We start from the raw sequence: 72,089 nt of genomic DNA, 5'->3' as shown, positions 1-72,089 counted from the left end.
AAGTTCTTCATCAACCTGCACCTGGATCAAATGCTTCTGTCTCGAGTATCTCCATTGACAGCACTCATCTTAAAGTAGTGGAGAACTTTAAATACCTGGTTAGTGTCATATCCAGTGATGGATCACTGGATAATGAGATCAACGCATGAATATCCAAAGCAAGCCAGGCACTTGGCTGTCTGTGTGTCAAAGTTTTAAACCACCACAACATCCAGATGTCAACAAAACTGCTTGTGTACAGAGCTGTTGTTCTCTCATCTCTTTTTGTATGGGTGCGAAACATAGACACTATATAGGTGTCACACCAAGCAGCTTGAAGCATTCCACATGTGCTGCCTCCGCAACATCATGAAGATCCGCTGGCAAGACAAAGTGCCCAATCTCGGGGTCCTCAAGAGATCCCAGATAACAAGCATCGAAATGATGATTATGAAGTCACAGCTACGTTGAACTGGTCACGTCAGTCGCATGGATGCCACAGAATCCCCTGCCAGCTTCTGAATGATGAACTATCCAAGGGCATCCGGCATATAGGTCGTCCACAGAAACATTACAAGGACACCATCAAAGCCAATCTGCAGTACAGCAATATCAAACCTAGGGATCTTGAGAACGCTGCCAGCAGCAGAACACAGTGGCGTGCAATACTTAGAAATACCTGCATCACCTTTGAGGAAGACCGCTGCCAGAATCTGCAAGAGGCACTCGAACGACGTCACAGAGCATCAGCAGCGCACAATCCACTGACCGTGAACTTCCCAAGCACCATCTGCAGCAAAATGTGCACCTCTAGAATTGGCTTATACAGCCATCAGAGGGCACGCCATGAGATCAACAGTAGATGATCTGCACAGATTTGTCATCATCGGATCGATGGACTTCCAAGATGTTTACTGAAAAAATCTATTTTCAGTAATAAAATGTGAGTTTTGATAAAATGTCAATAATGATTTACAAACAATTTTGATGAAAATATCAGTAAAAATGTTGCAGAAAACATTACAAAAACCAGACTGTTTTGAGGCCATCAACTTCTTTTCATGAAAAGTTCTGTTTCTGGAAAAAAGATAATTTTATCGGGGAAAATTCTGCACAAAAAATTACAAATAACTCTAGTGCTGAGTGTATAAAAATCAAGAAGAAAATTCAATATGGTTTTATATTTCCTAGAAGGATGGAACTGTTCAGCTGTTTCAGTTACACTTGTTTCTTTTGTCTTACATCACTTTTATTTGAGGAAAGAAGCCTTACTGAATGTAGCCATCAGTGATGCATTGTATAAAAAACATTGAACGGGAATAACCAAACTGCTCTAAAGAGAAACTAAAAGTTTTTGTTTTTTTTAAAAAGGGGAACCTAGATGTTTATTTTTTTCTCATTCACAGCATTTACTACATGTTTGACATTTAAGCTGCTATAAGTGAGAAGAGGAGAGTAAGGGGAAAGACGTTATTTCTACAGCTAATTGGCTGGCTGATTAACTTAATTCATTAAGTAGTATATCTGTGCTTATTTACCATGGTTTAAGATTTCAGCCATTTATAGCAGCCAGTGGGGAGGAAAATACTGATTTGCCTGCTTACTTTGCAATGGTTTGGAGTCTGTTCTTTAAATCACATCAATAGATATGTTTTAACTCAAGTACCATTTAAAAATATATATTATCCAAAATTATCTAGGAAAATCTAGCACTTAATAACGGAAGAACCTAAATTAAAACTTTCTATTAAGAGAAGTAATTGATTCTCACATTTCACAAGATGAGGCTGATGAGATTATAGTAGGGATGTTAAACAACTGACAGCTCTCTAGTCTAATAAGTAAAGAAAAAGTCACATTCAAACAGCTCTGTGTTTCCATATGATTTTCAAATGTGGTACATAGACCAAGGGAAATGGGTATATTTTCAAAGGGGACAAATTCTGATCTCTGCAACTGTATTTGCAATTCTTTTAATAGAGCTGGTTGGGTTGGGGGAAATAAGTCACTTTTTATCATAATTTTACACTCTCTCTCTCTCTCTCTCTCTCTCTCTCTCTCTCTCTCTCTCTCTCACACACACACACACACACACACACACACACACACACACACACACACACACACACACACACACACACGTACGTTACCCAGTTCCAGAATCCCAAAAGTTTGTCCAAGCTTCTGTGTGTGCAAACCACCTCTGTGTTGTATGATGAGGTTTTGTGCAAGAAGACTGGACACACAGACAAAAAATATTCTGACTCTAATTTGAGAGGCTGTATTTGAAAATTAAAGAAATAGAGTGAGTCAATAGCTAATGACAATGAGCTATTTATCGTACTTAGAGGGATTTCACAATCTTTCATGTATTTGCCCTCAGAATGCTCCTATGAAGTAGAGAAGTGTTGTTATCCCCATTTTCCTGATGAGAAACTGAGGTACAGACATTGTGACTTGCCCAAACTCATACAGGAGGTCTCTGGCAGAACAGGGAATAGAAGTTGGGTCTCTGATGTCCCTAACCACTGAATCATCCTTCCTCTCTAAGGAGATGGGCTGGAACAAATAAGATGGAGAAGATAAGGGAAGACAGCAACCTGTTTAGGTATAGGAGATGGTAAGGCAATAAATGAGAGAGGATGGTGAAAGGGAGAGTAGCCTGTCAGTTCTTGGTTTCAGGGGCCCTCTTTTTGTTGTGTGTATACTGTGCCTTACACGATCCATGATTGAGGCCCCTTGGCACTACCACAATACAAATAATAAACAGCAATAAGAAGAGAAAAATAGAGAAATCAATAAAATGGTTCATCAGTGGTCTCCCCCACACAGAGTGGTCAATGGTCCACTTTTAACTTCATTCTACTTCAGAAATCTTTTTCTTCAAACCTGTATAATAGCTAATTACCAATCCATTTCCCTCTCCTGTGATTTTAATTGTCATCCATCCATGCTCCTTTCCCCGCTCTCATGTTTAAATTTCTTGAGAAAATTATTCTTTAAGCTAAATTATCCTTTCTTCACCACTGATTTCCGTGGGTCTGGGATCAGGCCTTTCTGCTCTGGAAGATGTGGAGGTAACAGAAGAATAGAATAGTTTGTCATGGCATTTCCAAAACATTGACTGGTTCCAGTTCCAAATCTGGTTTCAGATTTTAGCAAAAGCTGTACAGGAATGGCAGTAAATTATAGATTTCCATGTCTAATTATTATTATAATAATTAACATAATTACTGCTGTACTTTGCAATAGATTCTGACTGTGATAGACTGTAATAGACTTGCTGTAAATGTTTACCCCAAATGCTCTTTATCACTTTAGAAATCTCATAGGTTCCAGTCTTGAGATGACTGCACATTCAGAATTCCCATAGATTACCATTGGCTCCAATCTGAATGCACAAGGAATGCAGGGTCAGGACCATAGCAGTTACAGTAAGGGCAAAATTGGCTGACTTTTTTTTTTTCTTCCCTGCAATGGATTTCTTATGGCTAAGGCTAAGATTTTGTCTCGTATAGTTTTAGTAAAAATCATGGACCAGTCATGGGCAATAAAGAAAAATTCTTGGAAGCCTGTGACCTATCTGTGACTTTTACTAAGAAGATGCACGACAAAATGGGGATATGCAGGGTCCCCACACCACCACAAGGGGCCTGGCACAGAGCTGTGGAGTCCCTCCATTGCACAGGGCTCAGAGCTCTGAGGTGCCCTCACTGTCCGCAGCAGCTCTGAGCTCTGGGGCACCACAGGCAGCGGGGGACTCTGCAGATCCCAGGTGCCATGGGTTCAGGTCACAGAGGGCTCCGAAAGTCACGGATTCCGTGACTTCTGTGACCCCCATGACAAAATCATAGCCTTACTTATGGCATAATACTGCTGATAAAAGTGTCTTATTCTGGACATCTTGCTCAGAGAACCTTACTGAAAATGTATAAGTGGACAAGTTACTTCTTTTCTAAGGCAAAGGTAACTACATCAGGGAACTTGCTAAAAGTTTTGGACAAGCAATGGAATTCTATAATTTGATTCACAGTGCATATGAAACTTATAATAAAAAGGCATTTCATTTACATCTCAGGTTGCCCTGAAATCACATTTTTAAGCATTCCATAGATGAGTCTTGGGGTTTGATGAAGTTCTAGCATCTGCTTATTGGGAAATAGAGACTTTCCTAGATAGGCTGGTATTAACATTTTGGAATTTGGTGCTGGAAAGAAAGAACAGTAAAATGCAATATCATTATTTAGGGGAGGGTAATGACCTTGTCAGTTACTATATAGCAGTGTTTTCCAAACATGGGACGCTGCTTGTGTAGGGAAAGCCCCTGGCAGGCTGGGCCGGTTTGTTTACCTGCCGTGTCCACAGTTCAGCTGGTTGCGGATCCCACTGGCTGCAGTTTGCTGCTGCAGGCCAATGGGGGCTGCTGGAAGCAGCGCGGCAGAGGGACATACTGGCCACCACTTCCAGCAGCTCCTATTGGCTTGGAGCAGCGAACCGTGGCCAGTGAGAGCCGCGATCGGCTGGATCTGCGGACATGGTAGGTAAACAAACTGGCCTGGCCTACGAGGGGCTTTCCCTAAACAAGTGGCGTCCCAAGTTTGGGAAACACTGCTATATAATAATTGACTCAAAAGCTGACTAGATACCATTAATAAAATGTCTAAGTGATAAATCACTTTCAGATCTTTTTTCTTCTGATCTTTCAGTAATTTCTATTGTCTTTGCCTCTTTTCCTTATAGTTGGTGTATAGTTTTCTATGCACATGTCTAACACTTAGTGTCTTAAAGATACTGGGTAGAATTCTGGCTCCATTAAAGTCGATGGTAAAACTCCCATTGACTTCAGTGGGGCCAGGATTTCACCTACTGTGAGTGGTGCTAGCCCACTGGGGGCCTAAGCAGGAATATTTTTGGGGAGCTCCCCCAAGCACAACACATACTAAAAAACTGAATAGGGGGCTCCTTGAGCTCCTTGGGGCCCTAAGCAATTGCTTAACCTGCTTATGTCTAGTGCCAGTACTGCATGTTCCTTTTATAAGAAACTCCTATGGACCCACTTCCTCTTGTTTTCCTCTCACTGAGCCCTGCCTGAGATGACTACATTGGCTGTGAAAGAGATGCCCAGTGCTGGCTTTCAACAATTGGTGGATCTTGTTCTCTTTTCTTTCTTGGTCTTTGTTAGCCCTTATTTTGTCCCCTTTAGCTTTGTTTATATTTTATATTTAACTTTAGTATTCAATATTTAATGTCCTGTATTTTGCATTTCAATGTCTCTTTCTGGGAGTGTTCAGGCTATGTAAGCTGCCTAACACCCTTTACTTATAGTAAAACTGAGCTTTGCCTTAACTCTGTTGTTATGGGACCCTCCTATCAGAGTGCCACCAGATGCGCTGGGGTCCCACTGAGCCCACTTGCCCTATCAGCCTGAGTTTCACTTGCACTGGGTTGCTGTGCCAGGCTCTCAAGCTCCTTTCCAGCATACACCCAGGCAAAGCTACAGCCAGCCGCAGACACAGACAGAAATCAGCTCTGTGTAGGAGGATTCAGCTAGGGCAATGGCCAGCACTCTGGTGCACACAACATCTGGAGTGTAAACCCCAAAATAATATTACCTTGCACTGTATAGAGAGATCTGTACAACACAAACTCATAAAAGTAACCCCGTCCCTCTATGTGGAGGGATATATGCACAGTCGCCACCCTCCCGCCCCCACCATCTGAATTGTACAAACTGGGTTTTGGAATAAACAAGAAATAAGTTTATTAACTACAAAAGGTAAATTTTAAGTGATTATATGGGATAGCAAACAGAACAAAGCAAATTACTGAACAAATAAAACATGCAATATGCAATCTGAGCATAATTCACTAAAGAAACAGGTTACAGAATGTAATTTCTCACCCTAACTGTTGTTTTTGTTTTTGGCAGGTTGCAGAGTTTCTGCAGCTTAGAGTTCAAGTTATTTCTCTTTACAGACTAGACCCCTGTCTCAACCTGGACTCAGCCTTTGCCTTTCTCCCATTTAGTTCCTTTGTCACTTCAAGTGCTTTCAGTAGTCTTCCTTCTTGGGCAGGGAGGCAATGGAGAAGAGTCCTGATTGACTCACTTCCCAGCCTTAAGTAGGATTTGCATAAGGTGGGAATCCTTTTGTTTCCAGTAGAAAAATACCAGCCATGTCCAAGGTGGCACTTTGTACCAGGTGACATCTTTAGGTGACCCTGCAGTGTCAAATCAACATCCCAGGAAGCTCCTCAGGAAGATGGGAGATTAGTATCTTCAAAGCTATTGTCCTTCTTAAATGGCCCATTCAGGCTGATTGCCTACTGTCTGATGGGTGTTCCCCCAGCTACACACACAGTTGTAATTGTTACGTAGTCAATATTCCTAACTTCAGATACAGAAATGATACATGCATGCAAATTGGATAAACATATTTAGTAGATCATAACTTTCTCAATAATACCTCACATGACCCCTCTTGCATAAAGCGTATCTTAGGTATACCATATTCATATCATAACAATATTTCTATGAAGAACATGGGGTGTAACGTCACATCTGTCTTTATATGTTTCTCTTAATTAAAAAATTCATATAAGCAAACCCTGTGTTCCAAACATAAATAAGGAGCCCATAATGTGATAGCTACCTATAATAAATTAAAGTTAAACTTGTTTAAATGGTCATCTTGTTGTGATTATTAAGAGAATACATAAATGTGAAAAAATAAGAATTGGATATGAGGAGTACAAAAGCACAGATATCTAGAATGAACTCAATAATGCTGTCTAGAGGCTAGAGCAAATCACTAAGATTCAAGACTTCGGAGTTCTTGTCCCAGCAATGACTAACTTCGTAATTATAGGTAATTCATAAAGAATCTGATTTTTAATTCTGCATGCTCCACTGCATATATCAAAATCCTTAAAATCCATAAAAATCCTGCAAATCCTGTGCAAATCAGGCTTCTGTACTGAGAACAAGAAGTTAAATACTTAACTGGCCATTTATATGTGCAAATACTCATTTTGCAGTCATAGTCACGGCAATTGCATGTGCAAAATTTTAAGACTTGAATTGACTCATCTCTGAAATGGTTATACTAATTCCTAGGGGACAAGGAGAGTTAGTAAAGCTTTTTGAGATCCTCATGTGAAAAATGCTAGCTAAATATTATATTTATTCAAATTTCCAGTTATTCATACAGTGGATTTGCTGTGTAAGGAGAAATTTAGGTTGAAGTAGAGACCTTTGAGATCCTGATTTTTCTCCTTGATTTCCCTTATTCACAAGAGCAGAACTTTCCTTAATGATATTTTCTCTTCTTTTAATTGTCTTCAGTTTTTCTTTTCCTTGCCCCTCCATTTCTTTTCTCCTCCTTCCTTCCATGCTATCACTCTGAAAATAGCTTTTGCAGTGAGAAGAGGGGAATTCCTTAAGCATATTTCAGGGAGCATAAAAGTTCGACTTGGGATTTTGCTGTGAAGGCTAGAGATGAAAAGTGCTAACTAACAAAATCTGCTCAAGGGTAGAGGATTTTCTCAGTTTCACTATGAATAATTCATAAGGTAACACTCTCCCCCATGACAGTCACAGGTGAATCCCAGATTGAATTTTTGTGTTCTCTGGAAACAGGACCTTAGTGATATCCTTTGTGTCAGACACATTAATCTCACAGCACCTGACATGAGATATGCTGAGCTTGCCAGGTAGTCATACACCTCCTACATGTATATGGTTTCAATGCATGGGGAATTAGTGAGGTACTATTCTATTCTATACAGGTTCTTATACCACGTTTCTCACTGTAGTCCTTAAGTGCCTTCCAGTAGTATATTAAGCAATGTGACTAACTTCTGTCATATGTTTGCCCTCTCATCCTTGCCCCCGAGAGGAGAAGTATGTACAATGGAATGTCTTGTTTTGGTAGGGCCTTTTTTTTGTTGGTGTTGGTGGGAGGAAGTTTGTTTTTGTTTTTTGTTTTTTGTATTGTGTATTATGTTAGAGGAGACAAGATCAAAGTAATGTGCCTAGCACTTACAGCAGAAGGTGGTGAGGTTTGTAATTGTCCTTAGATCCTGGGGGAGTTCATTCCACAATGTTGAACTAGTCCCCAGGAAAGTTCTTCCTGTAGAATCAATCTTTATACATATACTCCAGAGCAGGGGGGTTGTCAGTAGGCTGACAAGACAAATCTGTACACCAGATGCTTTTGAATAGATCCTGAAATATTTTTATTTATTTAGTATCACTTTTTTTTAATAATTTTCTCTGGAGACTGGATCTTGACTATACCTTGACCAAGAAAGTTGGAACTTGACAAAAAATAATTAACTACACCTGCCATAGAGCGTGGGGCATGGGTCACTTGCTGGTGGATTCTCTGCAGCTTGAAGTCTTCAAACCACAATTTGAAGACTTCAGTAACTCAGACATAGGTTAGGGGTTTGTTATAGAAGTGGGTGGGTAGGATTCTGTGGCCTGCTTTTTGCAGGAGGTCAGACTAGATGATCATATTGGTCCCTTCTGACCCTAAAGTCTATGAGTCATAGAGGCTATCTGACTGTCTCCTACTTAATCCCCTACTAATGGGTACTTGAGCCTACTTTCACTGAAGTCAATGGTGAAACTCCGAAGGATGTCAATGAAGCAGGATCAAGCTCCATATGCTGGTGCTTTGCTGTTTTTTATACTCATAAAATATGTAAAAAAAGCTTATCGAACATCAATAAGATTTATTTAAAAGTATGTGGTATGTTTATGTTCTATTTTAAAATAGTCTCCCTTACATTTTAGTTTTTTTTTTGTATCCCACTTTATTCCCAACCTTATGCCATGCTAAAGATTTTTTTTTTAATTTCAACTGATCTTTTTAAAAAAAAATTAGAACTGAAATTTTTAATCTCATATATTATTCATTTTATCTTGATATGCCTCAATTTGTTGTGGTTTGTGAACTTCCCACACTCAGCACATCACAGAGAAAGCTGCAAGGGAGTAGAACAGAATATAAGTCTCATAGTATCATAAAACCTACCTTAATCCAATTTGCTTGAGATGAGATACTAGAAAAAGGCCACTGGGTTGGAAAACAGACAGCGTAACAAAGGGAGATGAATACTATCATGAATATAGCAAACAAATTATTAGACTAGTGTAGAACTACATTCTTCACTGGATTAAGAGTGCTATCCAATGTATACATTTCATGCAATTAACAAATGGTCTGAATTTCAATGCTATCCCAAAGGGACAACATGAGTGTATTCGTTAACTACAATCAAATACATCATAAATACATTCATCATTTTAAAAAATCATGTGTTCCGTTTGGAGATAGTTTATATCTACATTTTAAAAAATATTTTTCTTTATATCTTGAGTAAAGACAAACACCTTTGATTTTTTTTAAAATTGCATTGGTGATAAAAGAGAGCTTATCATTGCATTTATGAACTAGTAAATCTGCCTCTCAAAGAAGATGAATAGTCTTTGGGCTTCAGCACTGGACTGGGAATTTATAGATCTAGATTCTAGATCAGATCTAAAGTTCACTGTACTCACTGAAAGTCTTTCCATTGACCTCAGTGATCAGGTTCCCAATTTTTGGCGCTGACAGGATTTTCCTGTCTCACGTTGGGGAGGCAAATCAAATAACTTTTTTTCTGCCTTCATTTCCCTGCTTGAAAGCCTGGCTCCATTGAAGCCAATGGCATAAGTCCCACTGACTTCAGTCAGGCCAGGATTTCACCTCCTGTCTGTAGAATGTGATTGATGATACTTTATCTCAGAAAGGCACTAAGAGTGGTAGGGACTGTCATTTTCTATGTCTGTACAGGGCCTATCATAATGAGGGTTGGATCTTGTTGAAGCCACTAGGTGCTACCATAATATAAATGATCAATAAGAATGTTTGCAATCAAGATTTGTAGAGAAGGTCTACTTTAAATGCAAAGTATTATTGTACACGTGTATCCCCAATATAATGCTGTCCTCAGGAGCCAAAAAATCTTACCGTGTTATAGGTGAAACTGTGTTATATTGAACTTGCTTTCATGCTCCGGAGCGTGCAGCCCCGCCCTCCCCAGAGCACTATTTACAGCCTTATATCCAAATTCGTTTTATATCAGGTCATGTTATATCGGGGTAGAGGTGTATTTTCTGTTCTTGTAGATCAAACTGTTACATTCCTGAGATTTCTTGATTCCTCGAGAAACTTACTGGATCTCAACAAAAACCATTTTAAAATTGATTTATGAACTTAAATTTGGCAAAATAAAAGAATAATCATTTCTTCCCCCTGCAATACTTTCTCCTAAAAAAACCCTCTTCCTTTAGCAAATGCATTTGCTCTCCTATTTCTCTTTTGCAGAAATGTGATTGACTGACTGGGAGACTCCATTATTGAGGACTATAATGATCTACAAGAGGGAAGGACAAATTTTCTTAGTCATACCTCTCAACCTCAGACCTGCCAATGTAATGTAGAATTAACCTATATGTGTGACAGGTAACTGAAATGTGGAACCATTCTGTTTAGATGCACATCACACCATAATCGTCTGCTGACAATGTTTTTTACTATGAAAACTGCTTAAATAATTGTTTTCTCATTGTGTGAATTAAATAACCAGTTGTTTAAAAAGGAAACTATAAAAAAAATTCTGTCATGTGCGACTATAAGAATATGGAATAGTAGATAATAGAAGAGAACACTTTTGCATTCATTTAAAGTAAGTAATAGAACTGAGGTAAATAATGTCTTGGTAAAACAAACCTGTATGGTAATTCCTTTGTCATATCTGGATAGACCATAGTCAAGGACAAAAGTCCAGTGTATTTAATTTCAGATGCTATATCATATAGACCACAAACTCATGGATGAAGACTTAAATTTAAATAATTAATTGTATATCAACAGCAAATCAGATGGAATTGAAGGTTGCCAGGAAGAGTGGCACAAAATCACAATACAGCAATTATCTTTTTGCTGTGGGTACATTAGAAAGTGCAATTACACAGTGTTTGATGTAGTGGTAAATTACTTGCTTGCATACACTAGTATATAAAACATATTTCATTTTAAGTAACTTATTTTATTTTAAGCAACCTAAAATCAGAATGCTGTTGAGTAAATTTACAAAACAGGGTATATGGAAAACTTGCAGAAGCTGAATCTGGTTTCCTGCGTATTTCATCCTGCATCCTTGCTAACTGATAATATACTCATTTCCATCAACAGTGTTTGGCTTCTCATCTTTGTTATTTTTAATGGTTGACATTTTAACATTTTTTAAAAAGTGACTAGTTATTCCTATGAGATTCATTGTAGTTACATCAGTAATGTCAAATTCATGTCTTGTTAAAGGGTCCATAATGTGTAATTCAATATGAATTACATGGCATTAACTAAGCCATCATTATCTGGAAACACGGTCATTTTGCTGGGTATATAAAAAGGGCTTTTATCAACAGCATTGTCGCATCTCATTTCAAAAAAAATCCATGAGTTCACATAAGATGTGTGCCAAGGACCACTGAAATCAAGGGGGAGCTTTTGTATTGACCTCAGGCATACAGTGAGTAACCATGAATTTTTCCTGTTATTTTTAACATGGTAAGATGACCATTTTAATTACAGATGTCAAGTGTGGTAGCATTGCACACTGTGTCTCACTCATGAAAAATCTTGAGGCATGCTAGCAGGAAAGCTAGAGCAAATTTAGGAATTTTTAGAGCAGAGGTTCTTGAGCTGAGGTCCTGGGAATGTTTACCTACAGTTCAGAAAGATCTGGTTGGTTACATTGAACCGACTCTCTTTGTTTTCAGCTACTGAATTATATTAAAATGAGTTGAATATACAAAATCAGTGCCAGCTCTCACTATTGAATTGCAAATCTCTTGATATTTGGTGGTTTTCTTAAAGCCTCAGGTCCGGAACTCAAATTATTATGAGAGAATGTCAGCTTTCATTTAAAAATAAAAGTAATTTTTTAGTCCTTAGAGTTGCAGAGAAAAACTTGAAAATGTGATCTGAGCTCACCCTAGAGATTCAGAAGCCAGAAGGCTACTAGCCCCCCCCCCCCCAAATATTTTAAAAGTCTAATGGCTTTTGAGATCGAACATTTGGCTTTTGGACAAATACTGGCAAATACTGTCCTAGAATCACTTTTATGACTAGGCTTTGCTATAGTTGCCACTGGAATGTTTATAATTGTGAATGAGAATTGAGGCTGAGAGCAGACGTTCATGAGAAATCTTTCTATTAAGATATGCTCCACCCAAAGCAAAACAACGTTGCTTGTATCTAAACTGCCAGCCCTCGTGTTCAAAAAGCAAAAGTCAGATCTCAAACAGTCATGAGACTCTTTAAAGAACAGTAATTTTGAGGGGGAGGGATTATTAGCTTTCTGGCTTCTGAATCTCTTGGGTGCAGTTGGATCACATTTTCAAATGTTTTTCTGCAAACCTAAGGGCTAAACATTTACTTTTAAAATAAAAGCTGACATTCTCACCAAATATCACATGATTTGCAATGAAATAGTGAGAGCTGGCACTGATTTTATGTTTACTTAAACTGATTTTCATGTAATTCAGTAGTTTCAGACTCTTCTCTGATAACTGACAGGTTTGGTTTTTTTGTCAAGGTTTAGGTGAATTTAGAATCCTTTATGGAGTGACAAGCCATTCACTCTCTCTGTACAATGGAGATAGTAATACTACCTTTCACCATACCTTTGTCAGTCTTGTCTGTTTAGATTGTAAACTCTTATTATGTGTTTGCACACAAAGACACTAGTACAGTACAGCTTTGATCTTGACTGGCACAGTTACACAAACAGTGAAAAAGCAGCAGCCACATTTCCTTTCTTTGTGCCTCTTTCCTTTGCTCAATACATCTGATTCTGATCTTGCACTGCTTTCTGCACTAGTGTAATTCTCATTGATTTCAGTGCAGTTACTTCTGATTCTCTGTCTAGGGCGCAGGAGATCGGAATCTCTATCTAAGCACTGCTGTTCTGTATAATTATGAAAGTAGCTGGTGCTGTTCTATCCAGATCAGCACTTGCAAGTGGGCCTTTCTGATTTGCTCACATGCTAATATTTTGGCTTTTTCGGCTCTGTTGTATAGACATGAGAATAATCTCTCTTCATGTTTCAAAACATGAAGTGAGGCTATTTCTTAGCCTTGCATAGTTTTATCTGAAAAATATAAGAAATGGGAGGAAATTGTATTGCTGCTGAAATACTAGAGGGTCACTCACTGTGTTGCTTGTACAGGCCAAGCGCACTGCCTACACCAAGGCCTCCTTACATCTAGTTGAGATGGGAGTGTGATGATGAAAAGTGTTAATGGCTGCTATCTACTAGTTGTTTGATCTATATAGATAAACACAGACCTAGGCCTTGGCTACACTTGCAGGTGTGCAGTGCTGGGAGTTACAGCTGTCTTCGTACAGCTGTGTAGGGAAAGCGCTACAGTGTGGCCACACTGACAGCTACCAGCACTGCAGTGTGGCCACATTTGCAGCATTTGCAGCGCTTTGGGAGTGGTGCATTATGGGTAGCTATCCCACAGAGCACCTGTCATAAACAGATGGTTAAGGGTTAATGTCTCTTTTACCTGTAAAGGGTTAAGAAGCTCAGTGAACCTAGCTGACACCTGGCCAGAGGACCAATGGGGGGACAAGATACTTTCAGATCTTGGTGGAGGGAAGTCTTTGTTTGTGTTGTTTGTTTTGTTCGTTGTTTGCTCTTAGGGCTAAGAGGGACCAGACATACACCCAGGTGTTCCCAATCTTTCTGAATCAGTCTTTCATGTTTCAAAATTGCAAGTGTAGCTAGGCAAGGCGGATTAGTCTTATATTTGTTTTCTTAACTTGTGAATGTGTTCTTTTTGCTGGAAGGATTTTTATCTCTGTTAGCTGTAACTTTGAATCTCAGGCTAGGGGGGAAGTCCCTCTAGTCTATATGAATCTAAATACACTGTAAAGCATTTTCCATCCTGATCTTACAGAGATAATTTTTACCTTTTCTTTCTTTAATTAAAAGCTTTCTTTTTAAGAACCTGATTGATTTTTCCTTGTTTTAGAATCCAAGGGATTGAGTCTAAACTCACCAGGGATTGGTGGAGGGAAAAGGAAGGGGAGAGGGTTAATTCCTCATTTGATTAAGATCCAAGGAGTTTGGATCAGTGTGAAGCTTCCCAAGGCAACCCAGGGAGGGGAAAGTCTGGAGGGGGAAAGGAGGGGGGATGGTTTATTTCTCCTTGTTTTAAGACCCAAGGGGTTTGGGTCTTGGGTTCCCCAGGGAAGGTTTTGGGGGAACAGAAGTGTGCCAAACACTATATTTTTGGCTGGTGGCAGCGTACCAGATTTAAGCTAGTAATTAAGCTTAAAAGTGATCATGCAGTCCCCACTTTTTGGACCCTAAAGTCCAAAGTGGGGAAAAACCCTTGACAGCACCTCGTCCCATTTTGGTGCCGTGGGTTGTGGGAAGGGGGTAGAGGGTGTGGGTCATTCTGCTTCCTGGTCCCAATGCCCTGTGATGCATTGCTTCATATCCCAGCAATCCCTGTTTTTCTGTCCACGTTTGGCGCCCTCTTGACTCTCTCAACTGTTTCTGTGCAGTGCAATTTCTGTGGGAAATGGAGCCCGAACTGCTGAGGAGTATGCTGACGAGTCTCGCCAGCACATCACATTTGGCAGTTGAGCTATTCCTTAAGATCCAAGTGATGAGGAGTCCAACGATGATTGCAAGTCGCCTGACGCGTATGACACTAAATTGCTTCTGGCATTCATGGAAATGCTCAGCACCATGGAACGCCGCTTTTGGGCTCAGGAAACAAGCACTGAGTGGTGGGATCACACTGTTATGGAAGTCTGGGATAATGAGCAGTGGCTGCAGAACTTTCGGATGAGAAAAGCCACTTTCATGGGACTGTGTGCTGAGCTCGCCCCCACCCTGCGGCGCAAGGATACGAGATTGAGAGCTGCCCTGCCAGTGGAGAAGCGGGTGGCTATTGCAATCTGGAAGCTGGCAACTCCAGAGAGTTACTGATCGGTCGGGAACCAGTTTGGAGTGGGAAAGTTGACCGTTGGAATCATTTTGATGCAAGTTTGCAGGGCCATTATTCGCATCCTGCTAAGAAGAACCGTGACTCTAGGGAACATGCAGGACATTGTGGATGGCTTTGCACAAATGGGTTTCCCTAACTGTGGAGGGGCGATAGATGGGACGCATATTACTATTCTGGCACCACCCCACCTAGCATGTGAGTACGTTAATCGGAAGGGGTATTTCTCTATGGTTCTCCAGGCGCTTGTGGATCACCGTGGGCATTTCATTGACATTAACATAGGCTGGCCTGGAAGAGTGCATGATGCACGCATCTTTCAGAACACCGGCCTGTTCAGGAAGCTGCAGGCAGGGACTCTTTTCCCCAACCGGAAGATCGCAATAGGGGATGTTGAAATGCCCAATTGTGATCCTTAGAAACCCCGCTTACCCGTTAATGCCTTGGCTCATGAAACTGTATACAGGGAAGCTTGACAGGAGCTTCAACTACAGGCTGAGCCAGTGCCGAATGACTGTGGAGTGTGCTTTTGGCTGTTTAAAGGGGTGCTGAAGATCTCAGTATGGGAAGCTAGACTTGGGGGGTAAGCAGCATCCTTACGGTTATATCCACGTGCTGTACCCTCCATAATAATTGTGAAGGGAAGGGTGAAACATTCAGTCAGGCATGGACCTCTGAGGTTCAATGCCTGGAGGCTGAATTTGCACAGCCAGAGAGCAGGGCTACTAGAGAGGCCCAGCACAGGGCTTCAAGGATTAGGGATGCCTTAAGGGAGGAATTTGAGGCTGAAAACCAACAGTAATGTTTGGTGCCTTGCACGGGAGTGAAGTGCAGTGGTTACAATGTTAGTAGGAATCTATTTTTCCTAAGCTGATTTGCAGTGCCTGTTTCTTTCCTGGGTTAAGGCATCTTTTTACTTTCAGCAATAGTGAAGACTGTTTTCAAAGCCAAGAATTCATTTATTGAAAAGAAAATAACTTTATTGACAGACACACCATATTTTGGGAACCTAAAAGGGCAGGGGGGTGGGGTGGGGAACTGTACAGTCACAGGTTTGAATATGTCATGTCTGGAGTGCTGTGCAATGACTGCTGCACTTCAGGATGCCTATACTGCATGATGATGGGGGTTGAGTGCAGAGGATAAGGGTCTTAGTTTTCAGGTTGGTGAACGTGCAGGTGTTGGAGGCAGCTAGTGGTGGATGCTGGGGAAGGAGGTTTTGAGCTGACATTGGGGCACAAGTGAAAGAGCTTTGGGACAGGGGGAGCCGGCACGGTAGTGCTCTGCCTGCATGGCTACGAGCGCCTGGATAGAGTCTGCTTGTTGCACCAAGATGTTTATCAGCTGCTTTGTGCTTTTCTTCCTGGCCACTGTGTTTCTCTGGCTGATCCTGCTTTCTCTTTCCCTCCAGTCCTGCACTTTTTGATTCTCTCTGGCAGAGTGATCCATAACTGCTTGCAGCAGGTCTTCTTTGCTTTTTCATGGCTTCTTCTGAAGGTTTTAGAGTCTTTCAGTTGTTGATAACACGGGCATCCAAGAAGTCAAGGTTGCTTGTAGAAAGGCAAAAAAGGCAACAGTTAACAGAGGCTGCATTGTTTATATCTCAGACAGTTATTCCCACACAGTGAAGGAGTTTACAGTCTTCACAATATCATAATTTTCCCATGCCAAAGAGAGCGCACATAACCCACAGGAGCCCCGAAATGGTGAGTAAGGGGGACTGATTGCTTCTGGGCTGTACTGGGGTTTCTGTGCATTGGGGAAAGCAAACAGCTGCAGGGGGCACCTACACTGAACAGCCTCCCAACATTTTCCACAGGAGCTGATCCTGCAAGATATCTCGCTGCTGTGGGTCACCTGGGAAGAGGAAATGATTGCTTCTGGGCTGTACTGGGGTTTCTGTGCATTGGGGAAAGCAAACAGCTGCAGGGGGCACCTACACTGAACAGTCTCCCAACATTTTCCACAGGAGTTGATCCTGCAAGATATCTTGCTGCTGCAGGTCACCTGGGAAGAGCGGGAGGGTCTTCTGCAGCAATGCAGATTCTGCCCTGGCCCCTATGCAGCTTGCCTGTGTGCAGCAATGGTCCCTGCACCCCTCATGGCACAGTGGCATGGACGCGTTAGCCTGACTGGGACAAGGACCACAGTGGCTTTCCCAATAAACTCGCGCACGACCATTGCCCACGCTCTGGCAGAAACTTTTGAAGAGATTACCGAGGCTGATTATCGTGACGTGATAGACCACATCAATGGGCTATTCCACATCTAGGCATGCATGCATGCAGCCCTAACTTTCCCTCCTCTCCCGAAACATTTCCATCCTGAAAATACAAGCCGCTTACCGGGAACCCGCTCCTCTGCTTGTCCTTCACCAAGTTTCGGCTGCTGCGACTGGCTACCTTCCTCCTGGCTTGAGAAGAACTCCTGGCTGCATACCTCCTGGGACTCTGGGGTGTCTCCCTCCACCCTAGTACCCTCACTCTCGGTTTCCTCCTCCGCCCCTCCTCCTCTGCCTCCCTCCCCTGCTCTAAAGTGTACATCGTGGTCCTCGGATTGGCAGTGGAGTAACCCCCAAGTATCGCGTCCAGCTCTTTGTAAAAATGGCAGGTCGTAGGGGCAGCACCAGTGCGGCAGTTTCCCTCGCGGGCTTTGCAATAGGCACTCCTCACCTCCTTCACTTTAACCCTGCACTGCAGAGCGTCCCAGTCATGGCCCCTTTCCAGCATGGCCCTTGATATCTGCCCATAGGTATCGTAATTCCTATGGCTGGAGCGCAGCTGGGACTGCACAGTTTCCTTCCCCCAAACACTGATGAGGTCCAGCAACTCACCATTGCTCCATGCTGGGGCTCGTTTGGCGCGTGGAGGCATGGTCACTTGGAAAGATTCACTGATTGCACTCCACACCTGGCTGAGCAAACAGGAAGGGGATTTTTAAAATTCCCGGGGCATTTAAAGGGCGGATCACCTGAGGCCAGGGCAGTAGAGTTCGAACTGATGAGCAGAGTGGATACTTCCGAATACCTCTGGAGGCCAATAACAGAGCTTTTGGTGGCCACACTGGCAGAGCAGCGCTGCATCACCAGCGCTGCAGTGGTTATTCCCCAGGCAGAGGTAGAGTACAGCCAGCGCTGTATCCAGGGAGATATTGCGCTGGATGTGCCTTGCAAGTGTGGACGGTGTGTGAGTTGCAGCGCTGTAAAGCCACCGCCAGTGCTGCAACTCTCCAGTGTAGCCAAGCCCCAGGTGAAACTGGTCTGCTAACTAGATGCCCAGGGCTCCATGTGATTTACACTTTCTGATTTTCCTGTTTACACCAAAATAAATAGGGTTCAGCCCACTGAAGCCTAGAACTTGCCCAGAAATTTTGGAATTGATCAGCTGCAGCATCCAAAAAGCATTGTTACATCCCAATAGACTGAGAAAAATGCCATCAAACTGGGTGTAGGGCCTTGTTTCAATTGGCCAACTGGAGGAAAGTGTTCTTTGAACAAACTATGGGTTGAACAGTGCACTCCATTGTGGTTAGATATGGAAGGTGTAAATTTCTGTTTTTTTATTTGTCATGTAAATATATCAATCTGTACGTACAGTGCAATGCAAATGAATGCACATATGAATGGCTTGAAACAAACACTGTGGGCAGAGCTACACTAGAAACTTTTGTTAGCGGAATAAGGTCGTTTAGGGTTTTGATTTTTTAAAAAAAAAATTATTTTTTAACATTTCCATATCAACAAAAATGCTTTATTGTAGATTCAGTATACCAACATAAAAGTGCTGGTATAAGTTGTACTACCAAAGCACTTTCTACAAAGCACTTTTTTGTCGGTATGAATTACATATAAACCAGCAGGGATTGCTGGCATAGTTATATCGATATAACCTTTTCTAGTGCAGACCTGGCCCATTCATGCTTAAATTCCATTGGCCAAATGCATTACAACTCTTTTGCCTTCCACTGACTAGGAATTCAGAACCATGATATGTGTGTAGGTAAAGGACTTATAATGCATCTTCTCTGCAAAAATTAGGTGTGATATTAGTTCTTGTAAAAGGATGTTGAGGCCTGAGGAGTATGGCTGGGAAATTAGATAAGAACATCAGAAGCTGTGGGGGAAAAACTTTGGAGGTGCAAAAAAGTCACTAGCAATAGACAAATGTCCTTCCTTGAGGTACACTCTTATTTTATCAAGCATCCCAGACTAGGTGTTTCCAGCCTCTCTTATTGTATTTTGTAGCAGCCTTAACCATATTAGTTAAAGTGATAAGCCACTAAAAACATCCCGACTATTAAGGCTGCTAAGAAATGAACTTGTTCATTTCTATCCCGTTTAGTCTAAAGTCTTAAATATTCTTTGTGACAGCAATGTCTGAAAATGAGGCAGGTTTGACAATCCTTCTCAAAATTAATATTCCAAAGCGTAGTTTGAACCTGCTCAGCCTAAAAGCTGATTAACCCCTTTGGAGAAGCCACAGTTCCCACCTCACTGTCCTATCTGAGAGGAGGGATTGATCTCTTAGGCAGAAGATACTATCCATAAAAGGTACAGCCTGAATATTAATACTAGGGAAATCATGTTGAAATTTACATTGTTTTGTAGGGGATGATAGAATCATAGAATATCAGGGTTGGAAGGGACCTCAGGAGGTCATCTAGTCCAACACCCTGCTCAAAGCAGGACCAATTCCCAACTAAATCATCCCAGCCAGGGCTTTGTCAAGCCTGACTTTAAAAACCTCTAAGGAAGGAGATTCCACCACCTCCCTAGGTAACCCATTCCAGTGCTTCACCACCCTCCTAGTGAAAAAGCTTTTCCTAATATCCAACCTAAACCTCCCCCACTACAACTTTAGACCATTACTCATTGTTCTGTCATCAAGTACCACTGAGAACAGTCTAGATCCATCCTCTTTGGAACCCCCTTTCAGGTAGTTGAAAGCAGCTATCAAATCCCCCCTCATTCTTCTCTTCCACAGACTAAACAATCCCAGTTCCCTCAGCCTCTCCTCATAAGTCATGTGCTCCAGCCCCCTAATCATTTTTGTTGCCCTCTGCTAGACTCTTTCCAATTTTTCCACATCCTCCTTGTAGTGTGGCACCCAAAACTGGACACAGTACTCCAGATGAGGCCTCACCAATGTCGAATAGAGGGGAATGATCACATCCCTCGATCTGCTGGCAATGCCCCTACTTATACAGCCCTAAATGCCATTAGACTTCTTGGCAACAAGGGCACACTGTTGACTCATATCCAGCTTCTCGTCCACTGTAACCCCTAGGTCCTTTTCTGCAGAACTGCTTCCTAGCCATTCAGTCCTCAGTCTGTAACAGTGAACGGGATTCTTTCATCCTAAGTGCAAGACTCTGCACTTGTCCTTGTTGAACCTCATCAGGTTTCTTTTGGCCTAATCTTCTACTTTGTCTAGTGGGGTGGCTTTCTTGTAGATCTGCCCCTCTCTGACCTAGTCACCTTCCCATAACATCCAACCTCTAAATGCTTGTGTGTTACATGGAGACATTTACAGACAGGGAGAAGTGATGTGTTTCTTAGGTTCCTCCCCTCTGTATTCAGTGGTCACTTTTGGATGGTGTTTGCATATTATTTATCCTCTCCTTTCCTGAGAGACGATTTAGCTCTAACTGCCTGACATTTACTTGGCTTTGGGTCCTTGAATGAACACAAAGCCAGGCAGAGAAAATCTCCCGGCATTATTTCATCACACTCTTAGTGATGTTATATATCCCATTTGTTTTCTTTTTCATATGTGTAGTAGCACAGTGAGAGTTTGGGGGAAAAAATCCTCTAGCAAGAAAACTCTCTTCATATTAAATTTTTTTAAAAGGCTGTAGGAGCAGGAATGGAAACGGAACCCAATAAACAGCTGCAGTGTCCACTAGGTCAGCAATGGGGCAACAGCAGAGATGGCCTCTCCTCAAGATGGAAGCTAGTAAGACTTACATGGGACCCTTTGCCTTTTTAAGACCCAAATTGAATCACTTCTAAAATGTTCCAATCCATTTTTTTTTCCAATTCTGCATGGCTGGCTGTGTGTGTCATGTTCTCTGTTTAGTGACTGTTCCTCAGGGAATATGATTTGTCTACTATTATGAGATGACAGAGGTATTCCTTCTAGAGGTCTGTACTTTGGTGCTCAAGACCTTGGGATTAAAACCTGCTAAAAAGCTGTGGTGGTGATGTTACACTGACATCACTGGAGAGTAATCTGCTAGTAAAAAATGCACTAGACTAGTCTCACTTTATTGTAGGCCTAGGCTAGAAATCTTAAATTAGTCTTTTCTGCAAGATTCTTAGCCCAGAATTATAGGCACAAGTGTTTTGAGATAGTTCAGCTATGTTTTGCATCTGTCTTCTGAAGGCCTAGCTGAACTAAAACTGATCTCCGTAGGTTTTGAGGGATGACCATTCTAATGTGGTACAAGCAACTTAGACAATTTTTTTCATCCTTAAAATATCATGAGCAATTTAACCTGAAAAAAAGCCATCTAATTGGTAATGCTGCCTTAATTGCTTTTGTACAGGCCTAATAAATTATTTAGCTAGATCAGATCTTTAATGGTGCAATTGTATTTTGTGACAATATCACTAATGAAAAGAAGAATGTGGTGCTTGCTGCCTCTTCCATCAAGTTATTTTTTCACCTGCTTAATTAGCATCACCATATAATTACTTTCTTTTTAGAAACAAATTGTGACTACTAAGGCCTCCGGTTAGGTTACCCAGTAAGTATACCTCTTAACAAATTTCCTAGAACTCATTGCTGATGTAAGTGGGCAGAAGTTTGTGGAGAATTTGGACTGGTATTCTGTTTGATACACATGTTGAGTTTTATATTCTGATGATAGTGGTATTCTGATGCTTAGGAGGGGTTACCATTAATGAAATTTGTCTTCTAAGCCTTCTTTGTAATTTTAGACACACTATAGGACACAGCCTAATTTTTTAAAAATCTCTTTTGTTGTCTTTTTTCAAAACGTAGAAAATCCTCTCTCTAACAAATCTACTGATAGTTTGAAGACAGTTCTCAGCTAATTGCTCAGAATTTACAGGTTTTGTTCACATTCTGGAGGTATGAAATGCTGTCAATATACAGCAATGTTGTTTGTGAACAGACAGTAAAAGAATTGGATCCTAGAACATGCAGCAGAGTAATATAAAAGCAATAGCAAGGATCAAATCATTTGCACTATGGACTTTTTCACATGCTCCAGGGAAATTGCTGAAATTATTAAAAAATAAGGTAAATCCTAGCAAGTAATCCTTTACCTTCACAAATATTTTCTTCCCTACTTCTAATTCCAGGCAGATGTGGGAGGAATAAGGAGGGGATGCTTGTATTTAAATCATTATTAAAATGTGGAAATTTAATTTTATTTATTTTCTGCCATCTATTGGTAACTTTATGTGCTGAAACTGAATAGTACAAAAAACATAATATCCAATGCAATTCACATTCCAGTCTATTTTAATTAACACCTTTATTAAGTGTTCTGCTCATGTAACCTATTGAGTTAAAAGTCCATATGGATCAAATTTTGTCAGGGAACACCACCAAAGCATTTAAACAACAACACTACACTTTTTCTGTCTGGCCTGATTACAACACAGACTTTGAAGATTTTGGATTGTCTTACCTAACAGAAATGAGTCTTAAATCTTTGGGTGTCTGTTACTGAATTTTAATATAAGCTTGATAGAAAAAAATACATTAATTGTATATTATATAATCCTTATGTGGTCAGACCATTTAGGAAACAAAGAACATTTCTAACTAAATGTAACTTTAGACTATAATTATTTTTGTTCATGAACTGTGCTGAATGGATCTGGAGATTCATCATGATTGTGTCTGGAATACATTTTAGGAACTCTCCCTAATCCTTTGGATATAATATTGGTTTTGGATAGTAGGTATTTCTTAGAAGCAGTATGGATTTTTTTTTTCATCTTGAAGCCATAATGATTGATGTTAGTAGTTATTTGTCTTTTTGGAGATGGATGGAAGAACCTCACTGATTTTTGATTTAATGTGATATGCTCCCTACATTGACTCCACCCCTCCCTATTGAAAACTTTCAATCATAACCATATACATCATGAGCTCTTTTGTAATTTCTGATGTATGCTTAGCATCACTTCAAAGAGTTCATTACCGTAGAAGGGGGAGGGAGCAGAGACTTGGAATGCCTGTTCCCCAGAGTTTATTACTTTGGGTTAATCTCTCTTTGAAGATTGTTATCTGCGGGTGTGAAACTCAAATCCTAAAAGCAGCAGATGAGGGTGTTTGGAAATGTAGGGCTGTCACTGATAGAGTATCATTAAAAAATAGGTAGAAATCAGTGTGAAGGAGAATGAAGAGTGTTGTGTTGGGGAAGATCAAAAAAGTTAAAATTGGATTTTTTTGGATTTATATTAGGAAATAGAGACCAACTGGCCATGCTGGTGGTGCTGAAGAAAAAAGGCACAAAGGACAGAAAAGGAAAAGCTGGACGGAAAACATTCAGAAGTGCTTGGATAACGAAGTAGAGTGAAGAACACAAGCATATGTGCTGTCATAGAGTACCAGAAGAGATGTATGTACCTAAATAAAAAAAGGGAGTAGGAAGGCAAAGAAGCATCCAGTATGGTTAAATGACAAATTACAAGAGGCTATTTGAGCCAAATAGTAAGGCCAGATTAAAGGGTTTAAACAATGGCAAGCGAAAACATAAGGTGGAAATTGGGAGGGTGAAGAGCCAATAGCCAAACACATACACTAAACAATTTCTTATTTCATTATATCACGAAAAAGTAGGAGAGAATCGGTGTATCAGATGGACTACCAAGTAATAAAGGGAGTAATTAAGGAAGACTGCAGAGAACTAAATGATGTATTTATATGTCTCTCCCCTGGTGATGTACTCTGGTTATTGTCAGGGACTGAGACGTTGAATGTGGACATTTTGGAACAAATTAATAAATTAAAGAGAAGCAATACAACAGCAATACACATTCAAGCATTCTGAAAGAGTGTAGATATGAAGTGACTGAACTGCTAACAAAAATGTTGTTATAAGTATTGGCTACTGTATTCATACAGTGGATACATGTATTAATTTTGGAGGGTAGCAAATGCTGTACCTATTGATACCTTTTTGTAAAGACTAGAGGTGACCTTTTCAAATTACAGATTAGTACTCCTTATTTCAGTTAGTGGAAAACTGGTCAAAATAATAATTAAATAGATTTATAAAACACCTTGATAAACATGATATGATAGAAATGAACCACTATGGCTTCTGTGTAGGAAAATTGTACCTCTTTAATCTATTAGAATCTTTTGATCTCATGAACAAAGCTGTAGATAAAGGAAAATCAACTGACATTTTATTTGGATTTTTCAGAAATTCTTTGACAGCTCACAACAGAATATTAACAAAGCTAAGCAAACATGGGTGAGAGATAGAGTAATTCCATTTTCAAATGATAATATACAAACCAAGGAGTAGCAAAAAGTAAATTTTCAACATTTCAGAAGGCTAACAGTAGGGAGACCCACAATTCCTCACTAGGACTGTTGTTTAATATGCTTATTAGTGATCTGGAAAAGCAGGTGTGTGATGAGATGGCATACATCACAGAAGAGGTGACTTAAGACTTAAAAAAAAAAAAAAACTAAGGAAATTCAGAGGGACCTAACAAAGCTAGGTGAATGGGCAGCAAAATGGCAGCTGAATTCATTGTTGATAATTATGGTAATGCACACTGGAAGAAATAATTTTGAATTGGGTTCCAAATTAATTAGTTGTAACCACTAAGGAAAAAGACTTGTGTCGTTGGGGGAAATTCAGTGAAAACCTCTGGCCAGTGTATTGCAATAGCCAAAAAAGAAAGCAAAGATAGGATGTGTGTAAAGTATGGCATAAAAATTTAATACTTGAGAATATGATGCCACTTTTAAAGCAATGTTTCCCCTCACTCGGAATACCATTTTAATTTCTGGGAACCCTACCTGAAGAAAGATATAAGTGAAATAGAAGGGGTTCAGAGGTGGATGATGAAAATGATAGAGGCATGGAAAGACTTCCATATGAAGACAGATTGAATCTAGAACTGGCATAGCTGCCACTTGGAATATACTGTAATGCACAATATTACACTGGTTGCCAGTCTGACAAACGTATTAGGATAGCACTGGACGATATCAGTGACAAGTTATTCTTATATTGAAAGATAAGATCTAGCTAACAAAAACTAATGTAACAGAATTCCTAATAGCAGTCCATATCTTGAAAATATGTCCATGCTATGAATCAGAAACTGATGAGCTAGAGGAGAATAATGAAGCAAGATGAGGTGTGCAACCTTCCAAAAAACAGTAAATAAGTAAACAAAACAAAAAGGAAGGGGTCTAGCCAGAGAGCAAGATCACATCCTACTGATTGTGGCAGACACTCCAAAGAGTGCATATATTGTGTTAGTATTCATCGGTCCGTCCAAGAGTTTGCAATAAAGTGGTGAATTAAGGCACTGACCACACTTCTGCAAGCAAGGGGGCATCAAATGAAATATGCCAGTATGAGCAAACCAGCTGATGCCTTTCTCAAGATCACCGAAGACCCACTCCCCTTTCTCTCTCCCACTGCCTCATATGCACAGACTACAAACTCTTACGGAGTTAATAAGATGTTCAGTTTGTGGACCACCTGCTCCCATTTAGTTCCAGAGAAAAGAGTGCTCACTCTAGATTCCCCCAGTTCTGGAGAACTGAAAATGTATCAGCAACTCAGTGGATCACACAGGAAAGCAACAATGGCTTTGGCTTGAATACTCAGCCTGTGGTGACAGAGGATTTACTGCCATTCGGGTTAACACTTCCCGCGCAGTAATTGGTGACTAGCTAGTACATCCAAGATAAAGCCCTGTTTTGTGCAGAGTATCCAGAGCTATATGTACCACTGCTGATCAACTGCAGAGCACACCACATGGCAGTTGATTTATTTTATTGGACAGGGAGGAAGATCATAGAAAATAGGACCACAGCATGTTTTTCTTCTTTGGGTTTACTTTTATTTATTCTTCTTTGAATAAAAAAAAAAAGCCTGCTGCAAGACTAACTGGTGAAACCTCTGACGCTGATAAATTAAATCCATGCCTGGAATTATCAAATATCAAGCTGAGGGGAAAATACCAGTATGGGTTTGTTGTTGTTTTGGTAAAGACAAAGGTAAATACATTCAATTTATTTCCCGTATGGAAAAATCCTATAAAATTTTGTAGGGATGAAATCAATAGGGTTCTAGAAAAATTACTCTGAAGTCCTATGGAATTTAATAGACACTGAGATATTTGACTAGATTCCGTATTATTTACTGACCTCTTTGTGATACTCAGGCAGTGTAAAGGGGCCAGATTTTGGCTGCAATTCACCAGCAGAGGATTTGTCTGGCAGAGGAAAACACGTTGCTGGCCTAAAGCCACTAGATATGCTCCAGCTGCTCATGACCATGTTGGCATAGATGGCATGCTGGGGGAATAAGTGAGCATATTGGGGGATTGAGTGAAAATCAGTAAGGGACCATATTGACGTGATGTAAGTTATGCTGGGATCAGGCAGGATGAGAATGATGAATGACTTGTAACTAGCTCCTTTTGCTGATGGGAGCACAAAGACAGGGTGATTCAAGCCTTCTTTCTACAAAATTTTAAAACCATCCTATGGAATTTAATTGAGATAATTATATCCCTGCTACAGAATTAAATAGACTGGTTTATAAAGAAATCTATAGCAAAGTCCTCAAGGTCCTTCTGTAGCACTGTTCCATTAAGGTTGGCATACTTACAAGTAGGGGTGTCGATTAATCACAAAACACATGATTAACTCAAAAAAATTAAAGGCAATTAAAAAAATTAATCATGATTAAAAAATTAATCATGATTAATCGCATTGTTAAACAATAGAATACCAATTTAAATTTATTACATATTTAGATGTTTTTCTACATTTTCAAATATATTGATTTCTATTACAACAAAATATAAACTGTATAGTGCTCATTTTATATTATTTTTATTACAAATATTTGCACTATAAAAATAGTGAACAAAAGAAATAGTATTTTTTAATTCACCTCATACAAGTACTGTAGTGCAATCTCTATCATGAAAATATAACTTAAAAATGTAGATTTTTTTTTTTGGTCACATTACTGCACTAAAAAAAAACCAATGTAAAACTTTAGAGCCTACAAGTCCACTCAGTCCTATTTCTTGTTCAGCCAATTGCTAAGACAAACAAGTTTGTTTACATTTATGGGTGATACTGCTGACTGCTTCTTATTTACAGTGTCACCTGAAAGTGAGAACAAGCATTTGCATGGCACTTTTGTAGCTAGTGTTGCAAGATATTTATGTGCCAGGTATGCTAAACATTCATATGCCCCTTCATGCTTCAGCCACCATTCCAAAGGACATGCTTCCATGCTGATGATGCTCGTTAAATAATGTGTTAATTAAATTTGTGACTGAACTCCTTGAGGGAGAATTGTATGTCTCCTGTTCTGTTTTACCTGCATTCTGCCATATACTCCATGTTATAGCAGTCTCAAATGATGACCTAGCACTTGTTTGTTTTAAGAACACTTTCACAGCAGATTTGACAAAATGCAAAGAAGGTACTAGTGTGAAATTTCTAAGGATAGATACACCACTCAACCCAAGATTTAAGAGTCTGAAGTGTCTTCCAAAATCTGAGAGGGACAAAGTGTGGAGAATGCTTTCACATGTCTTTAAAAAGCCACATTCCGATGCGGAAACTACAGAATCTGAACCACCAAAAAAGAATATTAACCTTCTGCTGGTGGCATCTGAGTCATGATGATCAAAATGAACATGCATCGGTCCACTCTGCTTTGGATCGTTATTGAGCAGAACCTGTCATCAGTATGGATGCATATATGCTGGAGTGGTGATTGAAGCATGAAGGGACATATGAATCGTTATTGCATCTGGCACATAAATAGCTTGTGATGTTGGCTACAATAGCGTCATTCAAATGCCTATTCTCACCTTCAGGTGACATTGTAAACAAGACGTGGACAGCATTATCTCCTGCAAATTGTAACCAGACTTGTTTGTCTAAGCAATTGGCTGAAGTAGGACTGAGTGGACTTGTAGGTTCTAAAGTTTTACATTCATTCAAAATAAAACAATTGAAATTGATATATTTAAAAATATAGAAAACAACCACAATTATTTAAATAAATAATTTTCCATTATTGTTTAACAGTGCAATTAATCACACGATTAATCATGATTCATTTTTTTAATCACATGGTTAATCATGATTAATTTTTTTCATCGCTTGACAGACCTACTTGCAAGCAATAGTCGAATGTTAGTGACTAAGTATGATACATATTACTGCTGTCTTTCAAAAGAGTGGATTAAATGTATGATCATGCAGACTTATTGACTTTCAGTCAATGGAGAGGTTTACACATACTTTTTTTTGTGGGATTTTAGGAAGATTTACAAGGCTGGATTTTTGATTAAATTTGCCTTCATAAATAATAGAATATCAGGATTGGAAGGGACCTCAGGAGATCCTCTAGTCCAACCCCCTGCTGTTGGATATGCTGAAATTGGTCAGGCATAGAAGCCTAAAGTTTTATATAATATCTTGACCTCCCTTGGCAGCTATTTACAGTAACGAGGTACAGCTTCTAAGATTTTATTTCACACTTTCAATAGTCCACCAGATCATAATCTCATTGGAAGTTCATCCTATCAAATGATATTTTAAATTACTGTGAACTTCATTTAAACCTGTTTTAACTATACAATCTATTTACGTGCATGGCAGTCACCCATTTTCAGCCTGCCCCACTGGTTTGCGTGGGTAGCAATTACACAGCAACCAATTTTGTTGCCAGAAGCTGGGAATGGGCAACAGGAGATAGATCACCTGACAATTACCTCTTCTTCTCAATCCCTCTGGGGCACTTGGCATTGGCCACTGTCGGAAGACAGGATACTGGGCTAGATGGAACTGTGGTCTGACCCAGTATGACCATTCTTATGTTCTTAATTACAAAATCCAGCTATCTGCATTATAGATTCCAAACCAAGTGTTGCATTTACCAGTATGCTCATTCCAGTGTGAGAAGCAGTCCATGTGGATTATAACAGTACACAGCCTCACCCACACTGTACTCTCCTGATTGAAAGCACTCTAATCTTTCTAGCTTTCAAATCCCTCCTCAAGTTTTACTTTGGTTGGTTAGCTCACCTTCCATAGTTTACTTTCTATGAACCATTCCTGCCTATTTTACTGATTTACTCCCTGAAATTGTAATAAAGATAGAGATATTTTAGATGGAGCTAATAGCAACACCAATAGCCTGTCACTTCCAATTGTAAGTCCCTGTTTTCAGTGGCTTACAGCTTTGCCAAAACGTAATCGCTCAAGCCAAAATTTTGCATGCTGGGTGTCTGCCTCAGGCTCTAATTGTTTGGAATGTTTCAAGAAATACAGTTCAGCTGGTTCCTGGAATGAAGGCAGGAAAAAATACACTGTTTCACACATTAAAAATTCATACAACTGTTTAATTGAGAAGAAGCTCTAGTACCTCCCTGCTTTAGGCCAGAGATTTGAAGTTTGGCAGTGGGGTCACCCTGGTGTTAGGGATCTATCTTTGGCTGTCCCCATGAAAAATCTGTTCAAATTTGTCCAATTGATAAGGCTCAAAAAAATCTCAGTTTGCACATGTGCCGGAGAGACATGTTAGAGTTTAGCAGCTAAATTCTCTGGACATTTTTGTCATCTGTGAGCATGCTCAAAGTCCAGGGAAGCAGGGACCGAGCAGGACTTCCCTTGCAATTTCTCTTCCGAGCAAAGGGGTGGTGCTATGGCACTGGGCACAGGAACAGAGAAGGTGCTCTCTGTGCTCCTGCTGATGTTAGTCATTCAAAAATATCTTTTACTCTGTTTGCAGCGTACCTAGCAAAATGGACCTGTGATCCCAATTTAGAGCCCTCTAGTGCTACAATAATACAAATAACACTGAGCAAGGCTTAGACAACACAGTGGTTAAAACACCTGAAGTCAGTGCTTGCATTATTGATACCATCAGTGGATCTGCATGTGTGGTAGAAGTGGTGGGTATTTCAAGGAGAAAAGACCAGTGTGGATTAAGATAAAACAGTTTTGTGGCTAAGGTACTGACTCAGAAGAGATGGGTTCATTTCTCAGGTTTGCCATAGGCTTCTTGTGGACCTTAGCTAAGTAATGTCATTTCCCTGTGTCTCAGTTCCCGCTCTGCCACAAGATTTTTATTGCTGTACCCTGTGAGATCTGGGTCTGTCTTGTGTTTGAACAGTGCCCAACCCAATAGGGCCCCAATATTGACAGAGGCTTCTAAACTATTCCATTATCTAAATCATGTTAGATACAGCCATTATCTCTTAAAAGATGATCAAGGCACATCCATCTTGAATGCATTTTAAAATCCTCTTCATATTTTTGTCCTTCTAATCCTCAGCTATATAGAGTGCCCCTAAGGGGGTATACCACACAAATAAACCCCAATCTGATTCCCTTGAACTGAGTAACAGAACTCTAGAAAACTGGATTTATTATTAATAAGGCTTAGCACTTGCATACTGCTTTACATTTTCAAAGTATGCACACAGTCATGAAACCAAAGCTAACTTTTGTCCCATCATTTAGAAGTGCCAGTAAATGCTGTCAGTATGGAAAAACTGAAGGAGTTGCTATAAATCTTCTTGCAAACCTCTGAATAGAAGAAATCTTTATAAGGTAGGTGGAGGTTGTTCCTGAACAGTGAAAATGGAGCTTTAGGGCCTGGCCTTCTACTCATTAAAAGATAGTTGCTGTCAGCAGTTTGTTTGGCTTTTCTTCACTAGTCATTCTGGGTGATGATGAAATTTGGGGGGACTGCTTATCTTCAGACAACTCTGCTGAAAAGCAACAGGTTTATTTCTGTTTCTTAGCTCCTTGCTGATAAGCCCATCAAAAGGAAGCATTGTTCTTTGGACCCAAAATAAATGTTCTGTATTGGGCAAGTCAGTGATCTTAAATAAATAACCACACAGTACCTGAAAGTGTGAGAATTCCAGTGCCCTGTGTTATTGCTATTAAGCTATTCCTGAGACAAGGCTACATCCTGGCTTTCTCATTAATTGAACCCAACTACTAAAACATCCTTTACAATAAGCACTTCTTCATACCAGACATATTTCCTGGATCTATAAAACAGCTTTTAAAAAGGGTGAACTGTATTTAAGGAAGACATTAATATAGTTCCACAAAATGATGCTTGCTGACATATGGAGCACTTTTTGAATAATTCACTTTGAAATTAACACTATAATACCATTTACCTTTTAAGTCCAATTTACCGGAGCTGCAAAGAATGGTTCTCTAGAGATGAGAATGACGGCAAATATCAGTCTTTCAGGCTTGCATCATTTTAATAAAAATGATCAAATGATTGCTATATAATGAAAAATAAAACGAACATGTAAATACTGAAAACCTTAGTAAAACTTATACCAGCTTGAATGCCAGTTTCTGTTGCAGGATGATAGTTCCTGAGAATAGTGTACCAAACAGACGGTGCAGATCCTGAATACTACAGTGATATGTATATCTAACATGTATGAGAGATACTGAGTGCAATCACTAATTTTTAGAGTCTTTGCTTTTTAAGAGGGGTGTTATAAATCAGACCCCACAGAGCATAAGGAAGGTTATGCAGGATTATAGGGATGGAACCTCTTAGTCCCTTAAACCAGTTAGGCATAGCATATTTTTATAACACATGTGCTTCCAACATATAATAGTTGCAGGTTTGCCATAATGCAGTTAATTAATTGTTTGCTCCTTGGTTCAGCTTTCTGGGGCAAATGCTGTGGTTTACAATTGCCTTACTAGAAAAAGAAATTGGAATCTAACTGTTGAATTGTTTGTTTATTCATAGATTCCAAAGCAAGAAAGAGCCATTATGATCATCTAGTCTGACCTCCTGTGTAACACAGGTCATAGAACTTCCCCAAAATAATTCCTAGAGCAGATCTTTTAGAAAAAGAGCCAAACTTGACTTAGAAATTATCAGTGATGGAGAAACCACCAACAATAATGTGTAAGTTAAAATTTTATACCTTTTTTCTGGTCATTTTTTCTAGCTTCAACTCAGTTATTAGAATGTTGTCACAAGGTCCAGTGACCACTGGTTGCTCTGCAGATTAACTTTTCACAAGTCCGGTAGCCTCTTCTATCATTTCCAGTCCCCATGCCCTCTCTTTTTCTCTGGGACTTGGGGTGCTCTGGTCAGGTCTCTGTCATCCTCCCCTGCCAGGGTATCAAAATCCCTCTATACAAAATGGCAGTCTTCCCTTCATTGCCCTGACTATGCCACTCCTCCAGTGGCTGGTAGGGGAACTTAGGCCTGCCCTCTATGCCAGGTTCCAGTCCAGGGACCCTGTCTCTATTAGTGGCCTGCCACTCCCAGACCATGTGCTCTTTCCCTGGACTCCTTCCTACTTCTCAGATCTACCTTCTGGCTCCCCTCTTCTCTGGGCTTATCAGCCCAAACGCCTTCTCCTGGGGAGTAACTGCAGCCTATCTGACACTATAGCCCCAAACACACTTCCCTTCTCCGGTGGAGCAATAGTAGACTACTTTCCCTGCAGCCCCTTTCTGTGTTTATATTGATAAAAATGTTTACTAGCATAGGACCAAGAACCAATCCCTGAAGAACCCCACTAGAAACACATGGATTCTATGATGATTCCCCATTCGTAGTTACATTTTGAGACCTATCAGATAGCCAGCTTCTAATTCATTTAATGCATGTCATGTTAATTTTATCTTTCTAGTTTTTTATTTAAAATATCTTGTGGTACAAAGTCAAATGCCTTTATAGAAATTTAAGTATATTACATCAACACTATGATATTTGTTAGCCAAATATATATGTCTCTTCAAAAAAATCAAGTCTCATGGGATCTATTTTCCATAAATCCATGTTGACCGGCATTAATTAACTTACCCTCCTTTAATTCTTTATTAACAGAGTCCTGTTATCTTGTCCAGGATCAATGTCAGACTGACTGGACTCCAATGACCTAGGTCATTCCATTTACCCTTTTAAAAATATTGGCACATTAGCTTTCTTCCAATCTACTGGAACTTCCCCAATGTTCCAAGACATTGAAAATCAATATTAATGGTCCAGCGAACTCCTCAGCCACCTTTTTTTTTTAAATTCTTGTATGGATGTAAATTATCCAAACCTGCTGATTAAAAATATGTATCTTCAGCAGTTGAGATACTAGTGGAATGGAAAGAAAATTTTCATATGATATGACTACATCATCTGCTTTTTCTCAAATACAGAACAGAAATATGTCACTCGAACCAAAGTCTGCCAGGATCAAGCAGCTTTTATTCCCACACATTGTAGATAGATGTGTAAGTAGGCAGTCATCTTAGTGCGATTTGGTGGTCTGTAGCAGACACCAATTTATACCCCATATAGTGCTTTATCTGTTAGGATATTGATCCATAAACATTCAAGATCATTTTTTTCTGAGTTATCCATGACCCGCAAACAGGTAATACCACTTTTGATGTTGAATGCCACTCCCACTCCCCTTTTGCCCATTCAATAGTTCCTAAAATCAGTGGTTATGACCCATTTAACATTCCAGTCATGGGAATCATCCCACCAGGTTACAATAATACCAGCTATGTCAAATTTGTGCTCATAACTGATTTCTCTTGTTGCTCATGTTCCTAGTATAGGTGTATAAGCAGTTAAATAATTTCCTTCATGTTCTTTTGGTTCCTTGACTGATTTTATTCACCTTATCTCGGGGTTTGGGGGCAGGGTTGTGTGTGGGCTGAGTGCTCATACCTTCCCCTTTTTTTTACCCTTCCCATTAGTTTAAGGCTCTCCTGACTACTCTTGACAGACTGTGCCTGAGAATATTGGTTCCACTTTTACTGAGGTGAAGGTTGTCCACCTATATAGGCCCTTCTCCTCATAGAAGGTGGACCAGTATTCCGCAAAATTAAAACCCTACACCACTTACCTAGCCAGTGACTCATTTCAAGAATCTTCTGTCTAGTGTCATCTATCTTCTTTTTGCTCATGGACAGGAACAATCTCAGAGAAGATCAAGTGGACATTTTTCTTCTTCAGAGTTCCCTGAAGTCATCTACTATCTGCAAGCTATCCCTTGAAGCAGTATCATTAATGTTACCAATAGATCTTTTCCCATGAACTTTAAAAGCCTGTTCAATCTTAGGGTAATATCTCATGTCTTGGCAATGGGGAGGCAGCACACCATCCTGTTGTCCGCCTGTCCCTTGCATAACATTCTTTTGATTCTTCTGAGTATTGAACCACCAACAATGCTGTTTCCATTGGACGGTCAGACAATTCTTTGTGAATAAGGTTTTTTTTTTTTAGTTTACAGATTGGGCCAAGCTTCCATCCACAGGTGGTCCTGTACATCTCTCCATTCCCTTGGACTGCTAGATCTTCAGTTATCTCTTCTAGTTTCCATGTTGGGGGGCGGGTCTGATATCATTTGGAAACTTCTAGCTATGTGGAATTCTTTCTAGTTTTCGTCTCTCTGGTGGCCACAGCCTGCCCATCTTCATCTATCTCCAGTGGTGTAGAACGCTTGGCTTTGGTGATTACAAACAGTCAGGCCTCCTTTCTAACTCCTTGGTAGCCGGCTCCTTTCTTCCTTGAACCTGGGCTCTAACGTTTCCTGAACCCAGGTTCCTGTCTAGGAACTCTTCAGCTTCTCTGATTCTCAGTATCATCTCTACTTGCCCCTCCAATCCAAGAGTCTTCTCCTCCAGTACAACCACTAACTTATACTTCATTCCCAGGAAGTCCCTTCTAGATTCAGGCAGAAAGAAAACATGGAACATTGATTACAGCTCTCCACCACTGTTCCATTCCTGGCTATCTTGAAATTGCTTATAATGTTGACTCTGGAAGGAAAGCCTCTCACTTTGCCTCCCAAACTCTCCTGTTAGATGCCTCTGTTTTTGGCTCTTGAGTTCACCTAGGAAGTGACTTTCTATACCAACTATTCATGCTTACTATTCAGACTTCAGACAACAGGGCTGATCAAAGGTTCAAAGGTCAGAGCCTTGTGACCTTTACATAGGCACCAACAATCAGAGTTGCCTCAGCTATTTACTCAGTGGCCCTTGGCCCAGCTATGCAGCCTGTATCCAGAAAAAAGTGAACAATCAAACAACCCACTTGCCCTCTGATATGAATTTTTCTCTTTGACAACATTGACCATGGAACACTTAATTTTGGGGACATGGTGCTAGTCTTCTGCACATTCCACAACTTTTTTGCACCACCAACAAAAATGTGTAAAGCATGGTAATTATAAGATCTTCTTTGACTGAGACAGTTCTGTTTTATGAGGACAGTCCAAGTGGGTCAAAGTTTTTGATAAGATAGGAAGAGATCTCCACAGCTAGAACATATGGCTCTCTTACAATTTTATTTAGTGCTTCAAAGGATCTGTACATGTCATATCACTGAAGTAATGAGTCCAGAGTACACCTAGTTCACACAATAGCACACTTGGACATTTTTCAAGTGTCTCCAATTTTGATTAGCAGTGATATTGCCAACCTCAAGCATTTAATCATCATGAGTCAGGCTCCCAAAAATGAGATTTTAAAAATACATTTTGGATTCATTTTATTTTCCTTCTGTTTTTGAGCCTTTAGGATTTATATTTTCAAGCTATGCCCTCCAGTCATAAGGGCTAGATGCTTCTATTTAAAAAAAAAATAGAATGAGATTTTTCTCCTAATCACATGACTCCAAGAGCTGGGGCTTTAAGAAAATCATCAAATAGCATAATACTGGTGATAAAATTGAGAGATGGCAACACTGTCTAAGTGGGAGAAAATTCAAACAATAACTCATTTTTCATTCAGCAGAAATTAAAAAAAGTATTTGTGTTCCCTTTTCAGATTTAAGGAAAGTAAACTTTGGCTGGGGTAAGAAATTATATGATTCTTTCCATTCAAAGCCTTGCCTTTGGAAATTCTAACTTCAGAGAGATTCATATCATCATACAAGCCATGTGTGAGATGACAAATGGGAAATAGCTTCTAGATCCATTCAAATCCATATATACTAAAAGGATCTAGTTTGATTCCCTTACTTATTTACACCAATACAAGGAAAGCATTTCAATTCTCCAAATGCTCCCTCATGTGGCTTTTTAGTACTAATACTGAAACATTTATGTGTTCTCGGAGATTATAGCTCTGTACCAGGAAATAGGCTGAGATAACGTAAGAGGTCTTTCATGTGACCTTTGACAGAAAATTTGATGACGGATCCCACATATAAAGTGTTTAACTTTTACTTGGGTAAATTAGCTGTAATGCAGTTCTGTGCTGGGAGAAGAAATGGGTTATATATGCTTGTGCTCACACACTGAACAATAAAATTGAGGCTTTGCTCAGATACCCGTAGGGCAGTTGTTCTCAAACTTTTGTACTGGTGACCCCTTTCATATAGCAAGTCTGAGTGTGACCCCCCCTTTATAAATTAAAAAAGCTTTTATATATTTAACACCTTTATAAATGCTGGATGCAAAATGGGGTTGAGGGTGGAGGCTGACAGCTCATGACCCCCCCTATGTAATAACCATGTGAGCCCCTGAGGAGTTCTGACCCCCAGTTTGAGAACCCCTGCATCGGGTTATCTCAGGAGAAGCCATGGTGATGGGGGAGGTATAAAAATCTGAATAGAACAGAATTACATAACCATATCTGCCTAAAATTCCAGAGAGTGTGGATTTGGTGCTCATAGTACCCAAGAAATCACTGTATAACATTCATTATCACTTCCATAACACTCAGGGGAAAATGAATGTAGACAAAAGAGAGGAGGAGATGGAAGATCAGTTGCAAGGGAAACATGGCTTTTTTAATTGAGCTGAAGGAGAAGAGTGGCATTTTCTGCACTGTTGTTTGTAAGAACATCCTTGGAACTTTGACATACCTCATTCTGGTTACAGAGTGGGAAGCCATTGCTGAGCAAATTTAAACAATTGGTAATGTGGGAGAGAGAGAGAGAGCCTTCTCTTCTGTTTGAATTGTACCTCAAGTGCTTCATCTGGTCTTGTGATAACATAAGACACTATGGTCACTCTACTTTTTTTAGTGCTTTTTATGTGCTAGCACTACGTACTGCTCAAGTGTTTCCTAACTTTGTTGCAGATCCTATGACTGACATCCCCTGAAGTAAAGGAACTTACACACTGCAATACAGCAGGTAGATCACATACACTGTCCAGACAAATTTCTAGCACATAGGTTTGTGTTTGACTCTAGCCAGCAGTAATCAGATTTTACAGCTGTCTCCCTTCCCAATAGTTATCAAAGAAAGAAAGAATTATTCACATCTACTGGAATTACTGTTATAATAATGGAACAAATCCTGACAGGAACTGAGCTAATGACATCAGGTGCAGTTTCTTAGTACCGTTCAGGATTTGGACCAAAAATAATTAATAGTCCTGTTTAAATCAAAGCAACTATCTTCATGCCTCTTCTCCCTGACTCTCCAATAATCATTTGCTGTTCTCTCTTTAATTTTCATTCATGTTTAAATATTTACAACTTGGACTTTTAAATGACTGTTTCCTTGCTTGCTGCAGAAAGGTAACACCATCAAATTCTGCTGGTGTAACTGAATGAAACATTTGAAGACAATGAAACTGCACCCATTTGCACCAGCAGAAAAATTGGCACTTAGTGTTCACTATCACTTTGTGCTTTTAGATTGGCCGGGTTTTCCAACTCCAAGTTAAGGAGAACTGGTTGAAATGTTTTTGATTAAAAGACTTTTTGTTGAAAAATTGATCATAAATGAAACAATGAAAAATTTCAACAAAAACAGCTGAGGTTTGATTAATATAAACAAAAACTTTCCCAGAAAAATGTTAACAATTTTCATCTAAACTTTTTTTATAGGTAAAAAAGGTATTTCCTGACGAGCTCTAAAGTTCCTATTAATTTATTTATTATTGATGGTTAGGCCTGCTCTTATTTGACATCTCAAAGAAGGACAATATCATTCAACTCTAGTTGAATACTTTGGATTAGGGGAGTTTTATTGGGGTGAGGGATTGAAGAGCCATGGTGTCATAGCATTCCTTCTCAAATCTGAACCTTAGAGTCCAGAAAATGAGATACTAGCATGAATTTCCCTAAGCTTAATTACCAGCTTAGATCTGATAGGCTGCCACCACCCAAAAATATAGTGTTTTAGGGCACTCTGACCTCCCCAACCTTCCCTGGGGACCCCAATAACCCAGATCCCTTGGGTTCTTAAAACAAGGAGAAATAAACCACTCCCCCACCTTTCCCCCTCCCAGAACTTCCCTCCCTTGGCTATCCTGAGATACTGATCTAACCTCTTAAATCACCACACAGAGAAGCATCTCCCTTCCCTTCCACAAAGAGGCAAACAGATTCAAGTAAACAGAGAGAGAGATTTTATCTCTCCCTTCTCCCCCACCCGTCCTGGTGAGTTATCCCAATCCCCTGGGATAAAACAAGGGAAACAGAAAAAACAAAATCAATCAATCAGGTTCTCTAAAAGGAAATCTTTTAATAAAAGAAAGGAAAAAGTAAAGAATTATCTCTGTAACTTCAAGATGTAACTATTACGGGGTCCTATAGCTTACAGACACCAGAAAGAGACCTTCCCCCCAGTACCAATACAAATCAAACTATTCCCAGCAGCTACACATATAAAAGTTAGCCAGCCAGATCCACAATTGCAAATAGAGTAAAACAATTAAAAAGCCTAAACCAGCTGTTTTACTTACTATATGAAAAGAAACTTAGAGAGCCTTTAGTAATGTCTGGTCTCTCTCAGACCCTCCGAGAGAAAAAACCAAGAACAAAGAACTCGCACAAAAACTTCCCTCCACCCAGATTTGAAAGTATTTTGTCTCCTGATTGGTCCTCTGGTCAGGTGTTGCAGGTCACTGTTTGTTAACCCTTTATAGGTGAAAGGGACATTAACCCTTAGCTATCTGTTTATGACACATGGTAAGAAGACAATACATTTTTGCTAATACATACAACTGTCCCAGTCAAAATAGGAACTATTGACATATGATGCTTTAGTGTAAAGTTAGCGATAAGGTGTCAAGAAGCCTTGGCTCATGGTAAATAAAGACAACAGATCTAGTCTGAGATGTATCCATTCAGCGGTGGAAAAGGTTGCGTGCATCGCTACTTCTGCCATAAGTGACACTTCCAAAAGTTTTTGTAATTGAAATTAGAGCTGCTTACTGATCAATAACCCAGACAGATTCCCAGCTCTAGCACTGATTATGGCAATTAATGGCACTTCTTATCCAGTCCTTACCGTAGCATAAGGAGTCCAGGAAATGTTTAGGAAGTTTGTGATGACGTGACAGCTATTCTGGAGAGCTGCTAAACAAAACAGGGAGGAGAGGGAGAAAGGAGACAACGCACTCTAAAAATTAGTGAAATTCTTCTAATCAGGTTCATTTAAGCAGTTTCTAATTTGGAGTCCCCATTTGATTATGGGGACAGAAGCTCAATATCTACCAAATTGTGTCATTAATCCCTCCTTCCTTAAGTACCAAAAAAGGGGTGGAGGGGAAAAGTTTACTCGGCAATCATTCCAGTGCCATATAGAAAGGCAGTATTACCACTATGCTCTTAGTTGGAGAACATAAATTACCTTCCTATCTGACTCCCCTTAGTACAAAAGTTACTCAGCGCCAAACTCTTATTGGCATGACGAGCAATACAAGTATTGCCAAAGTGCAAATGACAAAAGCTGTAGGCCTCTGTCAGATGTTGATGAACAGTATCAAGCAGATGCTAAGGATAGTTTATGAACTGAGAAGCTGCGACATTCTCTAGCTTTCAGAAGCTGCCTTACCTGCTTGTCTACAGTTAACCCTGCTTAGTGAAACAGATGACAGAGCCAGCCTACCAAGTCTTCTCTCTCTTTCATTAGGAATCGCAACCTTTCAAAATAAACACCACCCTCTTTTTGTGTTTTTTTCATAGCCCCAGTAATATGACAGTGGTGAAATGCAAATTGAATGGACTAGTTAATGAGAACATGCATCTGATTCAAAGCAGCTTACAACTCCTAGTGAACAAAACGCAAATGAAATATTCAAATTCAAGAGCTCTTGTAAAATGTCTAAGAAAAACCATTTTGGTTTTGCCTAATTAGGTTCAGAAGGCAGTGCAGCATCCTCACAATCAGACTGTGCACAATGAATTTATTTGGTGCAATTTATGTATAGATTACTCTGAAATTATACAATATAATATCTTGCATTTAGAGTATAGAGCACTGTTCACCCAAGGCCCTTAAAGTGATTTATAAATGAATTAACATTTTCCAAAAATTAAAAGTAGGCAGTAGGGATTCTAACACTAGGAATAAAAGATGCTCAAGCGACTACTGGTAAGAATTCAGAAACAAAGACATCAAGTACAATGAAAAAAATAATAAAAACAGCTTAGTACTTAGTCCTGTGATAGTTGTGGTGAGTGTATCTAGTTTGGCTTACAGGTGTCCACCCTAAAATTCAAATGCTGCCAAATCTAGCATTATTCGCTGACCTATTGTGTTTTGCTACTGATCCTGCTTATTTTCCCACCGTGGATAGTGGTATAATTTTTTTTAAATTATGCTTTTTAGTGCCATGCTAGCATTGATTACTAGATGTAAAAGCAAATCCAAAGGTTGTATTTGGAACGGCTTAAGCTTGAATGCTCATTTATGCTAAGGTCTGTTTATACTTCTTTGGCAGGGACAACTTCTGTTAAATCAATGGATAGAGTATATGGGATCATGCTCCTACTTGGGTAAAGAAATATAGGATCAACTACTAGTATTAAAACAAGGAACTGCAAAATTTCAAAAGGGTGCATTATTCCCAACTAGCACTGAGTGGCTGTCTGGAAGTTCTGGTTTACATAATCAAAACCATTTCTTTTCACCTCCCCCAATTTCAGTCTTAAGAAGCTGTATATATCTAATAGTTGAGGAGATATACAATACAATCTTGAGGTGTTTAATGAGGAATGTGCACATGAGCAATGGTTACAGAATCAGCCCTCTTTTTTTTAAAGAGAATATTCTCCACTGGTCTACACAGAAATGCAATCTTACTAAAACCCAAACTATATTTCATCACCTTTATAATACTTGTTCTTCACTTTAAAGCATTATGCAGACATCTGCCATGGATAATTGTAACAGCAAACAGTTTGGAGTGACCAAATCTATAATATGATACTTGCAGTGAAATGGCCAACTGCTATGCCTGCTTACTCTCAAATTACAGAGCACACAACCAAGGTGCTCCAGACTAAGAAAGATGGCAGATAAATAAAAAGTGGTTTTAGAAACAATAAAAGTAGAGTTCATTGTCAAGAAACTCAGCTGATATAAAGTGAAGTCAACGAAGCAAAGACAATTTACACAGCTGATGTTCCAGCCCAATATATTTTTAATGAGGAGGAAGTGTGAACAGGCACAGACTGGTTATTTGTTTGTAATTTCATCTGAATGGATAAGTGAAACATAGGGTGTATAAGTGACTTTCCCAAGCCCTCATAAGTCAGCAGCAGAGCAGCTATAGAAAACAAGGGATCTTAACTCAAAGCTCCTTGTAACTATTCAACATTCTCTCTCTCTGTGTTTGTTTTATTGAAGTGGAAAAAAATTCTGGTGCTAAGTATTCATTATAGTAATTCTGTGTGCAGTGTAATGTGCAGAAATATATTATTTTGAAGTCTAACTTGATTGAATACCATATTCAATGTTGGTTTTGTAGGAGCTTTATTTTCAATTTCAAAATATAAACTCCCCAAATCATTTTCATTAGTTTCTAGTATTTCTAAGGTGTCTTTAGAAGTCCCTCTTTTGCATTTTGTCCATCTCATTTGAGCTTGCTCTGTGATCTGTAAGGCAACTGAATGGTGTTGCCTGTTACTTCCCTACTTGTAGCTGCTAAAATGTGCACATCAGAAACCGATGAGTTCCAACAATGATCACTCCTGTTCAGTTTATTTTTTTGCCACACTTAGCCCACTTCTTCTAAAGTGCTATTTTTATTCATGGACCTCTGTTGAAAAAGAGTAATTTCTAATTTTAGATGCCACTTTTCAAATTAGAGAGATGTGTTCTGCTTATGGCATACTGGGGTGTAAGTACCAACAAAATTCATGCCATGTGCTTTACAACTGCATCAAGCCAGTCAGCAGGGCTTTGGGTCCAGATTCTCATCTGTCCCAGCAATCTAAATCTGAAGCCAATGAGAGCTGCTCTACACCTTTCTGCATTTGACTCTACATTGAAGTGTGGGGAAGAAAAAAGTTAAACAGAAGAGACATCAAGATCTCAAAATAGGTGTAAGATAATAGCCTGGGTGGAATGGCAGTTTAAAGAGTAAGCCACAGAATTAGAAGGCAGGAGACCTCGATTTTGCATCTAGCTGTGACTTTGAGAAAGTTAGTTAACTTAAAAACTAAGGTACTCTGCCCACTGTTGGCAGGGGAGAGAATGGAAAAGAGGGTAATAACTATATCTCAGAGGTGTTGTTCCTTAGAAGGAATGTGCTATGGAAGGGCAAAGTGATATTCTTACATGTATGAAAAGATAAAATGGGATCAAGTGAAGAGGTAAAAAGATACCAGAATTCTATTGGTGGTTGCAAGAACAAAGGGTCAATAACTGTAGACAGTTCAAGAGTGGATTTGAACAGAGATGGGAGATTAATGTGCAGTTTGAAAAGGGAACAGGGAGGACATTAATGAAGTAAAGTGAAGTACAACTGTTATGAATGCCCCTTTTAGGGGGAGGATGAACCAGTTTTGCAAAATTCCATACCAAGCATGAAGCCACAAGGAAATACTGGAGACTAAAATACTCTCTGATAGTGATAACTTCCAGTCATTACCAACTGGAGGTTTGGAGTGATGACCTAGAGATGAAAGGATGGGTCTTCCATTACTAATCCCTGGGGCCTACCAGTCCCATTTAATGCCTACATTTCCTGTTTGTAATAGTTTGTCTACATAGCCAGTCTGGGAACCATTTTTCCCTTCATTTCCTTCAAAATCACTGCTACAGGTCATAATAGTTGAAAGGTGACATTGCAAATCAAATCCTCCCAAGAGTCAGTTACTGACACACTTTAGCCATCAACAACAAAAGAAAGAGGGAGCAAGAGATGGACTAAGGCAAATGAGAGGAAGAAGAGGTTATGGGAAGAAAGTGGGGTGAGAATATTGCCAAATTGGAAAAGTTAATAACTTGCAGGAGAGAATTCATTTTCTTAATGAGATGCAATTACAAACTGACTAAATTCAATTTCCCACTACAAGTTATATGTGTATGAGTGTATATAGGAAGATATTTATTATTTATTTGTATTATCTGGTGTGACAAAGTTCCTCCTCTACCTTGGTGGGTCCTGCGCTTATTGGCAGATTTGCTTACCTCAGTGATCTTCCCCTCTGGTAGAACCAACAGTCTGGGTCAATTCCTCCTGTGTCTGATCAGGAGTTGGGAGGTTTGGGGGGAACCCAGGCCCACCCTCTACTCCGGGTTCCAGCCCAGAGCCCTGTGGATTGCAGCTGTCTATAGTGCCTCTTGTAACAGCTACATGACAGCTACAACTCCCTGGGCTACTTCCCCATGGCCTCCTCCAGACACCTTCTTTATCCTCACCACAGGATCTTCCTCCTGGTGTCTGATAATGCTTGTACCCCTCTTCCTCTCAGCTCCTTGTGCCTCTTGCTCCCACCTCCTCACACACCTCACTGACTAACTGGGAGGCTTTTAATAAGTTCCAGCCAGCCCTTGATTGGCTTCAGGTGTCCCAATCAATCTAGCTAGCTCCACTACCTTCTAGAAAGATCTTAATTGGCCCCAGGTGTCATGATTAACCTGGAGCAACTGCCATTTGGTTACCATGGTACCAGAGATTTGTTTAGCCTGGGGCTAACATACCTGTTTGTTACTACTTTACTGTAGCCATCTGGTCTTGCCCCATCACAGTGGATACCCCAGGCATGGACCAGGACCCATTGTGCTAGTTTCCGCACAATCACAAAACAAAAAGAAAGTCACTGCTCCAAAGAACTTAGTCTAAATAAAAAAGTTAGTATGTATGTGTGTATAATTTACAATATATAAACTTTCCTGTTGATATACTAATTGGGAGTGACAAGGCTTTTTACCGCCTTAGAATTCCCTTATATAAGATAGCTTTCAATATATTTATTGAAATATTGGTATTTCTGCTTTTCACTGAAAATAATCTTTTGATTGTTCACAATACTAAGTACAAAGATTAGTGTCGTTCTAGTCCATCATCTTTCTGTTTAAAAAAATAATATATAAAGAATGCTGAGTGCATGAAGCTCTGTTCATGGGAAACAACATTTTAAAGCTTCCTACAACATGAATCGAGTATTTCTTGTTCCATTTTATTTTGCACTTTATAGGTCCCTATTGATTGGGAAAGCAAATGAAAGTGATCTTTCATGCTTCTATCTTTATCAATCTCTTTTATTTAGGATTTTTGCATTTTAAAGAGGACATAATGGAAACATATTGAGATTTTAAGATGGATCTGATTTTGAAGCTCTGATTTGCTGAGAAATTGCAGCCAGCAAAATTATGCATATGTGAAATTCCCAGTGTTGATTAAAAATCCCAGAAATTAGTTAATATCAATTACTTTCTTAATCTTAAAAAACAAACAAAAACCCCTAAATCATAAATCTAACAGATAGCAGCAAATATAACACACATTCAGAACATAACATTAAAGAGAACAAAGTGTAATCAAAATATAAGGGAGCTTTTATTATTATTTTTCATTAACTAATATATTAAGGTACTGTACTTTCTGACTCATTCAAGAAAACCATTAGTAAGATGAAAAGAAAACAAATAGGAAGTGAACCAAACAAGAAAGCAAATCTACATTTATTTTAGATGAATGTATGTACACTACTATTTTTTCAGATAAGAATTTGCATTGTTAACATCATTAGCTAAATTATCTACGGACACCAAGAGACTGAATCCACAGGAGGCCTTCCTGACTTGTAAAACAATGGCAGTCCCCTTGGGAATATAATGTAGAGAGCGACTCCATCTGGAAACCAAACAATTTGATCTCTGTGATGGGTCCTGACCAGGCTGGCCAGTAAAGAGCTGGAAAGGAGACTGTGGGTAAAAGAAACCATCTTGAACAGAAACTCTATCTTACCAGATTGTTTTAGACTTTTAGATGCATGTTTTCACTTTTATTTGCTTGTTGCCATCTCTACCTTTATCTTTTATAGTTGGTATCACTAAATCACTACTCTTGTTAATAAACTTATTTTACTTTTAGTATAAACCTATTCAATGCTGTGTTTGAAGAGAAGGGGGCATTTACCCCAGTTAAATTAATATGATAATGTACTGACTTTTTAACAGAGTAGCAAACTTAATATCTTCTGTGAATGCGCAAAGGTAGGGGCTCTGCATTTCAGAGAAACATCTTTGAAGAGCTCAGGAGCTGGAGATTACTGATAGTTACCTGTTAGATGAGGTTTGGGCCAGGAGAGCCTTGAGGATTTCTCTGGTCAGGAAGACAAATTAGTGTGGCAGGGAGTTGACACACCGTCTAATTGCCAGCGCAACTCCCTCTTGCTGAGGCAGAGAAGTAACACAGTGGCTCACAGCTCTGGATATTCCCAGCATAGTGTTTAGGGTCTTATTAGAAATAACCTAAAAATTGTAAGGATCATTTTGGTATGATACGCTAATTTCATTTTGTGAATCAGTCATTAATTTCAGATAACGAGTGCATTAGACCACACTGAAATAATTAAGATGTTTTTCTGTATCATTCTACCTTCATAACACACCACTTGCTAATTCTTGTGATTAAGCCTCAGCAAATGGGATGTGTGATAAATTCATCTAGTTCCTGCCCCAACTTCAGCAGAGAATGAAGTAATTTGATTTAGTAGTTTATCACTTAGAAATAATCACCATTTTGGTAACATGTAACATTTTAGAAAGTTCTGAATTGGCCTATAAGTTTTGAACCTCTGAAATACAATTTTAAACATTCTCTGTACATTGCTACTGTTTAAGGGGAAGTTGAATATTTAGGGTCTGCTTCCATTAAAGTTAACATGACCTTTGCCATTGTCTTCAATGAGAACATGACCAGCAACCTTTACTTGTACCTTCGAAGAAACAAACTTATCCTACCAGGACTGGTATCTGATTTTTCAATGTATCTCATGATAATTAATTTCTCCATCAATAGTTTTCCATAAGGAAGGGTATCTAAAATGTCATGTGCGTACTCGTGTGTGTACTAAAATGCAGCAGGTTTGTGGCATGTATCCATCCTTGATCAAAAAGGCACTAATTTGATAAGAAAAGCTGCACAAACTGAAGATCTGGCCCTGTTTCTTTTATATAAAACTGGAAAAGGACCCGATCTTACAGTCTTGCTGCAAGGGGAACTTTGCCTAGGTACAGATTACAAGAGAAGCCCATAAAAGTATTGGTTAGCGAGGACATTTCAGTAAAAGCTAGTAATACCTGCTTTATTTTCATTTTGACAGGCCCTCTGTGTGCCAATAACACCCTGTATTATGGCTGTTAGCATCCATCAGCACCATGATCAATTAGGAAATCCTTGGAAAAAACATGAGAGGAAAAGCAAAAATAGTGTAGTAGGAATGTTTTCCTAGCAAAGATGCATGCTGCTGAACTCCACAATCTGTTTCAGTTTTTACAAAAAGATGTTTCTTGAGAGTTTGCATCTGTAGAGTGAGTACAATGTTTCACAGCAATTTTTATAACAGCAATTCATATACATTCCTTTCCAGTTTAATAATATGCTTATAACACTTTACATTTTCAAAGTGCTGTGCAGACATTGCAGGTGAGATTGAAAGGGGGGAAGTTGGGTTTGTGCCTTTTTTCCTCGCTGATTAATGATCTAGGAAGAAGGCCTGAACCTTTTCAGAAAGAATACTTATTTCTCAGGTTGTGTTTTACATTAGACATTCAGGCTGACTAACCATTTTTTCCTGGAAGACTCTATGGCTCACTGGAGACCTAGTAAGTTTATGTCATCACAGGTACCATGGAAACAAAACGTGATTGAGTAAGAAAGATTTTTAGTTAGGCTGTTTAGAACTCTGTGGGTATGTCTACACTACAGGATTATTCCAATTTTACAGAAACTGGTTTTTGGAAACAGATTGTATAAAGTTGAGTGCACATGGCCACACTAAGCACATTAATTCGGCTGTGTACGTCCATGTACTGAGGCTAGCGTCAATTTCCAGAGCATTGCACTGTGGGTAGCTATCCCATAGTTCCCGCAGTTGCCCCCCACCCATTGGAATTCTGGGTTGAGATCCCAATGCATGATGGGGCAAAAACAGTGTCTTGGGTGATTCTGGGTAAATGTCTTCACTCAATCTTCTCTCTGTGAAAGCAATGGCAGACAATCATTTTGCGCCCTTTTCCCTGGATTGCCCGGGCAGACACCATAGCATGGCAGCCATGAAGCCTGTTCAGCCGTTTTTCACTGTCACCATATATCTACTGGATGTTGCTAACAGTCGTGGTACTGCAGCGCTACACAGCAGCATCCCCTTGCCTTTTGAAAGTTATCAAAGACGGTTACCAGCCATACTGTACCATCTGCTGCTTTGCAAGTTGACAATGATGGTTACCAGTTATACTGTACCTCTGCTGCTGTCATGGGTGCTCCTGGCTGGCCTCTGTGAGTTCGGCCGGGGGTGCATGGACAAAAATGGGAATGACTCTCCAAGTCATTCTCTTCTTTAAGTTTTGTCTAAAGGGAGAGTCATCCCTGCCTAGAATATCAGGCAAGCCTACTGAAGAACCAGAGAGGCAAACGGCAGCTCCGGGTCAGAGCCCCAGACATCCCGCAGAAATGATGAGCTGCATGTCATTCTAGAGGTGCCCCTACAACAACCCTCACCCGTTGCTTCCCTCCTCGCCCACCCCTCCTGGGCTACTGTGGCAGTAATCCCCCCATTTGTGTGATGAAGTAATAAAGAATGCATGAATTTGAAACAACACTGACTTTATTGCCTCTGCAAGCAGAGATCAAAGCGGGGAGGGGAGGGCAGCCTCCAGCTGCTATGATATTCCAGGCAGGACTGAATCTCCATTAGACATAGCTTAAAAAAGGGAATGACCGGGAGTCATTCCCATTTTTGCCCAGGTGCCCCTGGCCAACCTCACCGAGGCCAGCCACGAGCACTCACAGGACGACAATGACAGATATCAGTCATACTGTACCATCTGCCATCCACGAGGGAAGGGAAGAGAATGCTGCTGTGTAGCGCTGCAGCACAGCATCTTCCAGCAGCATCCGGTAGACATACAATGACATTGAAAAAAGGCGTGAGAGGATTTTTTTCCCTTTGCTTTCACGGAGGGTGGGGAGTGACGACATATACCCTGAACCACTCGTGACAATGTTTTTAAACCTTCAGGCTTTGGGAACTCAGCCAAGAATTCAAATAGTTTTCGGAGAGTGCGGGAACTGTGGGATAGCTACAGGCATCAGTCGCTCCTCCCTCCGTGAGCGTCCAGTTCATTCTTTAGCTTTCTGGTACGCTTGTCTCAGCTCCTTACGTTTCACGCAGCACTGTGTTGAGTCCCTGTTGTGGCCTCTCTCCATCATGGCCTTGGAGATTTTTTTCAAATGTTTTGGCATTTCGTTTATTGGAACGGAGTTCTGCTAGAATAGATTCATCTCCCCATACAGAGATCAGATTCAGTATCTCCCATACGGTCCATGATGGAGCTCTTTTTTGATTCTGGGACTCCATGGTCACCTGTGCTGATCAGTGCTCCACGCTGGGCAAACAAAAAATGAAATTCAAAAGTTTGCGAGGCTTTTCCTGTCTACCTGGCCAGTGCATCTGAGTTCAGATTGCTGTTCAGAGCGGTCACAATGGTGCACTGTGGGATAGGTCCCAGAGGCCAAAACCGTCAAATTGCGGCCACACTAACCCTAATTCAAAATGGCAATACCAATTTCAGCACTACTCCCCTTGTCGGGGAGGGGTACAGATATCAATATTAAGAGCCTTTTGTATTGTAATAAAGGGCTTCATTGTGTGGACGAGTGCAGCGTTAATTCGGTTTAACGCTGCTAAATTCGAAATAAATTCGTAGTGTAGACCAGGCCATTGTTTATGCTAAAACTGTTTAATTCCAATGTTTGAGTATCTGAACAAAAGTTCTTTTGTTAAAGATTTGAACTCCCTTATTACTGCAGTTAAAGATGGAGAGAACTCCAAGGGCACACCTCTGGGTCTTGCAAGGAAAGCTTCTAGAAATCAAGGAAGATCCGACTTATTAGTTTAATATTTCTTATGTTAAAAGAAAATCCAGCTGCCTGTTTCCCACCATAAAACATAACAACAGCTTCAACAGCATTCAGACTTTTTTTACTTAACAGGGAAGACAAAAGAAAGGTATACGCCCAATTCTCTCTCCCCAGCATCAGGGCAAAAAGGGGCTCAGTTAATAAGAGCATAGGCACCCAGCCATAATTAAATAACATGGAAAATGCTCCCAGTTCAAATGTGAGTTTAGACTAACACAAATTAGGGCCAGAGCGCTATCCCTTTAAAATAAATGGGATTTTGCAATTGACTTTAAAGAGAGTGATAGCACTACAGATTAGCCATCCATAATGTCATCCCTATCTCTCTCTCTCTCTCTCTCTCTCAATTCTTCTTCAATTTCCTTTTTGTTCTCACCATATTTGTTTTTCATAGCTCATATTTTTGATCATAAAGCTATCATATATACTTGCCTGCAGCATTTACTTAGAACTGGTTTTTTTTTTTTCTTTCCACCATAAAACAATGATATTTGAAAGGCATATTCTGGCTCTGGCTCCATGGTTGAGGTGGCAGCTAGGGCCTCCAATTTTGTTTCAACCCTCCTTTTGAACTGCATACAGTCATATTTACTCTCAGTCCAGAGATCTATTTCCCACACTTTTGATGTGGATTTGTCTTTGAGTTCCAAACACTTCATAAACCCCTTGTTCCATTGTGAATGTGTTTGTTTGTTTATTTTTTTCTCTCCTTTCATTTGGTATTGTCTATGTTACCCTGATGCCAACATTAACTATCTCTCATTTCCTTCCTTTGAATAAAATACTGAGCTAATCAAATTCTAGTTTGTTGTTCAAATATTTGCTTAAAGCTTATGCTTTACAAATATAATGCACTCATTCTATACGCTTCTCTACTGCCTTCTTTATGCTCTCAATAATTCTTTTTCAGGTTGTTTAAATGAGTGATTGAGTACTTGTACTTTTGAACTAAACTGTACAGTATAGTGAACACATTACTGCATCAAAATTACTTTTGCTATATGCCCAGAGTTTGTGAAAAAGACACAGAATTATTTGTAGCCTTTGAACAACATGAGTCAAATCCTGCTGTCTATACTGAAGGCCCCTTCCTGATCCCATTGACCTATATATGCCTGATTCTAATCTTACCTGGTGTGTAAATTGGAAATAATTCCAGTGAAGTTAGTAGAGTTACACCAGTGTAAAAACAGGATAAGGGAGATCAAAAACATTCTGCATCTCTGCCTCACAGAACTGAACTACATTTTTCATTTAAAAAATTATTTCCTCTTTTTTGAAAATGAAACTTTTTGTGAAAAATTCTCATTATCAAAATTTTCCATTCCCCCCCCCAAAAAAAAATCTGGCACAACATTTATTTCCAGTATTTTAAAGCAATTTTTTTACCAAAATCATTTTAAAAATCATTATTGGAATTTTTCATTTACCGAGCAGCCAGTGTTCAGCAGGTGTTTGTAGGTGCAGTTTAGGCCATTTCAGTCTAACACATGAGAAAACTTTTGTACATCAAACTTTTGTACATCATATTTTGTAGATATGCCTATGTTTTGTAACACAAGCTTTGTGCTCATTTACCAGTGCATGTGTCATAGGATCCAGCTACCAGCAGATAGGTTTATTCACAATTAGAGTTATGCATGTGATTTCTCTTTTCTTTTCTACCCGTGGCCAAATCAACTTTAGTTTTATTTAAGATCACTGGAGTTGGTTGCATGGCCTCTTATGCTGCAAACAACTGCTACTGGGCAATTTGGAGAGAAGGAAACTGACCTTGAAGAGGCAGAGGTGGAAGCAAGGTAACAGTTTTGACCTGGAGCTGCAGTTGCTATTGTACACCCCAAATGGTACTGCAAGGAAAGTGGCTGTGAGCACATGGAGGGCTGAATAGCTTGAGGGGTGCCAGGCTGGTTTACTAAAGGATGCAGGGAATAGAACTGCATGCAGTTCACTTCAGGTCAGTTGATCCACATCCCAGCCAAGAGTATCAGAGAGGTGTGATCAGTGTGAACAGGACTACAAAAAAGAGATGTCAGACCTTACAGTGGAATAGCTAAAGGTTCTTCAGCTGGCAATTGGGGTTGAAGGTAGGGAAGTGAATTGCTCTGTGTGTGTATATATATATACACACACAGAATTAGCAATAAACAATCAGAAATAGTCTTTATCCTACTGGGAGCCAGGAAGTGGGTGGGCGGAACCCGCCCACTGCTAAAGGACCCTCCCTGCAGCCTAAGGGGAGGATCCACAGGGCGTGGAAATCAAATAATTCTGGGGGACAACTAATGAGATAACAGGGACAGGAGTGAGGTCAAAGGGTCAAACAATGGTAACCTGATGGGGACACCAAGCAGAGAACCCCAGACAGCTCCCACTGCTCCTCGAAGACATCAAGGGAGCCAGTGGACGCCACACAGAGGAACTCCGCCTGGATGCGTGAACGGACAGAGGATCAGAAATAGGCCCCACAGTCACAGGAGACCCCATCAGCCAACCTCCTCTCCCTGGTTTTATAGATGGCCATTTTAGCCAGGGCTAGGAGGAGGTTTACCAGAAGGTCCTGTGACTTTGTGGGGCCACAGATAGGGAGTGCATACATAAAAAGGTGAGGGGAAAAGTGTAACCAAAACCTTAACAAAATATTTGTGAGCAGCCGGAATAGGGGCTGCAGCCTGGCGCACTCCAAGTAAATGTGCCAGAGATGAATTTGTGTAACTTGGTGATCCATAGCTTGCGTGAATATTCCTCCTGTACTCTGTCCTCACCCCAGTGGCATGGTAGTTAAGGGTCTGTCAGCTTTTAAATATTTTTTAAGAGATGAACCCAAATCATAAGCCTTTGAACTTTGGAACTGGAACTTTGTGGCTCAGGTCCATTCTAACTGTATTCTATTTTTTAGGATTTTAGCTCACTCTGCAATTCTGTAGTCAGCTGTTGTTTCTGTGTGACTCTTTCTGCTTGGCACTACAAACCACTCCTGGTTCTGAAGCTGCCAATTCTGAAATGGCAGCAGAGACAATAGGAACTGGCAGTATAACCCTGGTGAGTGTGTTACAGGCCACCCTCTGTGTCAATCCACAGAGGAGATGAGTTGTTACAACTCTTCACTACAGTGGCTTACCTCTTTAGTTCTAACAGTAACAGCTCATGCTTTTTGCTCTGGAGGTCCAAGTGCTGATTCCCGATGTGTTGGACAAGCCCCTATCTCTGCTCCATATTTCTATTTCCCCTCCTAACCTTCATTCATATTAATCATTTATCTACCCGTATTTGCCACTCCAACAAGCACTTGTTGGACGGTATCAGGAAATTTCTGTATTAGAACCATAAAGTGTATATGTATAACAAGTCTGAGGTCAATCCTTAGGCTGGCACTTCTCTGACAATTCATCCTTTATCTAAATCAAGCATCCATACCCATACATCCTCTATTTTAACATATGCGCATCTGACACCCTTCACCCTTGCATGCAGGCTACCTGGCTAGTACTCTGCCATGAGCAACCTCTAGGCTGGTAACTGTAACAACTCTGCAGAACTTGTATGAATGAATGTGTGAATGAATAAGGAATGGTAGTGAAATAATATTGAATTGCATATCCTGATTTCTAGCTCTTTCTCTGTATTTACAGTAAACCTGGCATTTTGTCTGATTCCTCTTATAAGATCCTATTGGTATGATTTTACTAGTGTAACACACTGACTATTCTAACTTCTCCAGCCTTTCTTTTAAACTGTTAATATTTTTGGCCAGTCTTTAGTGCTCAAACTGGAAACAAAAAAATCTCCAACTTTTTCTGTCCTCTTTCCCTTCCCCTTCGTTTTTGCACTGCGCACCAATGAGAAGTGGGGTGTTACAAACAGGTTACTTCCAGTGCGCACACGCACAAGGTGTGTGCTGCTTATGAGCCTAATAGCCAGGCTTCATTTACATGTTTGCCATGAGGTTGAGGCAGGTGGGAGGGTCAAATGTGGGAAATTTCACTACCAAATTTCTGCTTGAGTTGCTGGGGTTCAGAAATGTCCTGAAGTTGTTTTTCTTTTTATAGCAAAAGTCCAAAGCAGCTGAGACAGCACGTATTCTAGTTGCTGCTGAAATCTGTCTGTCTCACTGGCAGTTGCAAAGCTTAGGGTACATCTACACTATCCGCCGGATCAATTGGGGATCGATTTATCACGTGTAGTGTAGATGCGATAAATCGATCCCTGATCACTCTCCCGTCAACTGCTGAACTCCAGCTCAGTGAGAGGCAGAAGCAAAGTCGACAGAAGAGCCGTGACAACCAACCAACCAACACGAGATAAGTCAAACTAAGATACAATATGGGGGGAGGGATAGCTCAGTAGTTTGAGCATTGGCCTGTTAAACACAGGGTTCAATGTGAGTTCAATCCTTGAGGGGGTCACTTAGGGATATGGGGCAAAATCAGTACTTGGTCTTGCTAGTGAAGGCAAGGGGCTGGACTCAATGACCTTTCAGGGTCCCTTCTAGTTCTATGAGATAGATATACCTCCATATATTATAAAAAGGAAAAAAAAGTCAACTTCAGCTACGCTATTCTCGTAGCTGAAGTTGCATATCTTAGGCCAGTGTAGACCTTAGATAGCTGTCACAAATGTCCATTAGGCCATTTTCTGTTTGATTATGCATTGCTGAGTTATGAAACCTCTTCCCTCATTCCATCCGATATATGCACTTTTATATGAGGATCTGATTGTAAAACTAGAATTCACAGGAAACAATGAGATCAGACTCCCATGTATTTTCAAAAAATCACTCCTGTGCCTGAGATAGGGAAATCAAAAGATTATGCCACCTGACTTTTTAAAGAAAGAGAGGCATTACAGAATAGTCAGAGATTAATTTGCTCTCACCTCCCAGATTAACATTGGCTTTTTTAAGTCAATGATTGGCAGCAGTTTCAAGGCTATTTAGGCTATTTTGCCCCGCTAGTCATTATTTTCCTTGACTCCTTTGATTCTGCTTTCATTGTGAGGCTTCAATCTCTGTTATATATTTGTGATTAATGCCTTATATAAATTCCTTACATAATCCATGAGCAAAGCTCATGTAAGGATTTCTTAGGTAAAGAGGGGTTATTTTAAATGGCACTTAAACCCATCTGCTTTCTTTTAAGGATCAACTATGGGGCATGGGATACCAACGAATTAGTCATAAATATGTCTATTGTCTCTGTTTTCTTTAATTTAAAGCATTTCCCTCCACACTGCTCTAAAAGAAAACCTCATGTAAAAAAAGACCTGTGTTCTGAGATACTGCTAGGTACCTATTTCCTCTCCCCACTGCCAACCATTGGCCATCATCCAAGAGCCAGGGCAGGTGTACGAAAATCTAAAGCACTCAAATATGATGTAAATGCTGTGCAGGGTTTGACTGTCTGCATGCAATGGGCCTGATTCTTCTGTTAACTGTACTAGTGAAGTCAGCTAGTGTAACAGGCAGCAGATTTTGGCCATGAATTTCAAATCCAAACACATGGATTCTCCTTAATTTTGACCCCACTCAGGAGCTGCAGTGGTCTTCATACCAACAAAATCCTTTTCACTCTGTCCAGTGTCAGAGGAGGAGCCTCTGTGGATATGTAGTGCGTATAAGATATTTGGCTTTGTGATTTATGGTGGGAGAAAAGCCTCAGCACAATCGCCTACTCATTCTGATGCTCTAAAAACTGCCAGTTCTGATGCCCAAAAAGCTGCTGCCCCCACACCCTCTGCTTCTGGTGTGACTACACACACACACACACTGCTGGAGTGACAAACAACCCATTCTGGGAAGTCATGTGCCAAGATGAAGAATATCACTCCTAGAGCACATCGAAAGGAAATAGTGGTGCAGGAGCAAGGAGGAGGAGAAAGATGGTTTTGTGATGAAGGCATTAGAGTAGGATTCAGAAGACTTGGATTTTATTCCTGGATCCACTACAGACCTCTTATGTGATCTGAGCAAGTTGCTAACTTTCTCTGTGTGCAGAGTGAGGATAACAGTACTACTTCCTTTTCTGGTTTAGAATGTTAGCTTTTGGGGGCTCTTAATATATCTTTGTATGGTGCCTGGCATAATGGGGCCATGATCTCAGCAGGCCCCTTTAGGCACTATCATAATATAAATAATAATAATGGCCCTAAACACATTTCTACAGCAATGGGATCTTGAAAGAAACTCATCTAAATATGATATACGACAAGCATGGAAGAGTTCCTGAGAAGACTTAGGCAGGGAAAAAAGTTAATCTGCCTTAATGGTGGCTAAGTTAAAGCTGCTATTGTGCTCTGTTTTACCTGGGTGTGCTAAGGGAGAATATACTCTGTGCTAGGAAGATGGTCTGCCTAATGTGCCTGCCAATGCTCCACAGCCCCACAAAAGTGTGGACAGCTGGCTTGGAAGTATAACTAAGCTCCAAGCCCCTCCTATATGTATGAGGCTGTCAGTAGAGTGAGGAACACAAAATGCTTCATTTTAAAGGGGTTGCAAGGAGTACCACTTGCCTTCCATCGAACCTCAGACATCCACACATTTACAGTATTGGATTCATCTGGCTCATATCCTAGTTATCAACAGCCCTCTTTGACTTAACCCACTTCTCATTGTGTGCCACAAGCCAGGGAAAAGAAAGATTTTCAAAGATGTCCAAGATCTGAGCATAATGATTTTGTGTGAGATAATGGAACCCAGCAACTTTGGTCTTGGACAGCCTTTGTGTTTTGGAATCTTTCCTTGCTGATAGTGTTCCCCCTGATCAGTGCACAACACCCTTACAATAAGGGGTGCTTAAATGGCACAATAAGGCCCCAAGTGAATTGACAGCCCCGATGGCGGTACTGAAGAAGTGCCACATGAAAGAAGCTGGTTTGAGAATTATCTGTAGTAGCTGCATTATTTTCTTGACCTTCTTTTAATACCCTGCCCAATGTCCCAGCTCTCTTTAATGATTCCATCCCGTCAAAGTTGAAGGTGATTTTGCCTGAATCCTCAAAGGTTCCTCTGAAATCTGTTTCTTACAGCACTGAAGACTGGGAAGGGGGAATTAAAATGAATATACATTTCTTTGGCGTGTTTGACATTAATCATTTATTTTCTGAATAAAAACTGCTGTATAGTGACATTTATGGCATCAGCATTATGTGTCTGACATACTATGAAGTAGCACTTTTTCCAGAAAAGACTTCCGTGTCTGGAAAGCATTTCCTCTCCTTAAACTTTTAATAGACAGTGTTTGTTTGATATTTCAGGCATGCACATTGAATCCTTTATGCTGTCATTCACAGGGGAAATTTTAGAGCCACCAATGACTTCTAAATTTCCAGCAGGTCAGGTCTCATATGCTTTTCTATTCAGTATAGAGATAGCCCAGGTGTGGTTTTATTCTTTCAAAGCCAAAAGAGGTGGTTTGTATTGGAAACCCTAATTTTTCTGAATCATTGACCTTTGGGGGTTTAAATAAAAAGTTGTGGCTTTGGCCCATCTCTGCTTCTAATAGAAATGAGGGGAAACAGAAATGGTTTTGGTTTCACAACACTGCATCCATTGGGTTTTATTGCACAAAGTTGATACAAAAAGTTACTTAGATGTAACTCACATTCATAAGAGCTTTTCTTCCCCTAATGGGAGTATACTGATAAATGGGGACCCGTTTCTAAAGGAACTTTATTTTTCCTATTTCAAGAGATACTGTAGGAAAAGTCTAGCATTTTCAGGGACTAAGGTTGGAATTTTCAGACCTTGTCTACATGAGGCCACTTAGGGAAATTAATCTGAATTAACTAAAGGTGTGAATTTAACATGGATTAGTTAAACTATTAAATCCCTATTTGGACACTGTCATTCAAAATTAAAGTGGCCTTAATTTGGTGAGGCTTTAAGGCCACTTTAATTCTGAGCAAGAGTGTCCACACAGAGTTTTAATGCAGTTTAACTAATCCACTTTTAAATTTACACTTTTAGTTAATTCAGATTAACTTTCCTGAGTGTCCCCTCACAGACAAGACCTCAGAAGCTTGCTCAGGCATAAACGGCTTAAGGCTTGGCATAGGTTTGAAGGCTACAGGGATTTTTGGAATGGTTTGTTAGTAGTGTCCATGTCTTGAGTGTTGAGGGGACTGTGATTAGTGGAGGTAGAACAGCACAAAGCTGCTCACAAGAGGCATTTGTATGTCACATTTGAAAATACTATATATATTTAGGCACTCTATCACCTGCTCAGCCCCTTGCTGAGTTGACTGGCCAGGGCATAGTAGCACTGTTAAGGTATGAACAATAATGATAGTGATGTAGTCACCTTAGCTACAGCCAATATCTGAGCTATCTGGTTGTTAGAGAAAGGTCTTCAAGGGACTAACATGACCTCATGCACCAGCTGAGAGAGTTGTGACTTTCAGTGGATTTCTGAGAGAGCATCTGTGTGAAATTCAGCAGAGAGCGCACTGACTATTACTGTTCTGTCAGTAAAACATACTTGCTGTGAGGGGGCGGTGAGAGGACAGAGAAATACGTAAGCACTGAGTATAAGAATGTAAGTGCCTTGTGGGCTGTTTGGCTATTTTGGGGTAAATCCAAACCTCTGTACACTCTGTGACAAAACGCCAGCATGTTAGCTTTGTTGCCTAATTAATGCAGTTGGTCAAAAAATTTCCAGGAAAACATTTTTTTGAAGGGAAATGACTTTTCAGAAAATTATAGTTGCCCTCCAAAATTTCTTTTTGTTTTTGTTTTTTTGAAAATTAAAATCCTGAAGGGAATTGAGTTGTCAGGTTTTTTTATGGAAACCCCCAAAAACTTCAAAGTAAAAGGTCTAGGATATTTTTTATTTTTTGTCAAAAATGTTCACGTGGGGAGGATATTAGGGCCTCAGTGTGGATGATTTCCTGGTACCCAGCATGAGAGTCATGTTTCTTCCTTTTCCTCACCTGTTGCACCAGGGCTGGATTCAGGGCTGGCACCGGTGAAGCAAGTGCATGCCTGGGGCGGCAAGCTGCGGGGGCCAGCCTGCCAATTGCTGTGAGGACGGCAGTCAGGCAGCTTTCAGCGACACGCTTGCAGGGGGTCCATCGGTCCCGAGGCTTTGGCGGCAATTTGGCGGCGGGTACGCTGGAGGCGCAGGACCTGCAGAAATGCCGCCAAATCTGCGTGACCAGAGGCCGCCGAAGGCCGCCTGACTGCTGTGCTTGGGGCGGCAAAAAACATAGAGCCGCCCCTGGCTGGATTAACCTTTTGTGCCCCTGGGTGCATTAACCTTTCTGGTCCCGGCACTAAACATATTTGTGGGCCCCTATAGGGCAATGGAGCATGGTGTGTGGGGGTCGGTCCCCAGAATGAGGGGCCGGCCAGAGGCATGGCATGGCTGGGTGGCCCCACTCCATTCAGCCCAGTGCTAGGGCACTATTTACAAACCGGCAGTTGCCACATGCACAATGGCCCACCCATCCCTGTGCTGCCAGCATGCACCTCCCCCTCGGGGCAGGCCCATGTTGTGCCACACAGCCCTCTGCCCAACATGAACATTCCCCCCCAACTCCCTATGCCCAGAGGCCCCACCAGACCCTGCCACAAATACACAGTGCCCTGCACATCACCACCCGTGCCCAGCGCCCCCTTGCCCACAGCTCTACCACAACTGCCCAGCACCCCACACGGAACCCTCACTCTATAGTGCCCCAACACACAGAGATCTTCCCCACTTCCTCACAGCCCAGCACCACCCTGACCCTGCAGAGACCCACTCCCCTACGTCCTGCCTCCCAGCCGCACTCTCTGACCCTGCTGGGAGGTGACTGTGGCTGCTGGGCTAAGCCAGCAGTGCAGCCAGGGCTGGTCCTGGGGGTGGGGAATCACTCTGGCCTCTCAGGAGTGGTGAGATCTGCCAAGCCAGGGCCTGCCTTGGCCAGGCTCCCTCAGGACCTACTTGCCTGGAGGGCCCAGCCAAGCGCCCCATACTGCCCCCCACCCCAACTGGCTGAGACTGACCAGGCTTCTTCATCAGTCCCAGGCAGCTCAGCTCCAGGGAGACAGGTGGAGCCTCACAGGTGGTGGGAAGCAGAGACTGTCTGGAGCCAGAGGTCCAGCCAAGGGGCAGAGAGAAGCCGGCCAGTGGGGCTAGGGGGAGTAGAGGAGCCCTCGGCTGGCCGGCGGGCAAGCCAAGAGAAGCAAATGGGGGGGGAGGGGATTGAAACCAGGTGGGGTCTCAGGACACAGTCTTAGTGCAAGCATAGCAGGCCGGGGCCCCTTCTGAGCATGGGCCTGGCTCCATGGCACCACTGGCACCATTGTAAACCCGGTACTGCATTGCACATATAGACATGCTATTCTCTCTCTTTCAGCAATGTCCCTGGTCACTTTGTTAATTCCCCTTCAGAGATATTTAACATATAAACAGAAAGCAGATTTATACAGTAAGCAAAGATCATTTCTCTCACAGTATTTTCCTCAGTGAGCAGGAATTACACAGTTTCTCCCTGGGGCCCTCTGTCCAGTACTGCTACCTGTCATTGGTGTGTGAGAGCACTACACTGAAGTAACGTCTCTGCAAAGGTCTAATTTCTCAAAACTGATTTAGTTTCCTTTTCTTCTTGTTCTTAACTCAGTACTTGATGCTGAGATACATGCACACTTCTGGTATATTCTGGTGTCCAGCATATCTTTCAGTGTATCCAGTGGAGCTTCCTCCTCCTTACACTGAATCTCTCATTCTGTTGGAATCCTGCCATGATGTGGCCTGGAGTCCTCCTTTTAAACAGTTCCAGGGAAAATGTGGCTATTCGTTCATTGCACGGTGTGTAGGCTCTGCACTGTAGAATTGGTTTCTTGTGGATGGGGGAAATGTTGAACAGAGTTCTCTGCAGGTGCTGTCTGAATGTACAAGAGAAGTGTTCTCCACACCTGTCCATATCACAAAGAGCAACCCCCTCCACCCGCTCTCCTCCCCTCCTACCCCTCCAGCCCTTGATCTATGTACAGATCAGAATATGACTGTGACTGTGTCCCCTGGCTCACTATGATGTTCAGTGGAGAAGATAATGGCAAGGATATTTCCTGACATAATCTTGCATTTTTATTTGAAATGAAAGTCTGCTGTAGTAGCCTAAGAGGGCATAGTTTGACTGAAGTGTGAAATGCTGACACTCTTCATGATGGTATCTGCCTTTCCAATATCTTGCATCTTTCCTGGGTCTGTGTTCATTCTTCACTTTCCTCAGCAATCACTGCATGGTCACTGCCTGGCTTTTCGCTGAATGTGAAGGTCCAAAAGTGGTCTCAGCTAGTATTGGAGCAGCCAGGCAGCTTGGGAGCCTAGAGCATACGAGTTAAACTTACAAAATTTCTGAGTTACCCATCCTCCGTTTTTGAAAACACTGCTGTCTTTAAAAGCATCTAAAACCAAGTGGTTCAATTTCCTGTTGCACACCATTTGAAAATGATCCTGCACATGACACTTCTTACATGCTTAATACCCTTTGTCCATACATGTTACAGGATGTGTAAGAATAGAAGCTTTATCTGAAGAATTCTCCATTTGGGTGAGACTAAAGGTAACATTTTATTCTTAAAGAAACTACAGCACAAGAGATCCAATTCTGCACGCACAAAGCCCAGGAACAGTGTTCAGTTCAGCTACCCCAATGGGAGTGGAATCTGACACACTCCAGAATAGTGAGAACCTTAAAGGTTCAGGTACTCGACATTTGAAATTTTTTACAGCACTTTGGAAAATAACCATAATAGAAAGCACTGGATAAAAAAATGAAAGCGTAGGATCTAAAGACACAAATTCAGAAGACAGATTATACACATGGAATTGCTTTTAATTGTATTGCATTTATATTTTATTGCCTTCCTTAATTAATTTTCCTTTGCAGATACGAATAAATTACTCATTTTACTCTTTTTTTTTTTGCTTTTACTACAGCAACATATGCCAGCGTATTTGTAAATTGCATCCCTGTCTAGTTTGTTTTATAATTCTTCCTGTCGTCATTACTCAGATAACCTTTATTTACACTTGAGCCATAAGCATTATAACACGGCTACCCTCTGATACTTGAGCCATAGGCATTACTATTGCCCGAGGACACTTGTACACATTTCTTTCCTATTATTTTCTCTTTCCTTCACACAAAATCCAAAGCTTTAAGACTACAGTATATATCAGAAAGAGGGGCCTTTCCTGTGATGCTTTTTGTTTGTTTGTTTGTTTGCCTGCTTGCTTGCTTTGTTTGTTTGTTACTTGATTGGTTTGTAAGACATTGAATTAAAACAAGTTTTTGCCTAAGTAAAATATTAGGGTTTACAAGGTAGGACGATTTTGTATGAAGTGTGTAAGTTTACCAAGATGTTCTGATTAGTTAAAAAAAATCTAAAAAGGTTTTTACAGGAAAACATATTAGGGTTATGGGGCTAATCCTGAAATCTCATTAGGCCAGATCTTCAGCTGGTCTATCGTGGCACAGGTCCTTTGACCTCAGCACTGATTTACACCAGCTGGGGATCTGGCCCTTGACTTTAATAGGGCTTCATGCAAGTGTAAGGGTTTACCCCAGTGGTTCCTGTTGCAGGATCAAGGCCATATTCAACAAAAATTGTCAGAGGGGCTCCAGATTCAGCTGCAGCCACAAACAAGATCCTTTTATCTTTTAATGATGGTGCATGTTCTTAATTATCAGTAATTGGAACTCACTCTACAAAGTTATTCAAAACTAACTTTGCAAATGTGCATTGTCATGGAGACGGTATAGATGGGCATAAGGAGCATATGGTTCTTTACTCCTTTGAGCCATTACTACAAGTAAGAGATTGAAGAATATATTTAGTGTTCTCTTTTCAACAGATGCCTAAAGATAAAGAAATACAATTAATTTGAGGAAAAGCCTACTGCTTTTCAATAACAAGTTGTAATTCTGCTGAACTCCACTCCTGAAGTGGAAAAATGTTACTAAGACCTCTTGTTTTATAGCTGGTCATTGACAGCTGCCTTTGTCTTTGCCTTTGTGCTACCACAGTGATAGAAAGAGTGTACATTAGAATCTGGCTCTGAAGTGCTTTTTCATGCACAGGATAGGTACAGGATGCGTTTTGGCACAAACTTCCTCATGCTGCCCTGCCAATGTGCCTCTACCTTGACTCAGAAGAGCAAATAGTGACAAGGAAGACCTTGAATCTCATTGCCCATTCAGACCCTGGCTTTCTTAGGAGAATGCCAAGGGTTGTAATGGTGATGTGACACTTGCCTGCTAGTAAAGCTGGTCAAGAAAATGGGAAGTAATTGTGTGAAAAAAATTCTGAATGTTGCATTTCTCTCCATTTTCCAGGGTTTGAAAGGGACCCATTTTCCACTTCCAAGGAAATTTTCAGAAAAATTGAAAATGTTGATAATGTCAATAACTGTTCATTAAAAGGTTTTGTTTTAGAATAAAAGGGCATTTTTCAACAACAACAAACATGGGAACAATTTTGACCAGCTCTAACCACTAGCAATTGAACCAATACCACCAATGCATTTCATACAGACAACCCAATGACCATTGGTAATTGCTAGAACAACCAGGGCAAGGGTATTTTCCCTTTAAATAGGAGCTGCATGAGTATAATAATCTTAATGTATAACCCTGCAGATTCATAATGGATTATGTTGTACCTTTATGGCCCTTTTGCTATGGGAGCTTAATGGAGTTGCTCTGTCCCAGTAGGAGTTCCCAGAGACATTATGTTCTTAGTGCTAGGACTACCATCATGTTTGGCTCTAAAATACAGGTAAAAAGAAATGATTCCTTGCACTTTGTTGAGCATTCGCACAGGGGCAGGTACAGTCTTGCCCATAAGGCATTGATTGTGATGGTGGTTTTTATAATGTGAGCACTGGTCCATAGCAAATGGACTGTTATATCTGATAACCGTCAGGCAAGTATGGAAAAATGAAAATGCTATTAATACTACAATAATTTGAAATTTATTTCAAAGACAGGATAACCCTAGGCTGGCTGAGCAACCTAATGGTAATGGGGAAGGTGTTAATTTGAGTCCCTAGCTCAGTCCCTTGATCATTTGTTGCCAGAGTTAGAAAGGACCAGGAGCCCTTGAGTGAAAAGATCATATTTTGTCCATATGTGATCCCTGCTCAGAGCTGCATTAACAGACTCTGGAAGGAATAGTGTCATGGCATCTTCAGTCAGACCTCCTTGGGCTTCAGTGTGAGATTCTTACAGGGTGTTAGAGGGGGAGACAAGAGGTGGGATTGAGGGATCCAGGCTGCCTAGCCCCTTCCCTCAGAAAAACTATCCATGTTTCCTATTGTCATAAACAGATAACTAAGGGTTAATGTCTCTTTCACCTGAAGCACCTGACCAGAGGACCAATCAGGAAACTGGATTTTTTCAACTTTGGGTGGAGGGAATTTTGTGTCTGAGGTCTTTGTTTTCTGTCTGCCTGCTTTCTCTGAGCTTTGGAGAAGTAGTTTCTGCTTTCTAATCTTCTGTTTCTAAGTGTAAGGACAAAGAGATCAGATAGTAAGTTATATGGTTTCTTTTCTTTGGTATTTGCATGAATATAAGTGCTGGAGTGCTTTGATTTGTATTCTTTTTGAATAAGGCTGTTTATTCATATTTCCTTTAAGCAATTAACCCTGTATTTGTCACCTAAATACAGAGAGACCATTTGTATGTATTTTTCTTTCTTTTTTATATAAAGCTTTCTTTTTAAAACCTGTTGAAGTTTTTTTTTTTTACTGGGAAATTTCAGGGAAATTGAGTCTGTACTCACCAGGGAATTGGTGGGAGGAAGAAATCGGGGGAGATCTGTGTGTGTTGGATTTGCTAGCCTGATTTTGCATTCTCTCTGGGTGAAGAGGAAAGTGCTTTTGTTTCCAGGACTGGGAGCGGAGAGGGGGAGTCACTCTGTTTGGATTCACAGAGGTTGTGTCTGTGTATCTCTCCAGGAGCACCTGGAGGGGGAAGGGAAAAAGGATTATTTCCCTTTGTTGTGAGACTCAAGGGATTTGGGTCTTGGGGTCCCCAGGGAAGGTTTTTCAGGGGGACCAGAGTGCCCCAAAACACTCTAATTTTTTGGGTGGTGGCAGCAAGTACCAGGTCCAAGCTGGTAACTAAGATTGGAGGTTTTCATGCTAACCCCCATATTTTGGACGCTAAGGTCCAAATCTGGGACTAGAGTTATGACACCTATTCTCCCATATAAGAAGCCCCTTTTCTTCACACATTTAACTAGTCTATTGTATGTTTAATCTCCCTTTTAAAGTTAAATAAATAAAATAATGGTACTAATGAGTACATCAAATACAAAAAGCCACATCTGGCCTTTGATCTATATCAGGGTTTGGCAACCTTTCAGAAGTGGTGTGCCGAGCCTTCATTTATTCACTTTAATTTAAGGGTTTGCGTGCTGGTAATACATTTTAACATTCTTTAGAAGGTCTCTCTCTATAAATCTATATATTATATAACTAAACTACTGTTGTATGTAAAGTAAACAAGGTTTACAAAATGTTTAGGAAGCTTCGTTTAAAATTAAATTAAATCGCTGATCTTACGCTGCCAGCCTGGGGTTCTGTTCACCTAGGCCGGCAGCAGGCTGAGTGGGGCCTGCGGCCAGGACCCCAGCTGGCAATGGACTGGCAGCCAGAACCCCAGACCAGCAGTGGGCTGAGTGGGGCCAGGACCCCAGACCGGCGGTGGCCTGAGCAGCTTAGCCCGCTGCTGGTCTGGAGTTCTGTCCAATGGCTCCTGCCAGCCAGGGTCCCAGCTGCTGGCCCCGCTCACATAGAGTGGGTACCTACCTTCTCCATGGTTCTGGCCCATTCTCTTCCTCTGCACTGAGCTGAGGGGAGAGTGGGAGTGCACTAAGCACAAGGCTGGGGGGAAGGAGCAGGCTAGGGGTTGAGGTGCAGAGTCTGGCCGGGAACTAGAATGAGGGAGGGGGCTCAGGAGGTTTGGGTGTGGAGCACTTACCTGGACAGCTCCTATTTGGTTTAATAATTGGAGATATACCAATCTCCTAGAACAGGAAGGGACCTTGAAAAGTCATCGAGTCTAGCCCCTTGCCTTCACTAGGACCAAGTACTGATTTTTGCCCCGGATCCCTAAATGGCCCCCTCAAGGATTGAACTCACAACCCTGGGTTTAGCAGGCCAATGCTCAAACCACTGAGCTATCCCTTCCAGGTGGGAATTGGGGAGGGGGGTGCAGGAGCTCCCATTTGATGCTCACATTGGGGATGTAGGGGGTGCAAGAGCCAGGACATGGGGTGTCAGGGGGTTGGGTATGTGTGGCGAGTGCAGGAGTTAGGGCAGGGGTTGTGAGGGGGGCTGGGTATGTGTGGGGAATGCAGGAGTCAGGGCAGGGTGTGTGTGAGGAGGGTGCAGGAGTCAGGACAGAGGGCTGGGAGCATGTGAGGGGGTGCAGGAGTCGGCATGGGATGTGTGGAGGGTGCAGGAGTCAGGACAGAGGGCTGGGAGCATGTGAGGGGGTGCAGGAGTCAGGGCATGGGATGTGAGGGGGCTGGGTATGTGTGGAGGGTACAGGGGTCAGGGCATAGGGCTGGGGGCATGTGAGGAGGGTGCAGGAGGGACTGGGTATGTGGGGGGACTGGGTATGTGTGGGGGTGCCAGAGTCAGGGCTGGGGTCATGGGGGGGTGCAGGGATCTGGGTGTGAGGGAGTGCAGGGGTCAGGGCAGAGGGCTGGGGGGTAGGCTGGGATGGGGGGGCTCCCAGCCCCATGCCCTGAGCAGCTCAAGGCAGGGGGCTGGAGGGATACTCCCTGAGTCCACCCCCTTTCCCCAAGGCCCTGCTCCTGCCTCTTCTCCATCTCCTTCCCGGTCTGAGCAGTGAGGGCACTGGGGCTTCTCTTCTTCTTTCCCTTGCAAGGGCCATCAACAGCAGGGAGGGAGAGGAGGCAGGGCATGATGCAGCACACTGGGGGAAGAGGCGGCAGAGAAGGAAGCTTGGCTGCTGGCAGAGTCTGCCCTACAGCAGCAACTGGCAGGACCAAGCTTGCTTCTGCCCCCTGCCCCCGCCAGAGAGAGTGGTAGGTGTGGGGCAGAGAAGAGCGGGCTGAGCTGGGCAGGATTTTTAATGGCATGCTGCTGCCTGCGGGGGGCCAGGCCACTGCTGGCCCTGCTCAGCCCGCTGCCGGAGTTCAGCAGTGGGCTGAGCGAGGTCAGCAGCGGCCGCAGCGTGCCATTAAAAATCAGCTCGTGTGTCGTCTTTGGCACGCGTGCCATAGGTTGCCGACTCCTGATATATATAGACAACTCTCCTTGACATCCCTGGGAGTTCTCCCAGTTGCGTTGCATACAGTCAAAAGAGCAAAGTTTTTAACTTAAAGGGCCTGATCCTGTGAGGTGTTGTGTGTACTCAACTTCAGTAATACCTGAACGTGCTCCAACCCTCACAGGCTCAGGACCAATATTAGTATTTCTAATGTAATGATGCCAGCTCATTTAGTTCAATTATCTAGTCCATAGTTCATGCGACTTTAGTGTAGCAAACCACATAATCCACTTGAGAATTTAACTAGCAGCCGTGATGGACAGTGAGAATGCAGAAGGCTCTCTGTATGGAAACAGGAAAGCACCTCCCACTGTGGCCTCTCAGCAAATAATATTTCATTCTTTTATATTTCTACTGTTGCTTTTCACTCACAGCTAAGTGACACTGTATGCTTAAAGACTGAGAACAGAAGCTAGGGGATCAAACCTGTCTTCTGCTCCACTGGAGGTGGGCAAAGGTGAAACTACTTTAAATGTGAAGTTGATTTTGTTATTAACTTGAACATAGGTCTATTTCATTGAAAAACTTTCCAGATTTTGGCCCCAGTTCAGCAAGGCACTTAATCACATGCTAAATTTGACTTCAGTAGGACTAATTGCTTTGCTATATTGGGGCCTTTGTGCACTTTTTGGCTCAAAATTGGGTCTGTTTTCCAAAGAAAAAGAGGTCATTTCTGAACAAAAATATACCCATTGTAAACAAAAAATAGTTGTTTTTTTCCAAGTTTGAAAACTATCTGCATATTTTTGCTGCAAAAATGCCATATTTTGGCTCATGAAAAAGCAACATTTTGAGGGAATGAAAAGTCACATGACATTTCAGATATTTTTGTGGGAAATTTTGTTGAAAAGTTTTCCATCCATTTTCTGCTGCTCTAAACACCATTTACTTTGCAAAATCAAGCAGTGTATGGACTGTATGCAGACTAGTTGATTTCCCAAGCTCTACAGGGTGATGCACTTAGTGCACAGAGGAACAAGCTGTAAACTACAACCCATAATATTATACACAAAAAACTCCTTTATAAGAACATTAAGGTTGCAAAATCAAGCACACAAGTTAGAAAATGGCAGGAATAAGGTTACCAAACAATTAAATTTTGGCAAAGTTATAAGCAACTGAAAGCAGGGTCTTGTAATGGGAATTGTCAGGCAACCTTAACAGATGTTGTTATAGTCCCATCTATATCTATATAACATATGACCTAATTTGAACATTTTTATCTATATACATCATTACTTTTATGAACTTAAATGGTAGCATCCAGAATTACTTTTTGCTGTGGCTTCATTACACTAAGTTGAATCTTTCCCAACGAGGAAAATCTAGGAGGCACTAGTCAGTCACTGACTCACTATCAGCTGCTTCTTTGCTAAACCCTGAATGTATTCCATAGTAAGTTGTTTGTCTTAGTGACTCAGCATTGTAGGCTCTTTTTTAATTTCTCTCTCTCAGCACAGAGCCAAGAAAATCTCCCACCTCCCCATGCCGTATGCTACTGAGATTGCAGTTTGTATCATCGGCCAAAGGATAACAAATTTACATTTGTGCTGGGATCCTTATAAAGGCATTAACACTTATATTCAGGTTGAACGTCATAACAGCAAACCAAGACAAAGTGCCAATAATAGATCCCTTGTGTTTGTACATTCTTAAGTGACTATTTGTGCTGTTTGCGGGTAACACAGTGATATGCCAGACAGGGAAGTGTTTCATTTATTTAGAGTTATCGGACTTGATCTTGCAGCCATTACTCAGGCAAGTGGCCTTTATTCAGCTGTCCACCTCCTATAATTGTCAATAGTCTCTTTCTATAAGTAAAGACTATTTACCTAAATAAGGGGTGCAGGATCAGGCCTATAGAATATGACTGTATACAAACAACTGAAACACAACTGGCTCCCATTCCCCTTAATCAGGCAAAGCTTCTCTTTTCTCCAGGAAAATAACACGAGATTAAATATACCTTTCACCGACCTGCAGAAATCCCCCAAATAGAATCGTAGAATCATAGAAGCATAAGACTGGAAGGGACCAAAGCAGGACTAAATATTATCTAGACCATCTCTGACAGGTGTTTGTCTAACCTGCTCTTAAAAACCTCCAATGAGTTTCTCAGACTGATGTTACCCTGCTGATCAGCCTGAATTTCTGACATGTCATTCTCAGAAACACCAGTTTGGTGAGGGGGAAGAGATGGGTTGCTATGGGATGTGAAAAATGGCTAGTGCTGTCCATCTTTCACAAGAAAGTGCAGATGGCAAACCCACTCACCTGTCCCACCCGCTAAAAACAACAACAAAAAAACCCTGACTTTTTGGCAATCAAAAATGTGTTGTTTTGGAGTTAGTCAAATACTTTCAAATGTATCTACTAGAAACCAAGGTGAATTTTCATAGAAGCTCATTCTTAGGCTGCTATTAACTCTAGCAAATAAACTACATCCACATGTGATTTTATTATGCGGTTTGTGTACTGGGTACAAAATATTCATTTCACTGGAAATCGTGCTGGGTTTAACTAGTGTGTGCAATATGAAAGTCACATTAAGCTATTAAGCTCTCTGACAAAAAATTATAGACATGCAAAGATGCATCTAGCTCTAGGCTACAATATTTCACAAATATTCCAAGTGGACAGTGAATCTGGCATAAATCCTAAAAACAAACAAGAAAACACTTCCAAACCAATGCAAAATCTGGAAACAGTCGAAGCCCAGTCATAGAATATGTCTGTTTGAAGTCTGAATCTAAATCTATTTGACATTTAGGGTTTGAAGGTTAGAATTAGGTTTTCGATCCAAAGTATGAAATGAGATTTTTGTGTTTTGTTTTTAAATTAAATATTAACTCTCTGTTAAAGTTCAAGCAAAGAATTACCAAAACCCTTAGAGATTAAAGGACAAAACAAAATTAAGAGTAATAATAAAAAACCAAAAGTTTATTACAAAGATGTTTTAATGTTTACAAATGCAATCTTGGGTGACACAAGTCATTTAAAAGGTGTCAAATGAAATCATAATTGTAAGTAACCATTTACTGAACTCCAAAGACCAAGCAACACAGGGAAGAAACTGATCAACTTAAAGGGTCTGAAAACTCTTCTACCCAACCTGTTTCAAGGTTCATTTTTATGGTAAGGATGAGCCTTGTGCAATATTTCGGTTCAATATTAACTGTGAACATTGGAGCCAGTGTGCACACAGATGTACTTGCAAATACAAATACAAGTGCACACAGAGTAAGCCAGGCATTGGCTGATGCTTCATCTCCACAATTTTGCACAAACAAAATGATTGTGACTTATGCTTATCATTTCAACTCCAACACTGGCCAAGTGGGTGGGTGGCTGTGTGCCACTGACTGGCAGGCTTTCAGTTGCTGGAATTTAAAATTCTTTTTTCTGTGCTGGCAAGAGCAACCTCAGAGCTATTGCTAATGATCTGTAATCCATCACAAAATCTCCCAAATCACTTTCATATCTCCTTGAACTGATTGTACTGACTAGACACCTCAAGTTGATTTTAGACCTCTCAGGATCTTCTTCCCCTCTGCCAAACCCTCCCTACTCTTTCCTTCTCTTTCCTGATCATCATTTTTAGTATTTTAACATTTATTTACAAATGCTTCTATAGGAGGTGCCAAGATCCACGAATATTTTTCCTTAACATTTCAGGGTTACAGCCGGCCACTTATAGGGGTCAGGAAGGGATATTTCCTGCAAATGTATTCTAGGGGACGCTGTTTATTTTCTGCCTCTTAAATATCAGGAATGACCCTGGCTGGAGATGGGACATTGGATGGGGAAGATCAGGGGTCTGAGATGATACTAAGCATTCTCTCTCTCAAGATGGCTGGTTTTTGCTCATGTGATCAGGGTCTATCTAACTGGTTGCCATATGTGGGGTCAGGAAGGAATGTTCTCCCAGGTCAGATTGGCAATGACCACGGGTTTTTTTGCCTTCCTCTGCAGTGTGTGGGTATGGGATCACTTTCCAGGATTATCTGGGCATATATCACTTAATCATTTCCCACCATTGCAGGGACCTCAGGCACTGGTGCACCTCAGACCCTCCTATTCTCTGCCTGTGGCACATACTAGTCTAGTCTCCTGTGGACTGTAATACTTTGGTCTAATTTCAGTTGTTCGGTTTCATATGTGGGTGCTGACTGATGTTGGTGGCCTGTGATATACAAACCAGAATAGATTATCTGAGTTCCTTCCGGCCTTAAGCTCTATGACTCTCTAGCCTGGGACTAAGGTATTATCCATGGATTACAAGATATTATTTATTTGTAGGTAGGCAGGGACAAAATTTTCAAAAGTAATTAGTTATTTTAGGTGTCTCCATTTTTGGGCACCTAACTGAGACCCTTTAGAGGGATCTGATTTTCTGAGGGCAGGTGCTCAGTATTTTCAGAAGAAAACAAATCCTTTTAAAGTGTCCTAGGTTAGGATCCCCAAAAGTGAGACATCTAAAATCACTAATCATTCTTGAACATTTTAGATATAAATTATTTTCCTGAATATATATCTTCATTGGTACACGGTTCTGCATACATTTGGGGACCACAGAATCTTAAGTCTCTGCCTACTCAGGGTTGAGTTGAGAATAAGAAACAAAACAAATGTCACCAAACATTGAACAAATACAACAAATATGCATAGCAACTATGATCCTAATTTCAAATGGAAACAAGACTCTCACCTGTATTTGTTTTCAGAAACTGTTGATTCATTTCATTCCCTGCTTTTGGTTAACAGATGATTAGCTGCATTCTGGGGGTCCCCAAAAATGTACGTATTAACATGATAATATGCTGAGAGCTGTGCAGTGCACTGAATTATTAGCTTCGTTTTTTCTTTCAAAGTTCCCCTCAGCTCCACCAGCTTTCATTTGAGAACAGTAACATTTTTGTTTCCTTCAAATGTTAAGTGACTCTAACATATTGGCTATTGCTAAGATTCTCTCTGTCGCTGTGGTCTGAAATTGCAGCAATAATTGTATTTTCTAGTTTGTTCATTATATCTGACCTTTTAACAGGAAGCCTATAGTATTTAACTGTAAATGGTCATCATGCATTCTAATGATAATATGGAGGGAATGGTTTGCTCCAGGAAGGCTATAGGATCAGGATTTTTCACTGAAGTTCCTACAACAAAGCTCTGGATATCTT

Source organism: Gopherus evgoodei, chromosome 4, assembly GCF_007399415.2.
Source record: "Gopherus evgoodei ecotype Sinaloan lineage chromosome 4, rGopEvg1_v1.p, whole genome shotgun sequence".
NCBI lineage: Eukaryota > Metazoa > Chordata > Testudines > Testudinidae > Gopherus > Gopherus evgoodei.
The sequence above is the reverse complement of the archived record's forward strand: the minus strand, read 5'-3'. Positions refer to the sequence as shown.